General features: G+C 46.2%; 23 non-coding genes and 1 pseudogene across 23 annotated transcripts; all 24 read right to left on the bottom strand.

Annotated features, from left to right (window-relative positions):
* Positions 1 to 80, bottom strand: LOC130343880 (U2 spliceosomal RNA; annotated as a pseudogene; the record flags this gene model as incomplete).
* Positions 81 to 2,171: 2,091 nt separating this feature from the next.
* LOC130343873 (U2 spliceosomal RNA) lies at positions 2,172 to 2,362 on the bottom strand. The gene has a single exon (XR_008883018.1). It is a non-coding gene; the product is annotated as a U2 spliceosomal RNA (small nuclear RNA).
* Positions 2,363 to 4,458: 2,096 nt separating this feature from the next.
* LOC130343886 (U2 spliceosomal RNA) lies at positions 4,459 to 4,649 on the bottom strand. The gene has a single exon (XR_008883023.1). It is a non-coding gene; the product is annotated as a U2 spliceosomal RNA (small nuclear RNA).
* A 2,100-nt stretch (positions 4,650 to 6,749) lies between these two features.
* LOC130343888 (U2 spliceosomal RNA) lies at positions 6,750 to 6,940 on the bottom strand. The gene has a single exon (XR_008883024.1). It is a non-coding gene; the product is annotated as a U2 spliceosomal RNA (small nuclear RNA).
* Positions 6,941 to 9,023: 2,083 nt separating this feature from the next.
* On the bottom strand, positions 9,024 to 9,214 carry LOC130343889 (U2 spliceosomal RNA). The gene has a single exon (XR_008883025.1). It is a non-coding gene; the product is annotated as a U2 spliceosomal RNA (small nuclear RNA).
* Positions 9,215 to 11,304: 2,090 nt separating this feature from the next.
* Positions 11,305 to 11,495, bottom strand: LOC130343890 (U2 spliceosomal RNA). Its single transcript, XR_008883026.1, has one exon. It is a non-coding gene; the product is annotated as a U2 spliceosomal RNA (small nuclear RNA).
* A 2,090-nt stretch (positions 11,496 to 13,585) lies between these two features.
* On the bottom strand, positions 13,586 to 13,776 carry LOC130343891 (U2 spliceosomal RNA). Its single transcript, XR_008883027.1, has one exon. It is a non-coding gene; the product is annotated as a U2 spliceosomal RNA (small nuclear RNA).
* Positions 13,777 to 15,863: 2,087 nt separating this feature from the next.
* LOC130343892 (U2 spliceosomal RNA) lies at positions 15,864 to 16,054 on the bottom strand. The gene has a single exon (XR_008883028.1). It is a non-coding gene; the product is annotated as a U2 spliceosomal RNA (small nuclear RNA).
* Positions 16,055 to 18,135: 2,081 nt separating this feature from the next.
* Positions 18,136 to 18,326, bottom strand: LOC130343893 (U2 spliceosomal RNA). Its single transcript, XR_008883029.1, has one exon. It is a non-coding gene; the product is annotated as a U2 spliceosomal RNA (small nuclear RNA).
* A 2,075-nt stretch (positions 18,327 to 20,401) lies between these two features.
* LOC130343894 (U2 spliceosomal RNA) lies at positions 20,402 to 20,592 on the bottom strand. Its single transcript, XR_008883030.1, has one exon. It is a non-coding gene; the product is annotated as a U2 spliceosomal RNA (small nuclear RNA).
* A 2,100-nt stretch (positions 20,593 to 22,692) lies between these two features.
* On the bottom strand, positions 22,693 to 22,883 carry LOC130343897 (U2 spliceosomal RNA). The gene has a single exon (XR_008883032.1). It is a non-coding gene; the product is annotated as a U2 spliceosomal RNA (small nuclear RNA).
* A 2,092-nt stretch (positions 22,884 to 24,975) lies between these two features.
* On the bottom strand, positions 24,976 to 25,166 carry LOC130343898 (U2 spliceosomal RNA). The gene has a single exon (XR_008883033.1). It is a non-coding gene; the product is annotated as a U2 spliceosomal RNA (small nuclear RNA).
* A 2,099-nt stretch (positions 25,167 to 27,265) lies between these two features.
* LOC130343899 (U2 spliceosomal RNA) lies at positions 27,266 to 27,456 on the bottom strand. The gene has a single exon (XR_008883034.1). It is a non-coding gene; the product is annotated as a U2 spliceosomal RNA (small nuclear RNA).
* A 2,095-nt stretch (positions 27,457 to 29,551) lies between these two features.
* Positions 29,552 to 29,742, bottom strand: LOC130343900 (U2 spliceosomal RNA). Its single transcript, XR_008883035.1, has one exon. It is a non-coding gene; the product is annotated as a U2 spliceosomal RNA (small nuclear RNA).
* A 2,083-nt stretch (positions 29,743 to 31,825) lies between these two features.
* LOC130343901 (U2 spliceosomal RNA) lies at positions 31,826 to 32,016 on the bottom strand. Its single transcript, XR_008883036.1, has one exon. It is a non-coding gene; the product is annotated as a U2 spliceosomal RNA (small nuclear RNA).
* Positions 32,017 to 34,105: 2,089 nt separating this feature from the next.
* LOC130343902 (U2 spliceosomal RNA) lies at positions 34,106 to 34,296 on the bottom strand. The gene has a single exon (XR_008883037.1). It is a non-coding gene; the product is annotated as a U2 spliceosomal RNA (small nuclear RNA).
* Positions 34,297 to 36,387: 2,091 nt separating this feature from the next.
* Positions 36,388 to 36,578, bottom strand: LOC130343903 (U2 spliceosomal RNA). The gene has a single exon (XR_008883038.1). It is a non-coding gene; the product is annotated as a U2 spliceosomal RNA (small nuclear RNA).
* Positions 36,579 to 38,683: 2,105 nt separating this feature from the next.
* On the bottom strand, positions 38,684 to 38,874 carry LOC130343861 (U2 spliceosomal RNA). Its single transcript, XR_008883007.1, has one exon. It is a non-coding gene; the product is annotated as a U2 spliceosomal RNA (small nuclear RNA).
* A 2,098-nt stretch (positions 38,875 to 40,972) lies between these two features.
* On the bottom strand, positions 40,973 to 41,165 carry LOC130343869 (U2 spliceosomal RNA). Its single transcript, XR_008883014.1, has one exon. It is a non-coding gene; the product is annotated as a U2 spliceosomal RNA (small nuclear RNA).
* A 2,107-nt stretch (positions 41,166 to 43,272) lies between these two features.
* LOC130343871 (U2 spliceosomal RNA) lies at positions 43,273 to 43,464 on the bottom strand. The gene has a single exon (XR_008883016.1). It is a non-coding gene; the product is annotated as a U2 spliceosomal RNA (small nuclear RNA).
* A 2,093-nt stretch (positions 43,465 to 45,557) lies between these two features.
* LOC130343870 (U2 spliceosomal RNA) lies at positions 45,558 to 45,749 on the bottom strand. The gene has a single exon (XR_008883015.1). It is a non-coding gene; the product is annotated as a U2 spliceosomal RNA (small nuclear RNA).
* A 2,080-nt stretch (positions 45,750 to 47,829) lies between these two features.
* On the bottom strand, positions 47,830 to 48,020 carry LOC130343904 (U2 spliceosomal RNA). Its single transcript, XR_008883039.1, has one exon. It is a non-coding gene; the product is annotated as a U2 spliceosomal RNA (small nuclear RNA).
* A 2,087-nt stretch (positions 48,021 to 50,107) lies between these two features.
* LOC130343905 (U2 spliceosomal RNA) lies at positions 50,108 to 50,298 on the bottom strand. Its single transcript, XR_008883040.1, has one exon. It is a non-coding gene; the product is annotated as a U2 spliceosomal RNA (small nuclear RNA).
* Positions 50,299 to 52,393: 2,095 nt separating this feature from the next.
* LOC130343906 (U2 spliceosomal RNA) lies at positions 52,394 to 52,584 on the bottom strand. The gene has a single exon (XR_008883041.1). It is a non-coding gene; the product is annotated as a U2 spliceosomal RNA (small nuclear RNA).
* Positions 52,585 to 52,886: the final 302 nt, after the last annotated feature.

Genomic DNA, 52,886 nt, shown 5'->3' on the forward strand with positions numbered 1-52,886 from the left:
CCAGATAGGGGACGTATCAGATATTAAACTGATAAGAACAGATACTACACTTGATCTTAGCCAAAAGGCCGAGAAGCGATAACCGTGAAAGGGGCGGGCCCAACAAGGTCCCCTTCATGGGCACTATCACTGCTTGCTGTCAGGGAGGCTGCCAGACAATTTTCCATGCACACTCTGGGCTGGGGGGCAGTCAACCACCAGTACACACAGCAGAACCTAAACCCATACCATTATTGCTAAGCAGCAAGACAGGGGCCCATTGCACTCCCACGGGGCCTTTTTAAATGCAATCCATAACCCGGATTTGCCAGGAACCCTTCTTACTCCTCCTACTTGCATGTGACACTGGGCTTAGGATCTGCATAGGAAACACACACACAAGCACACACCTACCTTTGTTGCCTGCAGATGCCTCCTTGGCTGTCCCCAAACGGTATCAAACCAACACCCACGGGAAGCTGTAAGCATAGAGGACATGCCTGCACCCCATTGGACTTACCTGTGTGGGTTAAATCCGGGTTATTTGACAACCTATGGCGGTGATGGTTCTGCTCAGGCAGAGCAGTGCTGATGCTCCTCATAAAGCTGTCGCTGCTGTGAAGGTTCTAGGTGACATCACAAATCCCTATGGTTACATACACAACAAAGCTGGGTTGTTGTTGTTTACACTCTGCAAGGCCTGTGGAAGTGAGTGACATCATAGCACTGTAGTTCTGAGGGTTCAAGATGGATGCAACAATCTCCTGTTGCTTCTATGAAGGCCGTAATAGACGACATCACCAAACAGCTCCATAGTCACATACACAGCAAAGGAGAGATGTTGTTTACACCTAGTGATGTCAGTGGTATTGAGTGACATCACAGCACAGTGCTAAGGCTCCTGGGCCTGGACACAGCAGCGGCTGCAATATCTCAACGGAGAATACGTTTATATCTATGTGTGTGTGTGCGCATATATATATATATATATATATATATATATATATATATATATATATATATTTCTCCGCCGAAATCACTTTTAAACCCATTTCCACCTTTTTTTCCCTTCTCTTCCTCTTACTTTTTTTTCACGTTTTTTTACGTTTTTCTCCTTTTCGCCTCTTTTCTGGGCGTATTATTCTTCTTTTTCTTCTTTTTTTTCGTCTAATGCATACCCCATCAGTGCAGCAATGCTTATTCAATACCGCCAGCAGATGGAGACACTGGGGGATCATTTTCTAAGGATTTATACTGATTTTTCCTGTCTGAATTTGTCGCACAGAAAGTTGCAGGCCAAATATGTGTGACATTTCTGCGACTTTAGCTTCTAGAGCATTTTTACAACATTATACATAGGTGCTGAATACATAAAAAGCGACTGTTCAGCGACAGACAAGTCGCATCGGCTGAAAGTAGGCCAGAATGTCAGTCCATGTTGGAGCAGGTTTAGATACAGTCTAAAGCATAGATCTCAAAGTCTGTGCACAGAATTTAGCAAGGGCCTCGCACCTTCTGATGCATCAGGTAGGTGCACAATAGCATAGCCTAACCCTCTGTACTTTGGTCTATATTGATGCGGGACATAGACAGCCAGCTGATGACCAATCCATTAGTGCAATGGATGGCTGGAAGCATTTGTCTTTGCCTTTGCAATACCACAGAAGCAATGCATGGTCAATGTACAGCAATGACACACCTGTGTGAACAGCCAGGAGACCCCCCCCCCATGTTATGTTACATAGTTACATAGTTAGTACGGTCGAAAAAAGACATATGTCCATCAAGTTCAACCAGGGAATTAAGGGGTAGGGGTGTGGCGCGATATTGGGGAAGGGATGAGATTTTATATTTCTTCATAAGCATTAATCTTATTTTGTCAATTAGGAACATTCAGCACCCACCCGCTATCAAGGCAGCTGCCTATCATGTCATGCCCTACCTGCACAGGTGTGCTGGCTACTCAAATGATCCAATTAAGGAGGCCATTTAGTCAGCAGCAGCAGAAGTCCTGTGCCTGGACGCTCCAACAGGGGCCAGACACAAGCAGAAGCAGAAGCAGCAGAAGCAGCAGCAGCACCACCTTTTGTTTTTTGGCTGCAGCAGCAGCAAGGCCCACAGGGCTGGCTAGCTGGCTAGCCAGCAAGCAGGTAGCAATGAAAGTAGGAATCTTTCTTTTTAACCCTGTAAGGGGGTGGTGCACTGTACCCGAAGATACTGCCATATCGGGTCAATGCATAGGGCGACGGAAGCAAGCTTCGAAATCGGCCCCCGTTCTCAAAAATCCATTTAATATATGGTCCCCAGATAGGGGACGTATCAGATATTAAACTGATAAGAACAGATACTACACTTGATCTTAGCCAAAAGGCCGAGAAGCGATAACCGTGAAAGGGGCGGGCCCAACAAGGTCCCCTTCATGGGCACTATCACTGCTTGCTGTCAGGGAGGCTGCCAGACAATTTTCCATGCACACTCTGGGCTGGGGGGCAGTCAACCACCAGTACACACAGCAGAACCTAAACCCATACCATTATTGCTAAGCAGCAAGACAGGGGCCCATTGCACTCCCACGGGGCCTTTTTAAATGCAATCCATAACCCGGATTTGCCAGGAACCCTTCTTACTCCTCCTACTTGCATGTGACACTGGGCTTAGGATCTGCATAGGAAACACACACACAAGCACACACCTACCTTTGTTGCCTGCAGATGCCTCCTTGGCTGTCCCCAAACGGTATCAAACCAACACCCACGGGAAGCTGTAAGCATAGAGGACATGCCTGCACCCCATTGGACTTACCTGTGTGGGTTAAATCCGGGTTATTTGACAACCTATGGCGGTGATGGTTCTGCTCAGGCAGAGCAGTGCTGATGCTCCTCATAAAGCTGTCGCTGCTGTGAAGGTTCTAGGTGACATCACAAATCCCTATGGTTACATACACAACAAAGCTGGGTTGTTGTTGTTTACACTCTGCAAGGCCTGTGGAAGTGAGTGACATCATAGCACTGTAGTTCTGAGGGTTCAAGATGGATGCAACAATCTCCTGTTGCTTCTATGAAGGCCGTAATAGACGACATCACCAAACAGCTCCATAGTCACATACACAGCAAAGGAGAGATGTTGTTTACACCTAGTGATGTCAGTGGTATTGAGTGACATCACAGCACAGTGCTAAGGCTCCTGGGCCTGGACACAGCAGCGGCTGCAATATCTCAACGGAGAATACGTTTATATCTATGTGTGTGTGTGCGCATATATATATATATATATATATATATATATATATATATATATATATATATATTTCTCCGCCGAAATCACTTTTAAACCCATTTCCACCTTTTTTTCCCTTCTCTTCCTCTTACTTTTTTTTCACGTTTTTTTACGTTTTTCTCCTTTTCGCCTCTTTTCTGGGCGTATTATTCTTCTTTTTCTTCTTTTTTTTCGTCTAATGCATACCCCATCAGTGCAGCAATGCTTATTCAATACCGCCAGCAGATGGAGACACTGGGGGATCATTTTCTAAGGATTTATACTGATTTTTCCTGTCTGAATTTGTCGCACAGAAAGTTGCAGGCCAAATATGTGTGACATTTCTGCGACTTTAGCTTCTAGAGCATTTTTACAACATTATACATAGGTGCTGAATACATAAAAAGCGACTGTTCAGCGACAGACAAGTCGCATCGGCTGAAAGTAGGCCAGAATGTCAGTCCATGTTGGAGCAGGTTTAGATACAGTCTAAAGCATAGATCTCAAAGTCTGTGCACAGAATTTAGCAAGGGCCTCGCACCTTCTGATGCATCAGGTAGGTGCACAATAGCATAGCCTAACCCTCTGTACTTTGGTCTATATTGATGCGGGACATAGACAGCCAGCTGATGACCAATCCATTAGTGCAATGGATGGCTGGAAGCATTTGTCTTTGCCTTTGCAATACCACAGAAGCAATGCATGGTCAATGTACAGCAATGACACACCTGTGTGAACAGCCAGGAGACCCCCCCCCCCCCATGTTATGTTACATAGTTACATAGTTAGTACGGTCGAAAAAAGACATATGTCCATCAAGTTCAACCAGGGAATTAAGGGGTAGGGGTGTGGCGCGATATTGGGGAAGGGATGAGATTTTATATTTCTTCATAAGCATTAATCTTATTTTGTCAATTAGGAACATTCAGCACCCACCCGCTATCAAGGCAGCTGCCTATCATGTCATGCCCTACCTGCACAGGTGTGCTGGCTACTCAAATGATCCAATTAAGGAGGCCATTTAGTCAGCAGCAGCAGAAGTCCTGTGCCTGGACGCTCCAACAGGGGCCAGACACAAGCAGAAGCAGAAGCAGCAGAAGCAGCAGCAGCACCACCTTTTGTTTTTTGGCTGCAGCAGCAGCAAGGCCCACAGGGCTGGCTAGCTGGCTAGCCAGCAAGCAGGTAGCAATGAAAGTAGGAATCTTTCTTTTTAACCCTGTAAGGGGGTGGTGCACTGTACCCGAAGATACTGCCATATCGGGTCAATGCATAGGGCGACGGAAGCAAGCTTCGAAATCGGCCCCCGTTCTCAAAAATCCATTTAATATATGGTCCCCAGATAGGGGACGTATCAGATATTAAACTGATAAGAACAGATACTACACTTGATCTTAGCCAAAAGGCCGAGAAGCGATAACCGTGAAAGGGGCGGGCCCAACAAGGTCCCCTTCATGGGCACTATCACTGCTTGCTGTCAGGGAGGCTGCCAGACAATTTTCCATGCACACTCTGGGCTGGGGGGCAGTCAACCACCAGTACACACAGCAGAACCTAAACCCATACCATTATTGCTAAGCAGCAAGACAGGGGCCCATTGCACTCCCACGGGGCCTTTTTAAATGCAATCCATAACCCGGATTTGCCAGGAACCCTTCTTACTCCTCCTACTTGCATGTGACACTGGGCTTAGGATCTGCATAGGAAACACACACACAAGCACACACCTACCTTTGTTGCCTGCAGATGCCTCCTTGGCTGTCCCCAAACGGTATCAAACCAACACCCACGGGAAGCTGTAAGCATAGAGGACATGCCTGCACCCCATTGGACTTACCTGTGTGGGTTAAATCCGGGTTATTTGACAACCTATGGCGGTGATGGTTCTGCTCAGGCAGAGCAGTGCTGATGCTCCTCATAAAGCTGTCGCTGCTGTGAAGGTTCTAGGTGACATCACAAATCCCTATGGTTACATACACAACAAAGCTGGGTTGTTGTTGTTTACACTCTGCAAGGCCTGTGGAAGTGAGTGACATCATAGCACTGTAGTTCTGAGGGTTCAAGATGGATGCAACAATCTCCTGTTGCTTCTATGAAGGCCGTAATAGACGACATCACCAAACAGCTCCATAGTCACATACACAGCAAAGGAGAGATGTTGTTTACACCTAGTGATGTCAGTGGTATTGAGTGACATCACAGCACAGTGCTAAGGCTCCTGGGCCTGGACACAGCAGCGGCTGCAATATCTCAACGGAGAATACGTTTATATCTATGTGTGTGTGTGCGCATATATATATATATATATATATATATATATATATATATATATATATATTTATATATTTCTCCGCCGAAATCACTTTTAAACCCATTTCCACCTTTTTTTCCCTTCTCTTCCTCTTACTTTTTTTTCACGTTTTTTTACGTTTTTCTCCTTTTCGCCTCTTTTCTGGGCGTATTATTCTTCTTTTTCTTCTTTTTTTTCGTCTAATGCATACCCCATCAGTGCAGCAATGCTTATTCAATACCGCCAGCAGATGGAGACACTGGGGGATCATTTTCTAAGGATTTATACTGATTTTTCCTGTCTGAATTTGTCGCACAGAAAGTTGCAGGCCAAATATGTGTGACATTTCTGCGACTTTAGCTTCTAGAGCATTTTTACAACATTATACATAGGTGCTGAATACATAAAAAGCGACTGTTCAGCGACAGACAAGTCGCATCGGCTGAAAGTAGGCCAGAATGTCAGTCCATGTTGGAGCAGGTTTAGATACAGTCTAAAGCATAGATCTCAAAGTCTGTGCACAGAATTTAGCAAGGGCCTCGCACCTTCTGATGCATCAGGTAGGTGCACAATAGCATAGCCTAACCCTCTGTACTTTGGTCTATATTGATGCGGGACATAGACAGCCAGCTGATGACCAATCCATTAGTGCAATGGATGGCTGGAAGCATTTGTCTTTGCCTTTGCAATACCACAGAAGCAATGCATGGTCAATGTACAGCAATGACACACCTGTGTGAACAGCCAGGAGACCCCCCCCCCCCCCCCATGTTATGTTACATAGTTACATAGTTAGTACGGTCGAAAAAAGACATATGTCCATCAAGTTCAACCAGGGAATTAAGGGGTAGGGGTGTGGCGCGATATTGGGGAAGGGATGAGATTTTATATTTCTTCATAAGCATTAATCTTATTTTGTCAATTAGGAACATTCAGCACCCACCCGCTATCAAGGCAGCTGCCTATCATGTCATGCCCTACCTGCACAGGTGTGCTGGCTACTCAAATGATCCAATTAAGGAGGCCATTTAGTCAGCAGCAGCAGAAGTCCTGTGCCTGGACGCTCCAACAGGGGCCAGACACAAGCAGAAGCAGAAGAAGCAGCAGCAGCACCACCACCTTTTGTTTTTTGGCTGCAGCAGCAGCAAGGCCCACAGGGCTGGCTAGCTGGCTAGCCAGCAAGCAGGTAGCAATGAAAGTAGGAATCTTTCTTTTTAACCCTGTAAGGGGGTGGTGCACTGTACCCGAAGATACTGCCATATCGGGTCAATGCATAGGGCGACGGAAGCAAGCTTCGAAATCGGCCCCCGTTCTCAAAAATCCATTTAATATATGGTCCCCAGATAGGGGACGTATCAGATATTAAACTGATAAGAACAGATACTACACTTGATCTTAGCCAAAAGGCCGAGAAGCGATAACCGTGAAAGGGGCGGGCCCAACAAGGTCCCCTTCATGGGCACTATCACTGCTTGCTGTCAGGGAGGCTGCCAGACAATTTTCCATGCACACTCTGGGCTGGGGGGCAGTCAACCACCAGTACACACAGCAGAACCTAAACCCATACCATTATTGCTAAGCAGCAAGACAGGGGCCCATTGCACTCCCACGGGGCCTTTTTAAATGCAATCCATAACCCGGATTTGCCAGGAACCCTTCTTACTCCTCCTACTTGCATGTGACACTGGGCTTAGGATCTGCATAGGAAACACACACACAAGCACACACCTACCTTTGTTGCCTGCAGATGCCTCCTTGGCTGTCCCCAAACGGTATCAAACCAACACCCACGGGAAGCTGTAAGCATAGAGGACATGCCTGCACCCCATTGGACTTACCTGTGTGGGTTAAATCCGGGTTATTTGACAACCTATGGCGGTGATGGTTCTGCTCAGGCAGAGCAGTGCTGATGCTCCTCATAAAGCTGTCGCTGCTGTGAAGGTTCTAGGTGACATCACAAATCCCTATGGTTACATACACAACAAAGCTGGGTTGTTGTTGTTTACACTCTGCAAGGCCTGTGGAAGTGAGTGACATCATAGCACTGTAGTTCTGAGGGTTCAAGATGGATGCAACAATCTCCTGTTGCTTCTATGAAGGCCGTAATAGACGACATCACCAAACAGCTCCATAGTCACATACACAGCAAAGGAGAGATGTTGTTTACACCTAGTGATGTCAGTGGTATTGAGTGACATCACAGCACAGTGCTAAGGCTCCTGGGCCTGGACACAGCAGCGGCTGCAATATCTCAACGGAGAATACGTTTATATCTATGTGTGTGTGTGCGCATATATATATATATATATATATATATATATATATATATTTCTCCGCCGAAATCACTTTTAAACCCATTTCCACCTTTTTTTCCCTTCTCTTCCTCTTACTTTTTTTTCACGTTTTTTTACGTTTTTCTCCTTTTCGCCTCTTTTCTGGGAGTATTATTCTTCTTTTTCTTCTTTTTTTTCGTCTAATGCATACCCCATCAGTGCAGCAATGCTTATTCAATACCGCCAGCAGATGGAGACACTGGGGGATCATTTTCTAAGGATTTATACTGATTTTTCCTGTCTGAATTTGTCGCACAGAAAGTTGCAGGCCAAATATGTGTGACATTTCTGCGACTTTAGCTTCTAGAGCATTTTTACAACATTATACATAGGTGCTGAATACATAAAAAGCGACTGTTCAGCGACAGACAAGTCGCATCGGCTGAAAGTAGGCCAGAATGTCAGTCCATGTTGGAGCAGGTTTAGATACAGTCTAAAGCATAGATCTCAAAGTCTGTGCACAGAATTTAGCAAGGGCCTCGCACCTTCTGATGCATCAGGTAGGTGCACAATAGCATAGCCTAACCCTCTGTACTTTGGTCTATATTGATGCGGGACATAGACAGCCAGCTGATGACCAATCCATTAGTGCAATGGATGGCTGGAAGCATTTGTCTTTGCCTTTGCAATACCACAGAAGCAATGCATGGTCAATGTACAGCAATGACACACCTGTGTGAACAGCCAGGAGACCCCCCCCCCCCCCATGTTATGTTACATAGTTACATAGTTAGTACGGTCGAAAAAAGACATATGTCCATCAAGTTCAACCAGGGAATTAAGGGGTAGGGGTGTGGCGCGATATTGGGGAAGGGATGAGATTTTATATTTCTTCATAAGCATTAATCTTATTTTGTCAATTAGGAACATTCAGCACCCACCCGCTATCAAGGCAGCTGCCTATCATGTCATGCCCTACCTGCACAGGTGTGCTGGCTACTCAAATGATCCAATTAAGGAGGCCATTTAGTCAGCAGCAGCAGAAGTCCTGTGCCTGGACGCTCCAACAGGGGCCAGACACAAGCAGAAGCAGAAGCAGCAGAAGCAGCAGCAGCACCACCTTTTGTTTTTTGGCTGCAGCAGCAGCAAGGCCCACAGGGCTGGCTAGCTGGCTAGCCAGCAAGCAGGTAGCAATGAAAGTAGGAATCTTTCTTTTTAACCCTGTAAGGGGGTGGTGCACTGTACCCGAAGATACTGCCATATCGGGTCAATGCATAGGGCGACGGAAGCAAGCTTCGAAATCGGCCCCCGTTCTCAAAAATCCATTTAATATATGGTCCCCAGATAGGGGACGTATCAGATATTAAACTGATAAGAACAGATACTACACTTGATCTTAGCCAAAAGGCCGAGAAGCGATAACCGTGAAAGGGGCGGGCCCAACAAGGTCCCCTTCATGGGCACTATCACTGCTTGCTGTCAGGGAGGCTGCCAGACAATTTTCCATGCACACTCTGGGCTGGGGGGCAGTCAACCACCAGTACACACAGCAGAACCTAAACCCATACCATTATTGCTAAGCAGCAAGACAGGGGCCCATTGCACTCCCACGGGGCCTTTTTAAATGCAATCCATAACCCGGATTTGCCAGGAACCCTTCTTACTCCTCCTACTTGCATGTGACACTGGGCTTAGGATCTGCATAGGAAACACACACACAAGCACACACCTACCTTTGTTGCCTGCAGATGCCTCCTTGGCTGTCCCCAAACGGTATCAAACCAACACCCACGGGAAGCTGTAAGCATAGAGGACATGCCTGCACCCCATTGGACTTACCTGTGTGGGTTAAATCCGGGTTATTTGACAACCTATGGCGGTGATGGTTCTGCTCAGGCAGAGCAGTGCTGATGCTCCTCATAAAGCTGTCGCTGCTGTGAAGGTTCTAGGTGACATCACAAATCCCTATGGTTACATACACAACAAAGCTGGGTTGTTGTTGTTTACACTCTGCAAGGCCTGTGGAAGTGAGTGACATCATAGCACTGTAGTTCTGAGGGTTCAAGATGGATGCAACAATCTCCTGTTGCTTCTATGAAGGCCGTAATAGACGACATCACCAAACAGCTCCATAGTCACATACACAGCAAAGGAGAGATGTTGTTTACACCTAGTGATGTCAGTGGTATTGAGTGACATCACAGCACAGTGCTAAGGCTCCTGGGCCTGGACACAGCAGCGGCTGCAATATCTCAACGGAGAATACGTTTATATCTATGTGTGTGTGTGCGCATATATATATATATATATATATATATATATATATATATTTCTCCGCCGAAATCACTTTTAAACCCATTTCCACCTTTTTTTCCCTTCTCTTCCTCTTACTTTTTTTTCACGTTTTTTTACGTTTTTCTCCTTTTCGCCTCTTTTCTGGGCGTATTATTCTTCTTTTTCTTCTTTTTTTTCGTCTAATGCATACCCCATCAGTGCAGCAATGCTTATTCAATACCGCCAGCAGATGGAGACACTGGGGGATAATTTTCTAAGGATTTATACTGATTTTTCCTGTCTGAATTTGTCGCACAGAAAGTTGCAGGCCAAATATGTGTGACATTTCTGCGACTTTAGCTTCTAGAGCATTTTTACAACATTATACATAGGTGCTGAATACATAAAAAGCGACTGTTCAGCGACAGACAAGTCGCATCGGCTGAAAGTAGGCCAGAATGTCAGTCCATGTTGGAGCAGGTTTAGATACAGTCTAAAGCATAGATCTCAAAGTCTGTGCACAGAATTTAGCAAGGGCCTCGCACCTTCTGATGCATCAGGTAGGTGCACAATAGCATAGCCTAACCCTCTGTACTTTGGTCTATATTGATGCGGGACATAGACAGCCAGCTGATGACCAATCCATTAGTGCAATGGATGGCTGGAAGCATTTGTCTTTGCCTTTGCAATACCACAGAAGCAATGCATGGTCAATGTACAGCAATGACACACCTGTGTGAACAGCCAGGAGACCCCCCCCCCCCCCCCCCATGTTATGTTACATAGTTACATAGTTAGTACGGTCGAAAAAAGACATATGTCCATCAAGTTCAACCAGGGAATTAAGGGGTAGGGGTGTGGCGCGATATTGGGGAAGGGATGAGATTTTATATTTCTTCATAAGCATTAATCTTATTTTGTCAATTAGGAACATTCAGCACCCACCCGCTATCAAGGCAGCTGCCTATCATGTCATGCCCTACCTGCACAGGTGTGCTGGCTACTCAAATGATCCAATTAAGGAGGCCATTTAGTCAGCAGCAGCAGAAGTCCTGTGCCTGGACGCTCCAACAGGGGCCAGACACAAGCAGAAGCAGAAGCAGCAGAAGCAGCAGCAGCAGCACCACCTTTTGTTTTTTGGCTGCAGCAGCAGCAAGGCCCACAGGGCTGGCTAGCTGGCTAGCCAGCAAGCAGGTAGCAATGAAAGTAGGAATCTTTCTTTTTAACCCTGTAAGGGGGTGGTGCACTGTACCCGAAGATACTGCCATATCGGGTCAATGCATAGGGCGACGGAAGCAAGCTTCGAAATCGGCCCCCGTTCTCAAAAATCCATTTAATATATGGTCCCCAGATAGGGGACGTATCAGATATTAAACTGATAAGAACAGATACTACACTTGATCTTAGCCAAAAGGCCGAGAAGCGATAACCGTGAAAGGGGCGGGCCCAACAAGGTCCCCTTCATGGGCACTATCACTGCTTGCTGTCAGGGAGGCTGCCAGACAATTTTCCATGCACACTCTGGGCTGGGGGGCAGTCAACCACCAGTACACACAGCAGAACCTAAACCCATACCATTATTGCTAAGCAGCAAGACAGGGGCCCATTGCACTCCCACGGGGCCTTTTTAAATGCAATCCATAACCCGGATTTGCCAGGAACCCTTCTTACTCCTCCTACTTGCATGTGACACTGGGCTTAGGATCTGCATAGGAAACACACACACAAGCACACACCTACCTTTGTTGCCTGCAGATGCCTCCTTGGCTGTCCCCAAACGGTATCAAACCAACACCCACGGGAAGCTGTAAGCATAGAGGACATGCCTGCACCCCATTGGACTTACCTGTGTGGGTTAAATCCGGGTTATTTGACAACCTATGGCGGTGATGGTTCTGCTCAGGCAGAGCAGTGCTGATGCTCCTCATAAAGCTGTCGCTGCTGTGAAGGTTCTAGGTGACATCACAAATCCCTATGGTTACATACACAACAAAGCTGGGTTGTTGTTGTTTACACTCTGCAAGGCCTGTGGAAGTGAGTGACATCATAGCACTGTAGTTCTGAGGGTTCAAGATGGATGCAACAATCTCCTGTTGCTTCTATGAAGGCCGTAATAGACGACATCACCAAACAGCTCCATAGTCACATACACAGCAAAGGAGAGATGTTGTTTACACCTAGTGATGTCAGTGGTATTGAGTGACATCACAGCACAGTGCTAAGGCTCCTGGGCCTGGACACAGCAGCGGCTGCAATATCTCAACGGAGAATACGTTTATATCTATGTGTGTGTGTGCGCATATATATATATATATATATATATATATATATATATATATATATATTTCTCCGCCGAAATCACTTTTAAACCCATTTCCACCTTTTTTTCCCTTCTCTTCCTCTTACTTTTTTTTCACGTTTTTTTACGTTTTTCTCCTTTTCGCCTCTTTTCTGGGCGTATTATTCTTCTTTTTCTTCTTTTTTTTCGTCTAATGCATACCCCATCAGTGCAGCAATGCTTATTCAATACCGCCAGCAGATGGAGACACTGGGGGATAATTTTCTAAGGATTTATACTGATTTTTCCTGTCTGAATTTGTCGCACAGAAAGTTGCAGGCCAAATATGTGTGACATTTCTGCGACTTTAGCTTCTAGAGCATTTTTACAACATTATACATAGGTGCTGAATACATAAAAAGCGACTGTTCAGCGACAGACAAGTCGCATCGGCTGAAAGTAGGCCAGAATGTCAGTCCATGTTGGAGCAGGTTTAGATACAGTCTAAAGCATAGATCTCAAAGTCTGTGCACAGAATTTAGCAAGGGCCTCGCACCTTCTGATGCATCAGGTAGGTGCACAATAGCATAGCCTAACCCTCTGTACTTTGGTCTATATTGATGCGGGACATAGACAGCCAGCTGATGACCAATCCATTAGTGCAATGGATGGCTGGAAGCATTTGTCTTTGCCTTTGCAATACCACAGAAGCAATGCATGGTCAATGTACAGCAATGACACACCTGTGTGAACAGCCAGGAGACCCCCCCCCCCCCATGTTATGTTACATAGTTACATAGTTAGTACGGTCGAAAAAAGACATATGTCCATCAAGTTCAACCAGGGAATTAAGGGGTAGGGGTGTGGCGCGATATTGGGGAAGGGATGAGATTTTATATTTCTTCATAAGCATTAATCTTATTTTGTCAATTAGGAACATTCAGCACCCACCCGCTATCAAGGCAGCTGCCTATCATGTCATGCCCTACCTGCACAGGTGTGCTGGCTACTCAAATGATCCAATTAAGGAGGCCATTTAGTCAGCAGCAGCAGAAGTCCTGTGCCTGGACGCTCCAACAGGGGCCAGACACAAGCAGAAGCAGAAGCAGCAGAAGCAGCAGCAGCACCACCTTTTGTTTTTTGGCTGCAGCAGCAGCAAGGCCCACAGGGCTGGCTAGCTGGCTAGCCAGCAAGCAGGTAGCAATGAAAGTAGGAATCTTTCTTTTTAACCCTGTAAGGGGGTGGTGCACTGTACCCGAAGATACTGCCATATCGGGTCAATGCATAGGGCGACGGAAGCAAGCTTCGAAATCGGCCCCCGTTCTCAAAAATCCATTTAATATATGGTCCCCAGATAGGGGACGTATCAGATATTAAACTGATAAGAACAGATACTACACTTGATCTTAGCCAAAAGGCCGAGAAGCGATAACCGTGAAAGGGGCGGGCCCAACAAGGTCCCCTTCATGGGCACTATCACTGCTTGCTGTCAGGGAGGCTGCCAGACAATTTTCCATGCACACTCTGGGCTGGGGGGCAGTCAACCACCAGTACACACAGCAGAACCTAAACCCATACCATTATTGCTAAGCAGCAAGACAGGGGCCCATTGCACTCCCACGGGGCCTTTTTAAATGCAATCCATAACCCGGATTTGCCAGGAACCCTTCTTACTCCTCCTACTTGCATGTGACACTGGGCTTAGGATCTGCATAGGAAACACACACACAAGCACACACCTACCTTTGTTGCCTGCAGATGCCTCCTTGGCTGTCCCCAAACGGTATCAAACCAACACCCACGGGAAGCTGTAAGCATAGAGGACATGCCTGCACCCCATTGGACTTACCTGTGTGGGTTAAATCCGGGTTATTTGACAACCTATGGCGGTGATGGTTCTGCTCAGGCAGAGCAGTGCTGATGCTCCTCATAAAGCTGTCGCTGCTGTGAAGGTTCTAGGTGACATCACAAATCCCTATGGTTACATACACAACAAAGCTGGGTTGTTGTTGTTTACACTCTGCAAGGCCTGTGGAAGTGAGTGACATCATAGCACTGTAGTTCTGAGGGTTCAAGATGGATGCAACAATCTCCTGTTGCTTCTATGAAGGCCGTAATAGACGACATCACCAAACAGCTCCATAGTCACATACACAGCAAAGGAGAGATGTTGTTTACACCTAGTGATGTCAGTGGTATTGAGTGACATCACAGCACAGTGCTAAGGCTCCTGGGCCTGGACACAGCAGCGGCTGCAATATCTCAACGGAGAATACGTTTATATCTATGTGTGTGTGTGCGCATATATATATATATATATATATATATATATATATATATATATTTCTCCGCCGAAATCACTTTTAAACCCATTTCCACCTTTTTTTCCCTTCTCTTCCTCTTACTTTTTTTTCACGTTTTTTTACGTTTTTCTCCTTTTCGCCTCTTTTCTGGGCGTATTATTCTTCTTTTTCTTCTTTTTTTTCGTCTAATGCATACCCCATCAGTGCAGCAATGCTTATTCAATACCGCCAGCAGATGGAGACACTGGGGGATCATTTTCTAAGGATTTATACTGATTTTTCCTGTCTGAATTTGTCGCACAGAAAGTTGCAGGCCAAATATGTGTGACATTTCTGCGACTTTAGCTTCTAGAGCATTTTTACAACATTATACATAGGTGCTGAATACATAAAAAGCGACTGTTCAGCGACAGACAAGTCGCATCGGCTGAAAGTAGGCCAGAATGTCAGTCCATGTTGGAGCAGGTTTAGATACAGTCTAAAGCATAGATCTCAAAGTCTGTGCACAGAATTTAGCAAGGGCCTCGCACCTTCTGATGCATCAGGTAGGTGCACAATAGCATAGCCTAACCCTCTGTACTTTGGTCTATATTGATGCGGGACATAGACAGCCAGCTGATGACCAATCCATTAGTGCAATGGATGGCTGGAAGCATTTGTCTTTGCCTTTGCAATACCACAGAAGCAATGCATGGTCAATGTACAGCAATGACACACCTGTGTGAACAGCCAGGAGACCCCCCCCCCCCCCATGTTATGTTACATAGTTACATAGTTAGTACGGTCGAAAAAAGACATATGTCCATCAAGTTCAACCAGGGAATTAAGGGGTAGGGGTGTGGCGCGATATTGGGGAAGGGATGAGATTTTATATTTCTTCATAAGCATTAATCTTATTTTGTCAATTAGGAACATTCAGCACCCACCCGCTATCAAGGCAGCTGCCTATCATGTCATGCCCTACCTGCACAGGTGTGCTGGCTACTCAAATGATCCAATTAAGGAGGCCATTTAGTCAGCAGCAGCAGAAGTCCTGTGCCTGGACGCTCCAACAGGGGCCAGACACAAGCAGAAGCAGAAGCAGCAGAAGCAGCAGCAGCACCACCTTTTGTTTTTTGGCTGCAGCAGCAGCAAGGCCCACAGGGCTGGCTAGCTGGCTAGCCAGCAAGCAGGTAGCAATGAAAGTAGGAATCTTTCTTTTTAACCCTGTAAGGGGGTGGTGCACTGTACCCGAAGATACTGCCATATCGGGTCAATGCATAGGGCGACGGAAGCAAGCTTCGAAATCGGCCCCCGTTCTCAAAAATCCATTTAATATATGGTCCCCAGATAGGGGACGTATCAGATATTAAACTGATAAGAACAGATACTACACTTGATCTTAGCCAAAAGGCCGAGAAGCGATAACCGTGAAAGGGGCGGGCCCAACAAGGTCCCCTTCATGGGCACTATCACTGCTTGCTGTCAGGGAGGCTGCCAGACAATTTTCCATGCACACTCTGGGCTGGGGGGCAGTCAACCACCAGTACACACAGCAGAACCTAAACCCATACCATTATTGCTAAGCAGCAAGACAGGGGCCCATTGCACTCCCATGGGGCCTTTTTAAATGCAATCCATAACCCGGATTTGCCAGGAACCCTTCTTACTCCTCCTACTTGCATGTGACACTGGGCTTAGGATCTGCATAGGAAACACACACACAAGCACACACCTACCTTTGTTGCCTGCAGATGCCTCCTTGGCTGTCCCCAAACGGTATCAAACCAACACCCACGGGAAGCTGTAAGCATAGAGGACATGCCTGCACCCCATTGGACTTACCTGTGTGGGTTAAATCCGGGTTATTTGACAACCTATGGCGGTGATGGTTCTGCTCAGGCAGAGCAGTGCTGATGCTCCTCATAAAGCTGTCGCTGCTGTGAAGGTTCTAGGTGACATCACAAATCCCTATGGTTACATACACAACAAAGCTGGGTTGTTGTTGTTTACACTCTGCAAGGCCTGTGGAAGTGAGTGACATCATAGCACTGTAGTTCTGAGGGTTCAAGATGGATGCAACAATCTCCTGTTGCTTCTATGAAGGCCGTAATAGACGACATCACCAAACAGCTCCATAGTCACATACACAGCAAAGGAGAGATGTTGTTTACACCTAGTGATGTCAGTGGTATTGAGTGACATCACAGCACAGTGCTAAGGCTCCTGGGCCTGGACACAGCAGCGGCTGCAATATCTCAACGGAGAATACGTTTATATCTATGTGTGTGTGTGCGCATATATATATATATATATATATATATATATATATATATATATATATTTCTCCGCCGAAATCACTTTTAAACCCATTTCCACCTTTTTTTCCCTTCTCTTCCTCTTACTTTTTTTTCACGTTTTTTTACGTTTTTCTCCTTTTCGCCTCTTTTCTGGGCGTATTATTCTTCTTTTTCTTCTTTTTTTTCGTCTAATGCATACCCCATCAGTGCAGCAATGCTTATTCAATACCGCCAGCAGATGGAGACACTGGGGGATCATTTTCTAAGGATTTATACTGATTTTTCCTGTCTGAATTTGTCGCACAGAAAGTTGCAGGCCAAATATGTGTGACATTTCTGCGACTTTAGCTTCTAGAGCATTTTTACAACATTATACATAGGTGCTGAATACATAAAAAGCGACTGTTCAGCGACAGACAAGTCGCATCGGCTGAAAGTAGGCCAGAATGTCAGTCCATGTTGGAGCAGGTTTAGATACAGTCTAAAGCATAGATCTCAAAGTCTGTGCACAGAATTTAGCAAGGGCCTCGCACCTTCTGATGCATCAGGTAGGTGCACAATAGCATAGCCTAACCCTCTGTACTTTGGTCTATATTGATGCGGGACATAGACAGCCAGCTGATGACCAATCCATTAGTGCAATGGATGGCTGGAAGCATTTGTCTTTGCCTTTGCAATACCACAGAAGCAATGCATGGTCAATGTACAGCAATGACACACCTGTGTGAACAGCCAGGAGACCCCCCCCCCCCCATGTTATGTTACATAGTTACATAGTTAGTACGGTCGAAAAAAGACATATGTCCATCAAGTTCAACCAGGGAATTAAGGGGTAGGGGTGTGGCGCGATATTGGGGAAGGGATGAGATTTTATATTTCTTCATAAGCATTAATCTTATTTTGTCAATTAGGAACATTCAGCACCCACCCGCTATCAAGGCAGCTGCCTATCATGTCATGCCCTACCTGCACAGGTGTGCTGGCTACTCAAATGATCCAATTAAGGAGGCCATTTAGTCAGCAGCAGCAGAAGTCCTGTGCCTGGACGCTCCAACAGGGGCCAGACACAAGCAGAAGCAGAAGCAGCAGAAGCACCACCTTTTGTTTTTTGGCTGCAGCAGCAGCAAGGCCCACAGGGCTGGCTAGCTGGCTAGCCAGCAAGCAGGTAGCAATGAAAGTAGGAATCTTTCTTTTTAACCCTGTAAGGGGGTGGTGCACTGTACCCGAAGATACTGCCATATCGGGTCAATGCATAGGGCGACGGAAGCAAGCTTCGAAATCGGCCCCCGTTCTCAAAAATCCATTTAATATATGGTCCCCAGATAGGGGACGTATCAGATATTAAACTGATAAGAACAGATACTACACTTGATCTTAGCCAAAAGGCCGAGAAGCGATAACCGTGAAAGGGGCGGGCCCAACAAGGTCCCCTTCATGGGCACTATCACTGCTTGCTGTCAGGGAGGCTGCCAGACAATTTTCCATGCACACTCTGGGCTGGGGGGCAGTCAACCACCAGTACACACAGCAGAACCTAAACCCATACCATTATTGCTAAGCAGCAAGACAGGGGCCCATTGCACTCCCACGGGGCCTTTTTAAATGCAATCCATAACCCGGATTTGCCAGGAACCCTTCTTACTCCTCCTACTTGCATGTGACACTGGGCTTAGGATCTGCATAGGAAACACACACACAAGCACACACCTACCTTTGTTGCCTGCAGATGCCTCCTTGGCTGTCCCCAAACGGTATCAAACCAACACCCACGGGAAGCTGTAAGCATAGAGGACATGCCTGCACCCCATTGGACTTACCTGTGTGGGTTAAATCCGGGTTATTTGACAACCTATGGCGGTGATGGTTCTGCTCAGGCAGAGCAGTGCTGATGCTCCTCATAAAGCTGTCGCTGCTGTGAAGGTTCTAGGTGACATCACAAATCCCTATGGTTACATACACAACAAAGCTGGGTTGTTGTTGTTTACACTCTGCAAGGCCTGTGGAAGTGAGTGACATCATAGCACTGTAGTTCTGAGGGTTCAAGATGGATGCAACAATCTCCTGTTGCTTCTATGAAGGCCGTAATAGACGACATCACCAAACAGCTCCATAGTCACATACACAGCAAAGGAGAGATGTTGTTTACACCTAGTGATGTCAGTGGTATTGAGTGACATCACAGCACAGTGCTAAGGCTCCTGGGCCTGGACACAGCAGCGGCTGCAATATCTCAACGGAGAATACGTTTATATCTATGTGTGTGTGTGCGCATATATATATATATATATATATATATATATATATATTTCTCCGCCGAAATCACTTTTAAACCCATTTCCACCTTTTTTTCCCTTCTCTTCCTCTTACTTTTTTTTCACGTTTTTTTACGTTTTTCTCCTTTTCGCCTCTTTTCTGGGCGTATTATTCTTCTTTTTCTTCTTTTTTTTCGTCTAATGCATACCCCATCAGTGCAGCAATGCTTATTCAATACCGCCAGCAGATGGAGACACTGGGGGATCATTTTCTAAGGATTTATACTGATTTTTCCTGTCTGAATTTGTCGCACAGAAAGTTGCAGGCCAAATATGTGTGACATTTCTGCGACTTTAGCTTCTAGAGCATTTTTACAACATTATACATAGGTGCTGAATACATAAAAAGCGACTGTTCAGCGACAGACAAGTCGCATCGGCTGAAAGTAGGCCAGAATGTCAGTCCATGTTGGAGCAGGTTTAGATACAGTCTAAAGCATAGATCTCAAAGTCTGTGCACAGAATTTAGCAAGGGCCTCGCACCTTCTGATGCATCAGGTAGGTGCACAATAGCATAGCCTAACCCTCTGTACTTTGGTCTATATTGATGCGGGACATAGACAGCCAGCTGATGACCAATCCATTAGTGCAATGGATGGCTGGAAGCATTTGTCTTTGCCTTTGCAATACCACAGAAGCAATGCATGGTCAATGTACAGCAATGACACACCTGTGTGAACAGCCAGGAGACCCCCCCCATGTTATGTTACATAGTTACATAGTTAGTACGGTCGAAAAAAGACATATGTCCATCAAGTTCAACCAGGGAATTAAGGGGTAGGGGTGTGGCGCGATATTGGGGAAGGGATGAGATTTTATATTTCTTCATAAGCATTAATCTTATTTTGTCAATTAGGAACATTCAGCACCCACCCGCTATCAAGGCAGCTGCCTATCATGTCATGCCCTACCTGCACAGGTGTGCTGGCTACTCAAATGATCCAATTAAGGAGGCCATTTAGTCAGCAGCAGCAGAAGTCCTGTGCCTGGACGCTCCAACAGGGGCCAGACACAAGCAGAAGCAGAAGCAGCAGAAGCAGCAGCAGCACCACCTTTTGTTTTTTGGCTGCAGCAGCAGCAAGGCCCACAGGGCTGGCTAGCTGGCTAGCCAGCAAGCAGGTAGCAATGAAAGTAGGAATCTTTCTTTTTAACCCTGTAAGGGGGTGGTGCACTGTACCCGAAGATACTGCCATATCGGGTCAATGCATAGGGCGACGGAAGCAAGCTTCGAAATCGGCCCCCGTTCTCAAAAATCCATTTAATATATGGTCCCCAGATAGGGGACGTATCAGATATTAAACTGATAAGAACAGATACTACACTTGATCTTAGCCAAAAGGCCGAGAAGCGATAACCGTGAAAGGGGCGGGCCCAACAAGGTCCCCTTCATGGGCACTATCACTGCTTGCTGTCAGGGAGGCTGCCAGACAATTTTCCATGCACACTCTGGGCTGGGGGGCAGTCAACCACCAGTACACACAGCAGAACCTAAACCCATACCATTATTGCTAAGCAGCAAGACAGGGGCCCATTGCACTCCCACGGGGCCTTTTTAAATGCAATCCATAACCCGGATTTGCCAGGAACCCTTCTTACTCCTCCTACTTGCATGTGACACTGGGCTTAGGATCTGCATAGGAAACACACACACAAGCACACACCTACCTTTGTTGCCTGCAGATGCCTCCTTGGCTGTCCCCAAACGGTATCAAACCAACACCCACGGGAAGCTGTAAGCATAGAGGACATGCCTGCACCCCATTGGACTTACCTGTGTGGGTTAAATCCGGGTTATTTGACAACCTATGGCGGTGATGGTTCTGCTCAGGCAGAGCAGTGCTGATGCTCCTCATAAAGCTGTCGCTGCTGTGAAGGTTCTAGGTGACATCACAAATCCCTATGGTTACATACACAACAAAGCTGGGTTGTTGTTGTTTACACTCTGCAAGGCCTGTGGAAGTGAGTGACATCATAGCACTGTAGTTCTGAGGGTTCAAGATGGATGCAACAATCTCCTGTTGCTTCTATGAAGGCCGTAATAGACGACATCACCAAACAGCTCCATAGTCACATACACAGCAAAGGAGAGATGTTGTTTACACCTAGTGATGTCAGTGGTATTGAGTGACATCACAGCACAGTGCTAAGGCTCCTGGGCCTGGACACAGCAGCGGCTGCAATATCTCAACGGAGAATACGTTTATATCTATGTGTGTGTGTGCGCATATATATATATATATATATATATATATATATATATATATATATATATATTTCTCCGCCGAAATCACTTTTAAACCCATTTCCACCTTTTTTTCCCTTCTCTTCCTCTTACTTTTTTTTCACGTTTTTTTACGTTTTTCTCCTTTTCGCCTCTTTTCTGGGCGTATTATTCTTCTTTTTCTTCTTTTTTTTCGTCTAATGCATACCCCATCAGTGCAGCAATGCTTATTCAATACCGCCAGCAGATGGAGACACTGGGGGATCATTTTCTAAGGATTTATACTGATTTTTCCTGTCTGAATTTGTCGCACAGAAAGTTGCAGGCCAAATATGTGTGACATTTCTGCGACTTTAGCTTCTAGAGCATTTTTACAACATTATACATAGGTGCTGAATACATAAAAAGCGACTGTTCAGCGACAGACAAGTCGCATCGGCTGAAAGTAGGCCAGAATGTCAGTCCATGTTGGAGCAGGTTTAGATACAGTCTAAAGCATAGATCTCAAAGTCTGTGCACAGAATTTAGCAAGGGCCTCGCACCTTCTGATGCATCAGGTAGGTGCACAATAGCATAGCCTAACCCTCTGTACTTTGGTCTATATTGATGCGGGACATAGACAGCCAGCTGATGACCAATCCATTAGTGCAATGGATGGCTGGAAGCATTTGTCTTTGCCTTTGCAATACCACAGAAGCAATGCATGGTCAATGTACAGCAATGACACACCTGTGTGAACAGCCAGGAGACCCCCCCCCCCCCCCCCCCATGTTATGTTACATAGTTACATAGTTAGTACGGTCGAAAAAAGACATATGTCCATCAAGTTCAACCAGGGAATTAAGGGGTAGGGGTGTGGCGCGATATTGGGGAAGGGATGAGATTTTATATTTCTTCATAAGCATTAATCTTATTTTGTCAATTAGGAACATTCAGCACCCACCCGCTATCAAGGCAGCTGCCTATCATGTCATGCCCTACCTGCACAGGTGTGCTGGCTACTCAAATGATCCAATTAAGGAGGCCATTTAGTCAGCAGCAGCAGAAGTCCTGTGCCTGGACGCTCCAACAGGGGCCAGACACAAGCAGAAGCAGAAGCAGCAGAAGCAGCAGCAGCACCACCTTTTGTTTTTTGGCTGCAGCAGCAGCAAGGCCCACAGGGCTGGCTAGCTGGCTAGCCAGCAAGCAGGTAGCAATGAAAGTAGGAATCTTTCTTTTTAACCCTGTAAGGGGGTGGTGCACTGTACCCGAAGATACTGCCATATCGGGTCAATGCATAGGGCGACGGAAGCAAGCTTCGAAATCGGCCCCCGTTCTCAAAAATCCATTTAATATATGGTCCCCAGATAGGGGACGTATCAGATATTAAACTGATAAGAACAGATACTACACTTGATCTTAGCCAAAAGGCCGAGAAGCGATAACCGTGAAAGGGGCGGGCCCAACAAGGTCCCCTTCATGGGCACTATCACCGCTTGCTGTCAGGGAGGCTGCCAGACAATTTTCCATGCACACTCTGGGCTGGGGGGCAGTCAACCACCAGTACACACAGCAGAACCTAAACCCATACCATTATTGCTAAGCAGCAAGACAGGGGCCCATTGCACTCCCACGGGGCCTTTTTAAATGCAATCCATAACCCGGATTTGCCAGGAACCCTTCTTACTCCTCCTACTTGCATGTGACACTGGGCTTAGGATCTGCATAGGAAACACACACACAAGCACACACCTACCTTTGTTGCCTGCAGATGCCTCCTTGGCTGTCCCCAAATGGTATCAAACCAACACCCACGGGAAGCTGTAAGCATAGAGGACATGCCTGCACCCCATTGGACTTACCTGTGTGGGTTAAATCCGGGTTATTTGACAACCTATGGCGGTGATGGTTCTGCTCAGGCAGAGCAGTGCTGATGCTCCTCATAAAGCTGTCGCTGCTGTGAAGGTTCTAGGTGACATCACAAATCCCTATGGTTACATACACAACAAAGCTGGGTTGTTGTTGTTTACACTCTGCAAGGCCTGTGGAAGTGAGTGACATCATAGCACTGTAGTTCTGAGGGTTCAAGATGGATGCAACAATCTCCTGTTGCTTCTATGAAGGCCGTAATAGACGACATCACCAAACAGCTCCATAGTCACATACACAGCAAAGGAGAGATGTTGTTTACACCTAGTGATGTCAGTGGTATTGAGTGACATCACAGCACAGTGCTAAGGCTCCTGGGCCTGGACACAGCAGCGGCTGCAATATCTCAACGGAGAATACGTTTATATCTATGTGTGTGTGTGCGCATATATATATATATATATATATATATATATATATATATATATATATATTCTCCGCCGAAATCACTTTTAAACCCATTTCCACCTTTTTTTCCCTTCTCTTCCTCTTACTTTTTTTTCACGTTTTTTTACGTTTTTCTCCTTTTCGCCTCTTTTCTGGGCGTATTATTCTTCTTTTTCTTCTTTTTTTTCGTCTAATGCATACCCCATCAGTGCAGCAATGCTTATTCAATACCGCCAGCAGATGGAGACACTGGGGGATCATTTTCTAAGGATTTATACTGATTTTTCCTGTCTGAATTTGTCGCACAGAAAGTTGCAGGCCAAATATGTGTGACATTTCTGCGACTTTAGCTTCTAGAGCATTTTTACAACATTATACATAGGTGCTGAATACATAAAAAGCGACTGTTCAGCGACAGACAAGTCGCATCGGCTGAAAGTAGGCCAGAATGTCAGTCCATGTTGGAGCAGGTTTAGATACAGTCTAAAGCATAGATCTCAAAGTCTGTGCACAGAATTTAGCAAGGGCCTCGCACCTTCTGATGCATCAGGTAGGTGCACAATAGCATAGCCTAACCCTCTGTACTTTGGTCTATATTGATGCGGGACATAGACAGCCAGCTGATGACCAATCCATTAGTGCAATGGATGGCTGGAAGCATTTGTCTTTGCCTTTGCAATACCACAGAAGCAATGCATGGTCAATGTACAGCAATGACACACCTGTGTGAACAGCCAGGAGACCCCCCCCCCCCCCATGTTATGTTACATAGTTACATAGTTAGTACGGTCGAAAAAAGACATATGTCCATCAAGTTCAACCAGGGAATTAAGGGGTAGGGGTGTGGCGCGATATTGGGGAAGGGATGAGATTTTATATTTCTTCATAAGCATTAATCTTATTTTGTCAATTAGGAACATTCAGCACCCACCCGCTATCAAGGCAGCTGCCTATCATGTCATGCCCTACCTGCACAGGTGTGCTGGCTACTCAAATGATCCAATTAAGGAGGCCATTTAGTCAGCAGCAGCAGAAGTCCTGTGCCTGGACGCTCCAACAGGGGCCAGACACAAGCAGAAGCAGAAGCAGCAAAAGCAGCAGCAGCACCACCTTTTGTTTTTTGGCTGCAGCAGCAGCAAGGCCCACAGGGCTGGCTAGCTGGCTAGCCAGCAAGCAGGTAGCAATGAAAGTAGGAATCTTTCTTTTTAACCCTGTAAGGGGGTGGTGCACTGTACCCGAAGATACTGCCATATCGGGTCAATGCATAGGGCGACGGAAGCAAGCTTCGAAATCGGCCCCCGTTCTCAAAAATCCATTTAATATATGGTCCCCAGATAGGGGACGTATCAGATATTAAACTGATAAGAACAGATACTACACTTGATCTTAGCCAAAAGGCCGAGAAGCGATAACCGTGAAAGGGGCGGGCCCAACAAGGTCCCCTTCATGGGCACTATCACTGCTTGCTGTCAGGGAGGCTGCCAGACAATTTTCCATGCACACTCTGGGCTGGGGGGCAGTCAACCACCAGTACACACAGCAGAACCTAAACCCATACCATTATTGCTAAGCAGCAAGACAGGGGCCCATTGCACTCCCACGGGGCCTTTTTAAATGCAATCCATAACCCGGATTTGCCAGGAACCCTTCTTACTCCTCCTACTTGCATGTGACACTGGGCTTAGGATCTGCATAGGAAACACACACACAAGCACACACCTACCTTTGTTGCCTGCAGATGCCTCCTTGGCTGTCCCCAAACGGTATCAAACCAACACCCACGGGAAGCTGTAAGCATAGAGGACATGCCTGCACCCCATTGGACTTACCTGTGTGGGTTAAATCCGGGTTATTTGACAACCTATGGCGGTGATGGTTCTGCTCAGGCAGAGCAGTGCTGATGCTCCTCATAAAGCTGTCGCTGCTGTGAAGGTTCTAGGTGACATCACAAATCCCTATGGTTACATACACAACAAAGCTGGGTTGTTGTTGTTTACACTCTGCAAGGCCTGTGGAAGTGAGTGACATCATAGCACTGTAGTTCTGAGGGTTCAAGATGGATGCAACAATCTCCTGTTGCTTCTATGAAGGCCGTAATAGACGACATCACCAAACAGCTCCATAGTCACATACACAGCAAAGGAGAGATGTTGTTTACACCTAGTGATGTCAGTGGTATTGAGTGACATCACAGCACAGTGCTAAGGCTCCTGGGCCTGGACACAGCAGCGGCTGCAATATCTCAACGGAGAATACGTTTATATCTATGTGTGTGTGTGCGCATATATATATATATATATATATATATATATATATATATATATATTTCTCCGCCGAAATCACTTTTAAACCCATTTCCACCTTTTTTTCCCTTCTCTTCCTCTTACTTTTTTTTCACGTTTTTTTACGTTTTTCTCCTTTTCGCCTCTTTTCTGGGCGTATTATTCTTCTTTTTCTTCTTTTTTTTCGTCTAATGCATACCCCATCAGTGCAGCAATGCTTATTCAATACCGCCAGCAGATGGAGACACTGGGGGATCATTTTCTAAGGATTTATACTGATTTTTCCTGTCTGAATTTGTCGCACAGAAAGTTGCAGGCCAAATATGTGTGACATTTCTGCGACTTTAGCTTCTAGAGCATTTTTACAACATTATACATAGGTGCTGAATACATAAAAAGCGACTGTTCAGCGACAGACAAGTCGCATCGGCTGAAAGTAGGCCAGAATGTCAGTCCATGTTGGAGCAGGTTTAGATACAGTCTAAAGCATAGATCTCAAAGTCTGTGCACAGAATTTAGCAAGGGCCTCGCACCTTCTGATGCATCAGGTAGGTGCACAATAGCATAGCCTAACCCTCTGTACTTTGGTCTATATTGATGCGGGACATAGACAGCCAGCTGATGACCAATCCATTAGTGCAATGGATGGCTGGAAGCATTTGTCTTTGCCTTTGCAATACCACAGAAGCAATGCATGGTCAATGTACAGCAATGACACACCTGTGTGAACAGCCAGGAGACCCCCCCTCCCCCCCCCCCCCCCCATGTTATGTTACATAGTTACATAGTTAGTACGGTCGAAAAAAGACATATGTCCATCAAGTTCAACCAGGGAATTAAGGGGTAGGGGTGTGGCGCGATATTGGGGAAGGGATGAGATTTTATATTTCTTCATAAGCATTAATCTTATTTTGTCAATTAGGAACATTCAGCACCCACCCGCTATCAAGGCAGCTGCCTATCATGTCATGCCCTACCTGCACAGGTGTGCTGGCTACTCAAATGATCCAATTAAGGAGGCCATTTAGTCAGCAGCAGCAGAAGTCCTGTGCCTGGACGCTCCAACAGGGGCCAGACACAAGCAGAAGCAGAAGCAGCAGAAGCAGCAGCAGCACCACCTTTTGTTTTTTGGCTGCAGCAGCAGCAAGGCCCACAGGGCTGGCTAGCTGGCTAGCCAGCAAGCAGGTAGCAATGAAAGTAGGAATCTTTCTTTTTAACCCTGTAAGGGGGTGGTGCACTGTACCCGAAGATACTGCCATATCGGGTCAATGCATAGGGCGACGGAAGCAAGCTTCGAAATCGGCCCCCGTTCTCAAAAATCCATTTAATATATGGTCCCCAGATAGGGGACGTATCAGATATTAAACTGATAAGAACAGATACTACACTTGATCTTAGCCAAAAGGCCGAGAAGCGATAACCGTGAAAGGGGCGGGCCCAACAAGGTCCCCTTCATGGGCACTATCACTGCTTGCTGTCAGGGAGGCTGCCAGACAATTTTCCATGCACACTCTGGGCTGGGGGGCAGTCAACCACCAGTACACACAGCAGAACCTAAACCCATACCATTATTGCTAAGCAGCAAGACAGGGGCCCATTGCACTCCCACGGGGCCTTTTTAAATGCAATCCATAACCCGGATTTGCCAGGAACCCTTCTTACTCCTCCTACTTGCATGTGACACTGGGCTTAGGATCTGCATAGGAAACACACACACAAGCACACACCTACCTTTGTTGCCTGCAGATGCCTCCTTGGCTGTCCCCAAACGGTATCAAACCAACACCCACGGGAAGCTGTAAGCATAGAGGACATGCCTGCACCCCATTGGACTTACCTGTGTGGGTTAAATCCGGGTTATTTGACAACCTATGGCGGTGATGGTTCTGCTCAGGCAGAGCAGTGCTGATGCTCCTCATAAAGCTGTCGCTGCTGTGAAGGTTCTAGGTGACATCACAAATCCCTATGGTTACATACACAACAAAGCTGGGTTGTTGTTGTTTACACTCTGCAAGGCCTGTGGAAGTGAGTGACATCATAGCACTGTAGTTCTGAGGGTTCAAGATGGATGCAACAATCTCCTGTTGCTTCTATGAAGGCCATAATAGACGACATCACCAAACAGCTCCATAGTCACATACACAGCAAAGGAGAGATGTTGTTTACACCTAGTGATGTCAGTGGTATTGAGTGACATCACAGCACAGTGCTAAGGCTCCTGGGCCTGGACACAGCAGCGGCTGCAATATCTCAACGGAGAATACGTTTATATCTATGTGTGTGTGTGCGCATATATATATATATATATATATATATATATATATATATATATATATATATATATTTCTCCGCCGAAATCACTTTTAAACCCATTTCCACCTTTTTTTCCCTTCTCTTCCTCTTACTTTTTTTTCACGTTTTTTTACGTTTTTCTCCTTTTCGCCTCTTTTCTGGGCGTATTATTCTTCTTTTTCTTCTTTTTTTTCGTCTAATGCATACCCCATCAGTGCAGCAATGCTTATTCAATACCGCCAGCAGATGGAGACACTGGGGGATCATTTTCTAAGGATTTATACTGATTTTTCCTGTCTGAATTTGTCGCACAGAAAGTTGCAGGCCAAATATGTGTGACATTTCTGCGACTTTAGCTTCTAGAGCATTTTTACAACATTATACATAGGTGCTGAATACATAAAAAGCGACTGTTCAGCGACAGACAAGTCGCATCGGCTGAAAGTAGGCCAGAATGTCAGTCCATGTTGGAGCAGGTTTAGATACAGTCTAAAGCATAGATCTCAAAGTCTGTGCACAGAATTTAGCAAGGGCCTCGCACCTCCTGATGCATCAGGTAGGTGCACAATAGCATAGCCTAACCCTCTGTACTTTGGTCTATATTGATGCGGGACATAGACAGCCAGCTGATGACCAATCCATTAGTGCAATGGATGGCTGGAAGCATTTGTCTTTGCCTTTGCAATACCACAGAAGCAATGCATGGTCAATGTACAGCAATGACACACCTGTGTGAACAGCCAGGAGACCCCCCCCCCCCCCCCCCCATGTTATGTTACATAGTTACATAGTTAGTACGGTCGAAAAAAGACATATGTCCATCAAGTTCAACCAGGGAATTAAGGGGTAGGGGTGTGGCGCGATATTGGGGAAGGGATGAGATTTTATATTTCTTCATAAGCATTAATCTTATTTTGTCAATTAGGAACATTCAGCACCCACCCGCTATCAAGGCAGCTGCCTATCATGTCATGCCCTACCTGCACAGGTGTGCTGGCTACTCAAATGATCCAATTAAGGAGGCCATTTAGTCAGCAGCAGCAGAAGTCCTGTGCCTGGACGCTCCAACAGGGGCCAGACACAAGCAGAAGCAGAAGCAGCAGCAGCACCACCTTTTGTTTTTTGGCTGCAGCAGCAGCAAGGCCCACAGGGCTGGCTAGCTGGCTAGCCAGCAAGCAGGTAGCAATGAAAGTAGGAATCTTTCTTTTTAACCCTGTAAGGGGGTGGTGCACTGTACCCGAAGATACTGCCATATCGGGTCAATGCATAGGGCGACGGAAGCAAGCTTCGAAATCGGCCCCCGTTCTCAAAAATCCATTTAATATATGGTCCCCAGATAGGGGACGTATCAGATATTAAACTGATAAGAACAGATACTACACTTGATCTTAGCCAAAAGGCCGAGAAGCGATAACCGTGAAAGGGGCGGGCCCAACAAGGTCCCCTTCATGGGCACTATCACTGCTTGCTGTCAGGGAGGCTGCCAGACAATTTTCCATGCACACTCTGGGCTGGGGGGCAGTCAACCACCAGTACACACAGCAGAACCTAAACCCATACCATTATTGCTAAGCAGCAAGACAGGGGCCCATTGCACTCCCACGGGGCCTTTTTAAATGCAATCCATAACCCGGATTTGCCAGGAACCCTTCTTACTCCTCCTACTTGCATGTGACACTGGGCTTAGGATCTGCATAGGAAACACACACACAAGCACACACCTACCTTTGTTGCCTGCAGATGCCTCCTTGGCTGTCCCCAAACGGTATCAAACCAACACCCACGGGAAGCTGTAAGCATAGAGGACATGCCTGCACCCCATTGGACTTACCTGTGTGGGTTAAATCCGGGTTATTTGACAACCTATGGCGGTGATGGTTCTGCTCAGGCAGAGCAGTGCTGATGCTCCTCATAAAGCTGTCGCTGCTGTGAAGGTTCTAGGTGACATCACAAATCCCTATGGTTACATACACAACAAAGCTGGGTTGTTGTTGTTTACACTCTGCAAGGCCTGTGGAAGTGAGTGACATCATAGCACTGTAGTTCTGAGGGTTCAAGATGGATGCAAATCTCCTGTTGCTTCTATGAAGGCCATAATAGACGACATCACCAAACAGCTCCATAGTCACATACACAGCAAAGGAGAGATGTTGTTTACACCTAGTGATGTCAGTGGTATTGAGTGACATCACAGCACAGTGCTAAGGCTCCTGGGCCTGGACACAGCAGCGGCTGCAATATCTCAACGGAGAATACGTTTATATCTATGTGTGTGTGTGCGCATATATATATATATATATATATATATATATATATATATTTCTCCGCCGAAATCACTTTTAAACCCATTTCCACCTTTTTTTCCCTTCTCTTCCTCTTACTTTTTTTTCACGTTTTTTTACGTTTTTCTCCTTTTCGCCTCTTTTCTGGGCGTATTATTCTTCTTTTTCTTCTTTTTTTTCGTCTAATGCATACCCCATCAGTGCAGCAATGCTTATTCAATACCGCCAGCAGATGGAGACACTGGGGGATAATTTTCTAAGGATTTATACTGATTTTTCCTGTCTGAATTTGTCGCACAGAAAGTTGCAGGCCAAATATGTGTGACATTTCTGCGACTTTAGCTTCTAGAGCATTTTTACAACATTATACATAGGTGCTGAATACATAAAAAGCGACTGTTCAGCGACAGACAAGTCGCATCGGCTGAAAGTAGGCCAGAATGTCAGTCCATGTTGGAGCAGGTTTAGATACAGTCTAAAGCATAGATCTCAAAGTCTGTGCACAGAATTTAGCAAGGGCCTCGCACCTTCTGATGCATCAGGTAGGTGCACAATAGCATAGCCTAACCCTCTGTACTTTGGTCTATATTGATGCGGGACATAGACAGCCAGCTGATGACCAATCCATTAGTGCAATGGATGGCTGGAAGCATTTGTCTTTGCCTTTGCAATACCACAGAAGCAATGCATGGTCAATGTACAGCAATGACACACCTGTGTGAACAGCCAGGAGACCCCCCCCCCCCCCCCCCATGTTATGTTACATAGTTACATAGTTAGTACGGTCGAAAAAGACATATGTCCATCAAGTTCAACCAGGGAATTAAGGGGTAGGGGTGTGGCGCGATATTGGGGAAGGGATGAGATTTTATATTTCTTCATAAGCATTAATCTTATTTTGTCAATTAGGAACATTCAGCACCCACCCGCTATCAAGGCAGCTGCCTATCATGTCATGCCCTACCTGCACAGGTGTGCTGGCTACTCAAATGATCCAATTAAGGAGGCCATTTAGTCAGCAGCAGCAGAAGTCCTGTGCCTGGACGCTCCAACAGGGGCCAGACACAAGCAGAAGCAGAAGCAGCAGAAGCAGCAGCAGCACCACCTTTTGTTTTTTGGCTGCAGCAGCAGCAAGGCCCACAGGGCTGGCTAGCTGGCTAGCCAGCAAGCAGGTAGCAATGAAAGTAGGAATCTTTCTTTTAACCCTGTAAGGGGGTGGTGCACTGTACCCGAAGATACTGCCATATCGGGTCAATGCATAGGGCGACGGAAGCAAGCTTCGAAATCGGCCCCCGTTCTCAAAAATCCATTTAATATATGGTCCCCAGATAGGGGACGTATCAGATATTAAACTGATAAGAACAGATACTACACTTGATCTTAGCCAAAAGGCCGAGAAGCGATAACCGTGAAGGGGCGGGCCCAACAAGGTCCCCTTCATGGGCACTATCACTGCTTGCTGTCAGGGAGGCTGCCAGACAATTTTCCATGCACACTCTGGGCTGGGGGGCAGTCAACCACCAGTACACACAGCAGAACCTAAACCCATACCATTATTGCTAAGCAGCAAGACAGGGGCCCATTGCACTCCCACGGGGCCTTTTTAAATGCAATCCATAACCCGGATTTGCCAGGAACCCTTCTTACTCCTCCTACTTGCATGTGACACTGGGCTTAGGATCTGCATAGGAAACACACACACAAGCACACACCTACCTTTGTTGCATGCAGATGCCTCCTTGGCTGTCCCCAAACGGTATCAAACCAACACCCACGGGAAGCTGTAAGCATAGAGGACATGCCTGCACCCCATTGGACTTACCTGTGTGGTTAAATCCAGGTTATTTGACAACCTATGGCGGTGATGGTTCTGCTCAGGCAGAGCAGTGCTGATGCTCCTCATAAAGCTGTCGCTGCTGTGAAGGTTCTAGGTGACATCACAAATCCCTATGGTTACATACACAACAAAGCTGGGTTGTTGTTGTTTACACTCTGCAAGGCCTGTGGAAGTGAGTGACATCATAGCACTGTAGTTCTGAGGGTTCAAGATGGATGCAACAATCTCCTGTTGCTTCTATGAAGGCCGTAATAGACGACATCACCAAACAGCTCCATAGTCACATACACAGCAAAGGAGAGATGTTGTTTACACCTAGTGATGTCAGTGGTATTGAGTGACATCACAGCACAGTGCTAAGGCTCCTGGGCCTGGACACAGCAGCGGCTGCAATATCTCAACGGAGAATACGTTTATATCTATGTGTGTGTGTGCGTATATATATATATATATATATATATATATATATATATATATATATATTTCTCCGCCGAAATCACTTTTAAACCCATTTCCACCTTTTTTTCCCTTCTCTTCCTCTTACTTTTTTTTCACGTTTTTTTACGTTTTTCTCCTTTTCGCCTCTTTTCTGGGCGTATTATTCTTCTTTTTCTTCTTTTTTTTCGTCTAATGCATACCCCATCAGTGCAGCAATGCTTATTCAATACCGCCAGCAGATGGAGACACTGGGGGATCATTTTCTAAGGATTTATACTGATTTTTCCTGTCTGAATTTGTCGCACAGAAAGTTGCAGGCCAAATATGTGTGACATTTCTGCGACTTTAGCTTCTAGAGCATTTTTACAACATTATACATAGGTGCTGAATACATAAAAAGCGACTGTTCAGCGACAGACAAGTCGCATCGGCTGAAAGTAGGCCAGAATGTCAGTCCATGTTGGAGCAGGTTTAGATACAGTCTAAAGCATAGATCTCAAAGTCTGTGCACAGAATTTAGCAAGGGCCTCGCACCTTCTGATGCATCAGGTAGGTGCACAATAGCATAGCCTAACCCTCTGTACTTTGGTCTATATTGATGCGGGACATAGACAGCCAGCTGATGACCAATCCATTAGTGCAATGGATGGCTGGAAGCATTTGTCTTTGCCTTTGCAATACCACAGAAGCAATGCATGGTCAATGTACAGCAATGACACACCTGTGTGAACAGCCAGGAGACCCCCCCCCCCCCCATGTTATGTTACATAGTTACATAGTTAGTACGGTCGAAAAAAGACATATGTCCATCAAGTTCAACCAGGGAATTAAGGGGTAGGGGTGTGGCGCGATATTGGGGAAGGGATGAGATTTTATATTTCTTCATAAGCATTAATCTTATTTTGTCAATTAGGAACATTCAGCACCCACCCGCTATCAAGGCAGCTGCCTATCATGTCATGCCCTACCTGCACAGGTGTGCTGGCTACTCAAATGATCCAATTAAGGAGGCCATTTAGTCAGCAGCAGCAGAAGTCCTGTGCCTGGACGCTCCAACAGGGGCCAGACACAAGCAGAAGCAGAAGCAGCAGAAGCAGCAGCAGCACCACCTTTTGTTTTTTGGCTGCAGCAGCAGCAAGGCCCACAGGGCTGGCTAGTTGGCTAGCCAGCAAGCAGGTAGCAATGAAAGTAGGAATCTTTCTTTTTAACCCTGTAAGGGGGTGGTGCACTGTACCCGAAGATACTGCCATATCGGGTCAATGCATAGGGCGACGGAAGCAAGCTTCGAAATCGGCCCCCGTTCTCAAAAATCCATTTAATATATGGTCCCCAGATAGGGGACGTATCAGATATTAAACTGATAAGAACAGATACTACACTTGATCTTAGCCAAAAGGCCGAGAAGCGATAACCGTGAAAGGGGCGGGCCCAACAAGGTCCCCTTCATGGGCACTATCACTGCTTGCTGTCAGGGAGGCTGCCAGACAATTTTCCATGCACACTCTGGGCTGGGGGGCAGTCAACCACCAGTACACACAGCAGAACCTAAACCCATACCATTATTGCTAAGCAGCAAGACAGGGGCCCATTGCACTCCCACGGGGCCTTTTTAAATGCAATCCATAACCCGGATTTGCCAGGAACCCTTCTTACTCCTCCTACTTGCATGTGACACTGGGCTTAGGATCTGCATAGGAAACACACACACAAGCACACACCTACCTTTGTTGCCTGCAGATGCCTCCTTGGCTGTCCCCAAACGGTATCAAACCAACACCCACGGGAAGCTGTAAGCATAGAGGACATGCCTGCACCCCATTGGACTTACCTGTGTGGGTTAAATCCGGGTTATTTGACAACCTATGGCGGTGATGGTTCTGCTCAGGCAGAGCAGTGCTGATGCTCCTCATAAAGCTGTCGCTGCTGTGAAGGTTCTAGGTGACATCACAAATCCCTATGGTTACATACACAACAAAGCTGGGTTGTTGTTGTTTACACTCTGCAAGGCCTGTGGAAGTGAGTGACATCATAGCACTGTAGTTCTGAGGGTTCAAGATGGATGCAACAATCTCCTGTTGCTTCTATGAAGGCCGTAATAGACGACATCACCAAACAGCTCCATAGTCACATACACAGCAAAGGAGAGATGTTGTTTACACCTAGTGATGTCAGTGGTATTGAGTGACATCACAGCACAGTGCTAAGGCTCCTGGGCCTGGACACAGCAGCGGCTGCAATATCTCAACGGAGAATACGTTTATATCTATGTGTGTGTGTGCGCATATATATATATATATATATATATATATATATATATATATATTTCTCCGCCGAAATCACTTTTAAACCCATTTCCACCTTTTTTTCCCTTCTCTTCCTCTTACTTTTTTTTCACGTTTTTTTACGTTTTTCTCCTTTTCGCCTCTTTTCTGGGCGTATTATTCTTCTTTTTCTTCTTTTTTTTCGTCTAATGCATACCCCATCAGTGCAGCAATGCTTATTCAATACCGCCAGCAGATGGAGACACTGGGGGATCATTTTCTAAGGATTTATACTGATTTTTCCTGTCTGAATTTGTCGCACAGAAAGTTGCAGGCCAAATATGTGTGACATTTCTGCGACTTTAGCTTCTAGAGCATTTTTACAACATTATACATAGGTGCTGAATACATAAAAAGCGACTGTTCAGCGACAGACAAGTCGCATCGGCTGAAAGTAGGCCAGAATGTCAGTCCATGTTGGAGCAGGTTTAGATACAGTCTAAAGTATAGATCTCAAAGTCTGTGCACAGAATTTAGCAAGGGCCTCGCACCTTCTGATGCATCAGGTAGGTGCACAATAGCATAGCCTAACCCTCTGTACTTTGGTCTATATTGATGCGGGACATAGACAGCCAGCTGATGACCAATCCATTAGTGCAATGGATGGCTGGAAGCATTTGTCTTTGCCTTTGCAATACCACAGAAGCAATGCATGGTCAATGTACAGCAATGACACACCTGTGTGAACAGCCAGGAGACCCCCCCCCCCCCCCCCCATGTTATGTTACATAGTTACATAGTTAGTACGGTCGAAAAAAGACATATGTCCATCAAGTTCAACCAGGGAATTAAGGGGTAGGGGTGTGGCGCGATATTGGGGAAGGGATGAGATTTTATATTTCTTCATAAGCATTAATCTTATTTTGTCAATTAGGAACATTCAGCACCCACCCGCTATCAAGGCAGCTGCCTATCATGTCATGCCCTACCTGCACAGGTGTGCTGGCTACTCAAATGATCCAATTAAGGAGGCCATTTAGTCAGCAGCAGCAGAAGTCCTGTGCCTGGACGCTCCAACAGGGGCCAGACACAAGCAGAAGCAGAAGCAGCAGAAGCAGCAGCAGCACCACCTTTTGTTTTTTGGCTGCAGCAGCAGCAAGGCCCACAGGGCTGGCTAGCTGGCTAGCCAGCAAGCAGGTAGCAATGAAAGTAGGAATCTTTCTTTTTAACCCTGTAAGGGGGTGGTGCACTGTACCCGAAGATACTGCCATATCGGGTCAATGCATAGGGCGACGGAAGCAAGCTTCGAAATCGGCCCCCGTTCTCAAAAATCCATTTAATATATGGTCCCCAGATAGGGGACGTATCAGATATTAAACTGATAAGAACAGATACTACACTTGATCTTAGCCAAAAGGCCGAGAAGCGATAACCGTGAAAGGGGCGGGCCCAACAAGGTCCCCTTCATGGGCACTATCACTGCTTGCTGTCAGGGAGGCTGCCAGACAATTTTCCATGCACACTCTGGGCTGGGGGGCAGTCAACCACCAGTACACACAGCAGAACCTAAACCCATACCATTATTGCTAAGCAGCAAGACAGGGGCCCATTGCACTCCCACGGGGCCTTTTTAAATGCAATCCATAACCCGGATTTGCCAGGAACCCTTCTTACTCCTCCTACTTGCATGTGACACTGGGCTTAGGATCTGCATAGGAAACACACACACAAGCACACACCTACCTTTGTTGCCTGCAGATGCCTCCTTGGCTGTCCCCAAACGGTATCAAACCAACACCCACGGGAAGCTGTAAGCATAGAGGACATGCCTGCACCCCATTGGACTTACCTGTGTGGGTTAAATCCGGGTTATTTGACAACCTATGGCGGTGATGGTTCTGCTCAGGCAGAGCAGTGCTGATGCTCCTCATAAAGCTGTCGCTGCTGTGAAGGTTCTAGGTGACATCACAAATCCCTATGGTTACATACACAACAAAGCTGGGTTGTTGTTGTTTACACTCTGCAAGGCCTGTGGAAGTGAGTGACATCATAGCACTGTAGTTCTGAGGGTTCAAGATGGATGCAACAATCTCCTGTTGCTTCTATGAAGGCCATAATAGACGACATCACCAAACAGCTCCATAGTCACATACACAGCAAGGAGAGATGTTGTTTACACCTAGTGATGTCAGTGGTATTGAGTGACATCACAGCACAGTGCTAAGGCTCCTGGGCCTGGACACAGCAGCGGCTGCAATATCTCAACGGAGAATACGTTTATATATATGTGTGTGTGTGCGCGTATATATATATATATATATATATATATATATATATATATATATATATATTTCTCCGCCAAAATCACTTTTAAACCCATTTCCACCTTTTTTTCCCTTCTCTTCCTCTTACTTTTTTTTCACGTTTTTTTACGTTTTTCTCCTTTTCGCCTCTTTTCTGGGCGTATTATTCTTCTTTTTCTTCTTTTTTTTCGTCTAATGCATACCCCATCAGTGCAGCAATGCTTATTCAATACCGCCAGCAGATGGAGACACTGGGGGATCATTTTCTAAGGATTTATACTGATTTTTCCTGTCTGAATTTGTCGCACAGAAAGTTGCAGGCCAAATATGTGTGACATTTCTGCGACTTTAGCTTCTAGAGCATTTTTACAACATTATACATAGGTGCTGAATACATAAAAAGCGACTGTTCAGCGACAGACAAGTTGCATCGGCTGAAAGTAGGCCAGAATGTCAGTCCATGTTGGAGCAGGTTTAGATACAGTCTAAAGCATAGATCTCAAAGTCTGTGCACAGAATTTAGCAAGGGCCTCGCACCTTCTGATGCATCAGGTAGGTGCACAATAGCATAGCCTAACCCTCTGTACTTTGGTCTATATTGATGCGGGACATAGACAGCCAGCTGATGACCAATCCATTAGTGCAATGGATGGCTGGAAGCATTTGTCTTTGCCTTTGCAATACCACAGAAGCAATGCATGGTCAATGTACAGCAATGACACACCTGTGTGAACAGCCAGGAGACCCCCCCCCCCCCCCCCCCCCCCCCATGTTATGTTACATAGTTACATAGTTAGTACGGTCGAAAAAAGACATATGTCCATCAAGTTCAACCAGGGAATTAAGGGGTAGGGGTGTGGCGCGATATTGGGGAAGGGATGAGATTTTATATTTCTTCATAAGCATTAATCTTATTTTGTCAATTAGGAACATTCAGCACCCACCCGCTATCAAGGCAGCTGCCTATCATGTCATGCCCTACCTGCACAGGTGTGCTGGCTACTCAAATGATCCAATTAAGGAGGCCATTTAGTCAGCAGCAGCAGAAGTCCTGTGCCTGGACGCTCCAACAGGGGCCAGACACAAGCAGAAGCAGAAGCAGCAGAAGCAGCAGCAGCACCACCTTTTGTTTTTTGGCTGCAGCAGCAGCAAGGCCCACAGGGCTGGCTAGTTGGCTAGCCAGCAAGCAGGTAGCAATGAAAGTAGGAATCTTTCTTTTTAACCCTGTAAGGGGGTGGTGCACTGTACCCGAAGATACTGCCATATCGGGTCAATGCATAGGGCGACGGAAGCAAGCTTCGAAATCGGCCCCCGTTCTCAAAAATACATTTAATATATGGTCCCCAGATAGGGGACGTATCAGATATTAAACTGATAAGAACAGATACTACACTTGATCTTAGCCAAAAGGCCGAGAAGCGATAACCGTGAAAGGGGCGGGCCCAACAAGGTCCCCTTCATGGGCACTATCACTGCTTGCTGTCAGGGAGGCTGCCAGACAATTTTCCATGCACACTCTGGGCTGGGGGGCAGTCAACCACCAGTACACACAGCAGAACCTAAACCCATACCATTATTGCTAAGCAGCAAGACAGGGGCCCATTGCACTCCCACGGGGCCTTTTTAAATGCAATCCATAACCCGGATTTGCCAGGAACCCTTCTTACTCCTCCTACTTGCATGTGACACTGGGCTTAGGATCTGCATAGGAAACACACACACAAGCACACACCTACCTTTGTTGCCTGCAGATGCCTCCTTGGCTGTCCCCAAACGGTATCAAACCAACACCCACGGGAAGCTGTAAGCATAGAGGACATGCCTGCACCCCATTGGACTTACCTGTGTGGGTTAAATCCGGGTTATTTGACAACCTATGGCGGTGATGGTTCTGCTCAGGCAGAGCAGTGCTGATGCTCCTCATAAAGCTGTCGCTGCTGTGAAGGTTCTAGGTGACATCACAAATCCCTATGGTTACATACACAACAAAGCTGGGTTGTTGTTGTTTACACTCTGCAAGGCCTGTGGAAGTGAGTGACATCATAGCACTGTAGTTCTGAGGGTTCAAGATGGATGCAACAATCTCCTGTTGCTTCTATGAAGGCCGTAATAGACGACATCACCAAACAGCTCCATAGTCACATACACAGCAAAGGAGAGATGTTGTTTACACCCAGTGATGTCAGTGGTATTGAGTGACATCACAGCACAGTGCTAAGGCTCCTGGGCCTGGACACAGCAGCGGCTGCAATATCTCAACGGAGAATACGTTTATATCTATGTGTGTGTGTGCGCATATATATATATATATATATATATATATATATATATATATATATATATATATATTTCTCCGCCGAAATCACTTTTAAACCCATTTCCACCTTTTTTTCCCTTCTCTTCCTCTTACTTTTTTTTCACGTTTTTTTACGTTTTTCTCCTTTTCGCCTCTTTTCTGGGCGTATTATTCTTCTTTTTCTTCTTTTTTTTCGTCTAATGCATACCCCATCAGTGCAGCAATGCTTATTCAATACCGCCAGCAGATGGAGACACTGGGGGATCATTTTCTAAGGATTTATACTGATTTTTCCTGTCTGAATTTGTCGCACAGAAAGTTGCAGGCCAAATATGTGTGACATTTCTGCGACTTTAGCTTCTAGAGCATTTTTACAACATTATACATAGGTGCTGAATACATAAAAAGCGACTGTTCAGCGACAGACAAGTCGCATCGGCTGAAAGTAGGCCAGAATGTCAGTCCATGTTGGAGCAGGTTTAGATACAGTCTAAAGCATAGATCTCAAAGTCTGTGCACAGAATTTAGCAAGGGCCTCGCACCTTCTGATGCATCAGGTAGGTGCACAATAGCATAGCCTAACCCTCTGTACTTTGGTCTATATTGATGCGGGACATAGACAGCCAGCTGATGACCAATCCATTAGTGCAATGGATGGCTGGAAGCATTTGTCTTTGCCTTTGCAATACCACAGAAGCAATGCATGGTCAATGTACAGCAATGACACACCTGTGTGAACAGCCAGGAGACCCCCCCCCCCCATGTTATGTTACATAGTTACATAGTTAGTACGGTCGAAAAAAGACATATGTCCATCAAGTTCAACCAGGGAATTAAGGGGTAGGGGTGTGGCGCGATATTGGGGAAGGGATGAGATTTTATATTTCTTCATAAGCATTAATCTTATTTTGTCAATTAGGAACATTCAGCACCCACCCGCTATCAAGGCAGCTGCCTATCATGTCATGCCCTACCTGCACAGGTGTGCTGGCTACTCAAATGATCCAATTAAGGAGGCCATTTAGTCAGCAGCAGCAGAAGTCCTGTGCCTGGACGCTCCAACAGGGGCCAGACACAAGCAGAAGCAGAAGCAGCAGAAGCAGCAGCAGCACCACCTTTTGGTTTTTTGGCTGCAGCAGCAGCAAGGCCCACAGGGCTGGCTAGCTGGCTAGCCAGCAAGCAGGTAGCAATGAAAGTAGGAATCTTTCTTTTTAACCCTGTAAGGGGGTGGTGCACTGTACCCGAAGATACTGCCATATCGGGTCAATGCATAGGGCGACGGAAGCAAGCTTCGAAATCGGCCCCCGTTCTCAAAAATCCATTTAATATATTGGTCCCCAGATAGGGGAACGTATCAGATATTAAACTGATAAGAACAGATACTACACTTGATCTTAGCCAAAAGGCCGAGAAGCGATAACCGTGAAAGGGGCGGGCCCAACAGGTCCCCTTCATGGGCACTATCACTGCTTGCTGTCAGGGAGGCTGCCAGACAATTTTCCATGCACACTCTGGGCTGGGGGGCAGTCAACCACCAGTACACACAGCAGAACCTAAACCCATACCATTATTGCTAAGCAGCAAGACAGGGGCCCATTGCACTCCCACGGGGCCTTTTTAAATGCAATCCATAACCCGGATTTGCCAGGAACCCTTCTTACTCCTCTACTTGCATGTGGTGACACTGGGCTTAGGATCTGCATAGGAAACACACACACAAGCACACACCTACCTTTGTTGCCTGCAGATGCCTCCTTGGCTGTCCCCAAACGGTATCAAACCAACACCCACGGGAAGCTGTAAGCATAGAGGACATGCCTGCACCCCATTGGACTTACCTGTGTGGGTTAAATCCGGGTTATTTGACAACCTATGGCGGTGATGGTTCTGCTCAGGCAGAAGCAGTGCTGATGCTCCTCATAAAGCTGTCGCTGCTGTGAAGGTTCTAGGTGACATCACAATCCCTATGGTTACATACACAACAAAGCTGGGTTGTTGTTGTTTACACTCTGCAAGGCCTGTGGAAGTGAGTGACATCATAGCACTGTAGTTCTGAGGGTTCAAGATGGATGCAACAATCTCCTGTTGCTTCTATGAAGGCCGTAATAGACGACATCACCAAACAGCTCCATAGTCACATACACAGCAAAGGAGAGATGTTGTTTACACCTAGTGATGTCAGTGGTATGAGTGACATCACAGCACAGTGCTAAGGCTCCTGGGCCTGGACACAGCAGCGGCTGCAATATCTCAATGGAGAATACGTTTATATCTATGTGTGTGTGGTGCGCATATATATATATATATATATATATATATATATATATATATATATATATTTCTCCGCCGAAATCACTTTTAAACCCCATTTCCACCTTTTTTTCCCTTCTCTTCCTCTTACTTTTTTTTCACGTTTTTTTACGTTTTTCTCCTTTTCGCCTCTTTTCCTGGGCGTATTATTCTTCTTTTTCTTCTTTTTTTTTCGTCTAATGCATACCCCATCAGTGCAGCAATGCTTATTCAATACCGCCAGCAGATGGAGACACTGGGGGATCATTTTCTAAGGATTTATACTGATTTTTCCTGTCTGAATTTGTCGCACAGAAAGTTGCAGGCCAAATATGTGTGACATTTCTGCGACTTTAGCTTCTAGAGCATTTTTACAACATTATACATAGGTGCTGAATACATAAAAAGCGACTGTTCAGCGACAGACAAGTCGCATCGGCTGAAAGTAGGCCAGAATGTCAGTCCATGTTGGAGCAGGTTTAGATACAGTCTAAAGCATAGATCTCAAAGTCTGTGCACAGAATTTAGCAAGGGGCCTCGCACCTTCTGATGCATCAGGTAGGTGCACAATAGCATAGCCTAACCCTCTGTACTTTGGTCTATATTGATGCGGACATAGACAGCCAGCTGATGACCAATCCATTAGTGCAATGGATGGCTGGAAGCATTTGTCCTTTGCCTTTGCAATACCACAGAAGCAATGCATGGTCAATGTACAGCAATGACACACCTGTGTGAACAGCCAGGAGACCCCCCCCCCCCCCCCCTCCCCATGTTATGTTACATAGTTACATAGTTAGTACGGTCGAAAAAAGACATATGTCCATCAAGTTCAACCAGGGAATTAAGGGGTAGGGGTGTGGCGCGATATTGGGGAAGGGATGAGATTTTATATTTCTTCATAAGCATTAATCTTATTTTGTCAATTAGGAACATTCAGCACCCACCCGCTATCAAGGCAGCTGCCTATCATGTCATGCCCTACCTGCACAGGTGTGCTGGCTACTCAAATGATCCAATTAAGGAGGGCCATTTAGTCAGCAGGCAGCAGAAGTCCTGTGCCTGGACGCTCCAACAGGGCCAGACACAAGCAGAAGCAGAAGCAGCAGAAGCAGCAGCAGCACCACCTTTGTTTTTTGGCTGCAGCAGCAGCAAGGCCCACAGGGCTGGCTAGCTGGCTAGCCAGCAAGCAGGTAGCAATGAAAGTAGGAATCTTTCTTTTTAACCCTGTAAGGGGGGTGGTGCACTGTAACCCGAAGATACTGCCATATCAGGTCAATGCATATGGGCGACGGAAGCAAGCTTCGAAATCGCCCCCGTTCTCAAAAATCCATTTAATATATGGTCCCCAGATAGGGGACGTATCAGATATTAAACTGATAAGAACAGATACTACACTTGATCTTAGCCAAAAGGCCGAGAAGCGGATAACCGTGAACAGGGGGGGGCGGGGCGCCAACAAGGTCCCCTTCATGGGCACTATCACTGCTTGCTGTCAGGGAGGCTGCCAGACAATTTTCCATGCACACTCTGGGCTGGGGGGCAGTCAACCACCAGTACACACAGCAGAACCTAAACCCATACCATTATTGCTAAGCAGCAATACAGGGGCCTCATTGCACTCCCACGGGGCCTTTTTAAATGCAATCCATAACCCGGATTTGCCAGGAACCCTTCTTACTCCTCCTACTTGCATGTGACACTGGGCTTAGGATCTGCATAGGAAACAACACACAAGCAACACACCCTACCTTTGTTGCCTGCAGATGCCTCCTTGGCTGTCCCCAAACGGTATCAAACCAACACCCACGGGAAGCTGTAAGGCATAGAGGACATGCCTGCACCCCATTGGACTTACCTGTGTGGGTTAAATCCGGGTTATTTGACAACCCTATGGCGGTGATGGTTCTGCTCAGGCAGAGCAGTGCTGATGCTCCTCATAAAGCTGTCGCTGCTGTGAAGGTTCTAGGTGACATCACAAATCCCTATGGTTACATACACAACAAAGCTGGGTTGTTGTTGTTTACACTCTGCAAGGCCTGTGGAAGTGAGTGACATCATAGCACTGTAGTTCTGAGGGTTCAAGATGGATGCAACAATCTCCTGTTGCTTCTATGAAGGCCGTAATAGACGACATCACCAACAGCTCCATAGTCACATACACAGCAAAGGAGAGATGTTGTTTACACCTAGTGATGTCAGTGGTATTGAGTGACATCACAGCACAGTGCTAAGGCTCCTGGGCCTGGACACAGCAGCGGCTGCAATATCTCAATGGAGAATACGTTTATATCTATGTGTGTGTGTGCGCATATATATATATATATATATATATATATATATATATATATTTCTCCGCCGAAATCACTTTTAAACCCATTTCCACCTTTTTTTTCCCTTCTCTTCCTCTTACTTTTTTTTCACGTTTTTTTACGTTTTTCTCTTTTCCGCCTCTTTTCTGGCGTATTATTCTTCTTTTTCTTCTTTTTTTTCGTCTAATGCATACCCCATCAGTGCAGCAATGCTTATTCAATACCGCCAGCAGATGGAGACACTGGGGGATCATTTTCTAAGGATTTATACTGATTTTTCCTGTCTGAATTTGTCGCACAGAAAGTTGCAGGCCAAATATGTGTGACATTTCTGCGACTTTAGCTTCTAGAGCATTTTTTACAACATTATACATAGGTGCTGAATACATAAAAAGCGACTGTTCAGCGACAGACAAGTCGCATCGGCTGAAAGTAGGCCAGAATGTCAGTCCATGTTGGGAGCAGGTTTAGATACAGTCTAAAGCATAGATCTCAAAGTCTGTGCACAGAATTAGCAAGGGCCTCGCACCTTCTGATGCATCAGGTAGGTGCACAATAGCATAGCCTAACCCTCTGTACTTTGGTCTATATTGATGCGGGACATAGACAGCCAGCTGATGACCAATCCATTAGTGCAATGGATGGCTGGAAGCATTTGTCTTTGCCTTTGCAATACCACAGAAGCAATGCATGGTCAATGTACAGCAATGACACACCTGTGTGAACAGCCAGGAGACCCCCCCCATGTTATGTTACATAGTTACATAGTTAGTACGGTCGAAAAAAGACATATGTCCATCAAGTTCAACCAGGGAATTAAGGGGTAGGGGTGTGGCGCGATATTGGGGGAAGGGATGAGATTTTATATTTCTTCATAAGCATTAATCTTATTTTGTCAATTAGGAACATTCAGCACCCACCCGCTATCATGGCAGCTGCCTATCATGTCATGCCCTACCTGCACAGGTGTGCTGGCTACTCAAATGATCCAATTAAGGAGGCCATTTAGTCAGCAGCAGCAGAAGTCCTGTGCCTGGACGCTCCAACAGGGGCCAGACACAAGCAGAAGCAGAAGCAGCAGAAGCAGCAGCAGCACCACCTTTTGTTTTTTGGCTGCAGCAGCAGCAAGGCCCACAGGGCTGGCTAGCTGGCTAGCCAGCAAGCAGGTAGCAATGAAAGTAGGAATCTTTCTTTTTAACCCTGTAAGGGGGGTGGTGCACTGTACCCGAAGATACTGGCCATATCGGGTCAATGCATAGGGCGACGGAAGCAAGCTTCGAAATCGGCCCCCGTTCTCAAAAATCCATTTAATATATGGTCCCCAGATAGGGGACGTATCAGATATTAAACTGATAAGAACAGATACTACACTTGATCTTAGCCAAAAGGCCGAGAAGCGATAACCGTGAAAGGGGCGGCCCAACAAGGTCCCCTTCATGGGCACTATCACTGCTTGCTGTCAGGGAGGCTGCCAGACAATTTTCCATGCACACTCTGGGCTGGGGGGCAGTCAACCACCAGTACACACAGCAGAACCTAAACCCATACCAATTATTGCTAAGCAGCAAGACAGGGGCCCATTGCACTCCCACGGGGCCTTTTTAAATGCAATCCATAACCCGGATTTGCCAGGAACCCTTCTTACTCCTCCTACTTGCATGTGACACTGGGCTTAGGATCTGCATAGGAAACACACACACAAGCACACACCTACCTTTGTTGCCTGCAGATGCCTCCTTGGCTGTCCCCAAACGGTATCAAACCAACACCCACGGGAAGCTGTAAGCATAGAGGGACATGCCTGCACCCCATTGGACTTACCTGTGTGGGTTAAATCCGGGTTATTTGACAACCTATGGCGGTGATGGTTCTGCTCAGGCAGAGCAGTGCTGATGCTCCTCATAAAGCTGTCGCTGCTGTGAAGGTTCTAGGTGACATCACAATCCCTATGGTTACATACACAACAAAGCTGGGTTGTTGTTGTTTACACTCTGCAAGGCCTGTGGAAGTGAGTGACATCATAGCACTGTAGTTCTGAGGGTTCAAGATGGATGCAACAATCTCCTGTTGCTTCTATGAAGGCCGTAATAGACGACATCACCAAACAGCTCCATAGTCACATACACAGCAAAGGAGAGATGTTGTTTACACCTAGTGATGTCAGTGGTATTGAGTGACATCACAGCACAGTGCTAAGGCTCCTGGGCCTGGACACAGCAGCGGCTGCAATATCTCAACGGAGAATACGTTTATATCTATGTGTGTGTGTGCGCATATATATATATATATATATATATATATATATATATATATATTTCTCCGCCGAAATCACTTTTAAACCCATTTCCACCTTTTTTTCCTTCTCTTCCTCTTACTTTTTTTTCACGTTTTTTTACGTTTTTCTCCTTTTCGCCTCTTTTCTGGGCGTATTATTCTTCTTTTTCTTCTTTTTTTTCGTCTAATGCATACCCCATCAGTGCAGCAATGCTTATTCAATACCGCCAGCAGATGGAGACACTGGGGATCATTTTCTAAGGATTTATACTGATTTTTCCTGTCTGAATTTGTCGCACAGAAAGTTGCAGGCCAAATATGTGTGACATTTCTGCGACTTTAGCTTCTAGAGCATTTTTACAACATTATACATAGGTGCTGAATACATAAAAAGCGACTGTTCAGCGACAGACAAGTCGCATCGGCTGAAAGTAGGCCAGAATGTCAGTCCATGTTGGAGCAGGTTTAGATACAGTCTAAAGCATAGATCTCAAAGTCTGTGCACAGAATTTAGCAAGGGCCTCGCACCTTCTGATGCATCAGGTAGGTGCACAATAGCATAGCCTAACCCTCTGTACTTTGGTCTATATTGATGCGGGACATAGACAGCCAGCTGATGACCAATCCATTAGTGCAATGGATGGCTGGAAGCATTTGTCTTTGCCTTTGCAATACCACAGAAGCAATGCATGGTCAATGTACAGCAATGACACACCTGTGTGAACAGCCAGGAGACCCCCCCCATGTTATGTTACATAGTTACATAGTTAGTACGGTCGAAAAAAGACATATGTCCATCAAGTTCAACCAGGGAATTAAGGGGTAGGGGTGTGGCGCGATATTGGGGAAGGGATGAGATTTTATATTTCTTCATAAGCATTAATCTTATTTTGTCAATTAGGAACATTCAGCACCCACCCGCTATCAAGGCAGCTGCCTATCATGTCATGCCCTACCTGCACAGGTGTGCTGGCTACTCAAATGATCCAATTAAGGAGGCCATTTAGTCAGCAGCAGCAGAAGTCCTGTGCCTGACGCTCCAACAGGGGCCAGACACAAGCAGAAGCAGAAGCAGCAGAAGCAGCAGCAGCACCACCTTTTGTTTTTTGGCTGCAGCAGCAGCAAGGCCCACAGGGCTGGGCTAGCTGGCTAGCTAGCAAGCAGGTAGCAATGAAAGTAGGAATCTTTCTTTTTAACCCTGTAAGGGGGGTGGTGCACTGTACCCGAAGATACTGCCATATCGGGTCAATGCATAGGGCGACGGAAGCAAGCTTCGAAATCGGCCCCCGTTCTCAAAAATCCATTTAATATATGGTCCCCAGATAGGGGACGTATCAGATATTAAACTGATAAGAACAGATACTACACTTGATCTTAGCCAAAAGGCCGAGAAGCGATAACCGTGAAAGGGGCGGGCCCAACAAGGTCCCCTTCATGGGCACTATCACTGCTTGCTGTCAGGGAGGCTGCCAGACAATTTTCCATGCACACTCTGGGCTGGGGGGCAGTCAACCACCAGTACACACAGCAGAACCTAAACCCATACCATTATTGCTAAGCAGCAAGACAGGGGCCCATTGCACTCCCACGGGGCCTTTTTAAATGCAATCCATAACCCGGATTTGCCAGGAACCCTTCTTACTCCTCCTACTTGCATGTGACACTGGGGCTTAGGATCTGCATAGGAAACACACACACAAGCACACACCTACCTTTGTTGCCTGCAGATGCTCTCCTTGGCTGTCCCCAAACGGTATCAAACCAACACCCACGGGAAGCTGTAAGCATAGAGGACATGCTGCACCCCATTGGACTTACCTGTGTGGGTTAAATCCGGGTTATTTGACAACCTATGGCGGTGATGGTTCTGCTCAGGCAGAGCAGTGCTGATGCTCCTCATAAAGCTGTCGCTGCTGTGAAGGTTCTAGGTGACATCACAAATCCCTATGGTTACATACACAACAAAGCTGGGTTGTTGTTTGTTTACACTCTGCAAGGCCTGTGGAAGTGAGTGACATCATAGCACTGTAGTTCTGAGGGTTCAAGATGGATGCAACAATCTCCTGTTGCTTCTATGAAGGCCGTAATAGACGACATCACCAAACAGCTCCATAGTCACATACACAGCAAAGGAGAGATGTTGTTTACACCTAGTGATGTCAGTGGTATTGAGTGACATCACAGCACAGTGCTAAGGCTCCTGGGCCTGGACACAGCAGCGGCTGCAATATCTCAACGGAGAATACGTTTATATCTATGTGTGTAAGTGTGTGCGCATATATATATATATATATATATATATATATATATATATATTTCTCCGCCGAAATCACTTTTAAACCCATTTCCACCTTTTTTTCCCTTCTCTTCCTCTTACTTTTTTTTCACGTTTTTTTACGTTTTTCTCCTTTTCGCCTCTTTTCTGGGCGTATTATTCTTCTTTTCTTCTTTTTTTTCGTCTAATGCATACCCCATCAGTGCAGCAATGCTTATTCAATACCGCCAGCAGATGGAGACACTGGGGGATCATTTTCTAAGGATTTATACTGATTTTTCCCTGTCTGAATTTGTCGCACAGAAAGTTGCAGGCCAAATATGTGTGACATTTCTGCGACTTTAGCTTCTAGAGCATTTTTACAACATTATACATAGGTGCTGAATACATAAAAAGCGACTGTTCAGCGACAGACAAGTCGCATCGGCTGAAAGTAGGCCAGAATGTCAGTCCATGTTGGAGCAGGTTTAGATACAGTCTAAAGCATAGATCTCAAAGTCTGTGCACAGAATTTAGCAAGGGCCTCGCACCTTCTGATGCATCAGGTAGGTGCACAATAGCATAGCCTAACCCTCTGTACTTTGGTCTATATTGATGCGGGACATAGACAGCCAGCTGATGACCAATCCATTAGTGCAATGGATGGCTGGAAGCATTTGTCTTTGCCTTTGCAATACCACAGAAGCAATGCATGGTCAATGCAATGACACACCTGTGTGAACAGCCAGGAGACCCCCCCCCCCCCCCATGTTATGTTACATAGTTACATAGTTAGTACGGTCGAAAAAAGACATATGTCCATCAAGTTCAACCAGGGAATTAAGGGGTAGGGGTGTGGCGCGATATTGGGGAAGGGATGAGATTTTATATTTCTTCATAAGCATTAATCTTATTTTGTCAATTAGGAACATTCAGCACCCACCCGCTATCAAGGCAGCTGCCTATCATGTCATGCCCTACCTGCACAGGTGTGCTGGCTACTCAAATGATCCAATTAAGGAGGCCATTTAGTCAGCAGCAGCAGAAGTCCTGTGCCTGGACGCTCCAACAGGGGCCAGACACAAGCAGAAGCAGAAGCAGCAGAAGCAGCAGCAGCACCACCTTTTGTTTTTTGGCTGCAGCAGCAGCAAGGCCCACAGGGCTGGCTAGCTGGCTAGCCAGCAAGCAGGTAGCAATGAAAGTAGGAATCTTTCTTTTTAACCCTGTAAGGGGGTGGTGCACTGTACCCGAAGATACTGCCATATCGGGTCAATGCATAGGGCGACGGAAGCAAGCTTCGAAATCGGCCCCCGTTCTCAAAAATCCATTTAATATATGGTCCCCAGATAGGGGACGTATCAGATATTAAACTGATAAGAACAGATACTACACTTGATCTTAGCCAAAAGGCCGAGAAGCGATAACCGTGAAAGGGGCGGGCCCAACAAGGTCCCCTTCATGGGCACTATCACTGCTTGCTGTCAGGGAGGCTGCCAGACAATTTTCCATGCACACTCTGGGCTGGGGGGCAGTCAACCACCAGTACACACAGCAGAACCTAAACCCATACCATTATTGCTAAGCAGCAAGACAGGGGCCCATTGCACTCCCACGGGGCCTTTTTAAATGCAATCCATAACCCGGATTTGCCAGGAACCCTTCTTACTCCTCCTACTTGCATGTGACACTGGGCTTAGGATCTGCATAGGAAACACACACACAAGCACACACCTACCTTTGTTGCCTGCAGATGCCTCCTTGGCTGTCCCCAAACGGTATCAAACCAACACCCACGGGAAGCTGTAAGCATAGAGGACATGCCTGCACCCCATTGGACTTACCTGTGTGGGTTAAATCCGGGTTATTTGACAACCTATGGCGGTGATGGTTCTGCTCAGGCAGAGCAGTGCTGATGCTCCTCATAAAGCTGTCGCTGCTGTGAAGGTTCTAGGTGACATCACAAATCCCTATGGTTACATACACAACAAAGCTGGGTTGTTGTTGTTTACACTCTGCAAGGCCTGTGGAAGTGAGTGACATCATAGCACTGTAGTTCTGAGGGTTCAAGATGGATGCAACAATCTCCTGTTGCTTCTATGAAGGCCGTAATAGACGACATCACCAAACAGCTCCATAGTCACATACACAGCAAAGGAGAGATGTTGTTTACACCTAGTGATGTCAGTGGTATTGAGTGACATCACAGCACAGTGCTAAGGCTCCTGGGCCTGGACACAGCAGCGGCTGCAATATCTCAACGGAGAATACGTTTATATCTATGTGTGTGTGTGCGCATATATATATATATATATATATATATATATATATATATATATATTTCTCCGCCGAAATCACTTTTAAACCCATTTCCACCTTTTTTTCCCTTCTCTTCCTCTTACTTTTTTTTCACGTTTTTTTACGTTTTTCTCCTTTTCGCCTCTTTTCTGGGCGTATTATTCTTCTTTTTCTTCTTTTTTTTCGTCTAATGCATACCCCATCAGTGCAGCAATGCTTATTCAATACCGCCAGCAGATGGAGACACTGGGGGATCATTTTCTAAGGATTTATACTGATTTTTCCTGTCTGAATTTGTCGCACAGAAAGTTGCAGGCCAAATATGTGTGACATTTCTGCGACTTTAGCTTCTAGAGCATTTTTACAACATTATACATAGGTGCTGAATACATAAAAAGCGACTGTTCAGCGACAGACAAGTCGCATCGGCTGAAAGTAGGCCAGAATGTCAGTCCATGTTGGAGCAGGTTTAGATACAGTCTAAAGCATAGATCTCAAAGTCTGTGCACAGAATTTAGCAAGGGCCTCGCACCTTCTGATGCATCAGGTAGGTGCACAATAGCATAGCCTAACCCTCTGTACTTTGGTCTATATTGATGCGGGACATAGACAGCCAGCTGATGACCAATCCATTAGTGCAATGGATGGCTGGAAGCATTTGTCTTTGCCTTTGCAATACCACAGAAGCAATGCATGGTCAATGTACAGCAATGACACACCTGTGTGAACAGCCAGGAGACCCCCCCCCCCCCCCCCCCCATGTTATGTTACATAGTTACATAGTTAGTACGGTCGAAAAAAGACATATGTCCATCAAGTTCAACCAGGGAATTAAGGGGTAGGGGTGTGGCGCGATATTGGGGAAGGGATGAGATTTTATATTTCTTCATAAGCATTAATCTTATTTTGTCAATTAGGAACATTCAGCACCCACCCGCTATCAAGGCAGCTGCCTATCATGTCATGCCCTACCTGCACAGGTGTGCTGGCTACTCAAATGATCCAATTAAGGAGGCCATTTAGTCAGCAGCAGCAGAAGTCCTGTGCCTGGACGCTCCAACAGGGGCCAGACACAAGCAGAAGCAGAAGCAGCAGTAGCAGCAGCAGCACCACCTTTTGTTTTTTGGCTGCAGCAGCAGCAAGGCCCACAGGGCTGGCTAGCTGGCTAGCCAGCAAGCAGGTAGCAATGAAAGTAGGAATCTTTCTTTTTAACCCTGTAAGGGGGTGGTGCACTGTACCCGAAGATACTGCCATATCGGGTCAATGCATAGGGCGACGGAAGCAAGCTTCGAAATCGGCCCCCGTTCTCAAAAATCCATTTAATATATGGTCCCCAGATAGGGGACGTATCAGATATTAAACTGATAAGAACAGATACTACACTTGATCTTAGCCAAAAGGCCGAGAAGCGATAACCGTGAAAGGGGCGGGCCCAACAAGGTCCCCTTCATGGGCACTATCACTGCTTGCTGTCAGGGAGGCTGCCAGACAATTTTCCATGCACACTCTGGGCTGGGGGGCAGTCAACCACCAGTACACACAGCAGAACCTAAACCCATACCATTATTGCTAAGCAGCAAGACAGGGGCCCATTGCACTCCCACGGGGCCTTTTTAAATGCAATCCATAACCCGGATTTGCCAGGAACCCTTCTTACTCCTCCTACTTGCATGTGACACTGGGCTTAGGATCTGCATAGGAAACACACACACAAG

Source organism: Hyla sarda, unplaced genomic scaffold, assembly GCF_029499605.1.
Source record: "Hyla sarda isolate aHylSar1 unplaced genomic scaffold, aHylSar1.hap1 scaffold_697, whole genome shotgun sequence".
NCBI classification, from domain to species: Eukaryota; Metazoa; Chordata; class Amphibia; order Anura; family Hylidae; genus Hyla; species Hyla sarda.